We start from the raw sequence: 61,390 nt of genomic DNA on the forward strand, positions 1-61,390 counted from the left end.
GTCTGATGAGAGGGGTTTGATGGGTGGATTTTGCGGTTTTAGGACTGTGCTACTGGTCTGTTAAGCCAAACAAACTCAATCAACAATATATTAAGTATGTTTAACTATTTGAAGTAGTATTTGAACCCAGGTCTGCAGACCAGTCCCCCAGCACCTCCTCTCCTCTGTGGTAGACTACTGATACCCATACGTGATGTTATACACCATTATTACCACACCTACCTACCATCATCCCCTCCCACTACCTACCTATCCTCATCCCCTCTAACTACCTAGCTATCCTCATCCCCTCCCACTACCTAGCTATCCTCATCCCCTCCCACTACCTACCTATCCTCATCCCCTCCCACTACCTAGCTATCCTCATCCCGTCCCACTACCTAGCTACCTTAGATACCTACCCTCATCCCCTCCCACTACCTACCTATCCTCATCCCCTCCCACTACCTAGCTATCCTCATCCCCTCCCACTACCTAGCTAACTTAGATACCTATCCTCATCCCCTCCCACTACCTACCTATCCTCATCCCCTCCCACTACCTAGCTATCCTCATCCCCTCCCACTACCTACCTATCCTCATCCCCTCCCACTGCCTAGCTATCCTCATCCCCTCCGACTACCTAGCTATCCTCATCCCCTCCCACTACCTAGCTATCCTCATCCCCTCCCACTACCTAGCTATCCTCATCTCCTCCCACTACCTAGCTACCTTAGACACCTATCCTCATCCCCTCCGACTACCTACCTATCCTCATACCCTCCCACTGCCTAGCTATCCTCATCCTCTCCCACTACCTAGCTATCCTCATTGTCTCCCACTACCTACCTATCCTCATCCCCTACCATACCTAGCTACCTTAGATACCTATCCTCATCCCCTCCCACTACCAAGCTACCTTAGACACCCACCATCATCCCCTCCCACTACCTAGCTACCTTAGATGCCTATCCTCACCCCCTCCCATACCTAGCTACCTTAGATACCTATCCTCATCCCCTCCCACTACCAAGCTACCTTAGACAACCACCATCATCCCCTCCCACTACCTAGCTACCTTAGATGCCTATCCTCATCCCCTCCTACTACCTAGCTACCTTAGATACCTACCCTCATCCCCTCCCACTGCCTAGCTATCCTCATCCCCTCCCACCACCTACCTATCCTCATCCCCTCCCACTACCTACTTACCTTAGATACCTACCCTCAGTCCCTCCCACTACCTAGATACCTATCCTCAGCCCCTCCCACTACCTAGCTACCTTAGATACCTACCCTCATCCCCTCCCACTACCTAGCTATCCTCATCCCCTCACACTACCTAGCTATCCTCATCCCCTCCCACTACCTAGCTATCCTCATCCCCTCCCACTACCTACCTACCCTAGACCAAACTACATGGTCAGCTGCTCCTACAGACACACACACACACACACACACACACTCATCTCATTTCCTTACGCTCTTCGGGTTCCAGGTAAAACTCTTTTTGGTTACATGTAGTACCATTTCTACAGGAAACCCAAAACGGCTCTGCTCGGAACCAAAAGGCATCTACCTAGAACCAACAAGGGTTCTTCAAAGGGTTCTCCTATGGGGACAGCCGAAGAACCCTTGTTAGGTCCTTAGATAAGAGAGTAGGAATCCATTGGTCGTTGTTGTTTTGGTGTGTTTTTGTCGTTGTTCTCCTGTGTAATTCTTTCACTCGGTCATCCTTCAACGCAACTAGTCTTCTTTCAGATATCTCTGAAGTCGTTAGTCTGTGGAGGGATTCTGGTGGCTGTTGTCAGTACAGTCACCAATGCTTCACAATGGCTCTAAATCACCTGAGTCACCGTAACCCTGACAACCCGACAGCCTCAAATGCCTCAAGTCAGAGGGGGGGGTTATAGAAATGTGAGTTATAGATCTGTCATTCTCATCGAAAGCAAGTCTAAGAAGCAGTAAATCTGTTCTATTTGCGCTATTTTCTGTGCTTCTCCTTCTTAAGTTTAGTTTTTTTTTTGCGTCTCTTACTTTGGGTTTTGTACATCAACTGAAAATACAATATTTTTGGTTATGCAAAATATATTCCACAGCGGTTTAGTTGCCACGTAAACTGAAATTAAATTAATTATTAGAATTTTAGTAACCAGGAAATGGTGGAACAATTTATGCATCGTGCACCTTTCACATCTTCCTCACTTCTAATGTAGCAGCAACACTATGTCACCATACCAGCAACACTATGTCACCATACCAGCAACACTATGTCACCATACCAGCAACACTGTCACCATACCAGCAACACTATGTCACCATACCAGCAACACTATGTCACCATACCAGCAACACTATGTCACCATACCATCCCAGCAACACTATATTACCATACCAGCAACACTATGTCACCATACCAGCCCAGCAACACTATATCACCAGACCAGCAACACTATATCACCCTACCAGCAACACTGACACCATACCAGCAACACTATGTCACCATACCAGCCCAGCAACACTATATTACCATACCAGCAACACTGTCACCATACCAGCAACACTATCTCACCATACCAGCAACACTATATCACCATACAAGCAACACTATGTCACCATACCAGCAACACTATGTCACCATACCAGCAACACTATGTCACCATACCAGCAACACTGTATCACCATACCAGCAACACTATGTCACCATACCAGCCCAGCAACACTACACCACCATACCAGCAACACTATATCACCATACCAGCAACACTATATCACCATACCAGCAACACTATATCACCATACCAGGAACACTATGTCACCATACCAGCAACACTATGTCACCATACCAGCAACACTGTATCACCATACCAGCAACACTATGTCACCATACCAGCCCAGCAACACTACACCACCATACCAGCAACACTATATCACCATACCAGCAACACTATATCACCATACCAGCAACACTATATCACCATACCAGGAACACTATGTCACCATACCATACCAGTAACACTATTTCACCATACCAGCAACACTATGTCACCATACCATACCAGCAACACTATGTCACCATACCAGCAACACTATGTCACCATACCAGCAACACTATGTCACCATACCAGCAACACTATGTCACCATACCAGCAACACTGTGTCACCATACCATACCAGCAACACTATGTCACCATACCAGCAACACTATGTCACCATACCAGCAACACTATGTCACCATACCAGCCCAGCAACACTATGTCACCATACCAGCCCAGCAACACTATGTCACCCGACCAGCAACACTATGTCACCATACCAGCAACACTATGTCATCATACCAGCAACACTATGTCACCATACCAGCAACACTATGTCACCATACCAGCAACACTATGTCACCATACCAGCAACACTGTATCACCATACCAGCAACACTATGTCACCATACCAGCCCAGCAACACTATGTCACCATACCAGCCCAGCAACACTATGTCACCATACCAGCCCAGCAACACTATGTCACCATACCAGCAACACTATGTCACCATACCAGCCCAGCAACACTATGTCACCATACCAGCAACACTATGTCACCATACCAGCCCAGCAACACTATGTCACCATACCAGCCCAGCAACACTATGTCACCATACCAGCCCAGCAACACTATATCACCATACCAGCAACACTATATTACCATACCAGCAACACTATGTCACCATACCAGCAACACTATGTCACCATACCAGCAACACTATGTCACCATACCAGCAACACTATATCACCATACCAGCAACACTATATTACCATACCAGCAACACTATATCACCATACCAGCAACACTGTGTCACCATACCAGCCCAGCAACACTATATCACCATACCAGCAACACTATGTCACCATACCAGCCCAGCAACACTATGTCACCATACCAGCAACACTATATCACCATACCAGCAACACTATGTCACCATACCTCCCCAGCAACACTCTTCCTGAAAGAAAGAAAGCCAAAGAAAGCAATAAGAAATACAAACCTCAACTATAAATGTTTTAATATATAGAAGAATCTCTACTGTCTTCAGTTGAAACTGTAATCTCTACCCCCTGACTTGATCTCCGGTGTAAATCCTATTCAAATCTTTAAAGTTTCCCAGATAAATATGATGTAATCCGTTTATTTTTACATTCAGATTAAATACACTTTTTTGTTGTGAACCACTTTTTCATTGAGTATTTATCTAGTCGTTTTATTTTAGATTACATAATTAAGTAGTATTAAACAACAAGTACATTTGTCTTTAAAAAAAAAACTTTACTATTTAGTGTTTTTAATATTTAGTTTATAACATGATGACACTACATGAGCTGTCTAATATATCGTAACAAAACCTTTAAAGTAATCCCAAAAAGTTTTGTTGTTGTTTATTTTTTCATGTATGTAATGTAATGTATTATTTAATAAACAGTTTGTAAATGCTACGTTTGGTTTCATGATTGTGATTTTACTTATTGAGGTCTTTACCTGGTTATATTACGCTCCAGATGGATAGCCTTACTAGCATGCTAGCCAAAGGCGAGTACTTTTCATGACCGGGATAGTAGAACCGGGATAGTAGAACAGGGATAGTAGAACCGGGCTAATAGAACCGGATAGCAGAACCGGGATAGTAGAACTGGGATAGCAGAACCGGGATAGTAGAACCGGGATAGTAGAATGGGGATAGTAGAACGGGCATAGTAGAACCGGGATAGTAGAATTGGGATAGTAGAACCGGGATAGTAGAACCAGGCTAGCAGAACCGGGATAGTAGAACCGGGATAGTAGAATCGGGATAGAAGAACCGGAATAGTAGAACCGGGATAGTAGAGAATGTGCCAGACTAGCCCGCCAGGCCAGTGACATTACTTTTCAAGAATCAGATGGCACAGATGTTGGACCCGAACCACATGTTACTCAGGCTAGTAAACTGAAGTCTACTAGTCTGGCTGGCCAATACCCCTGGTTATGCTATACAAGACTCCAGACAGACTGTAACTATACAAGACTCTAGACAGACTGTAACTATACAAGACTCTAGACAGACTGTAACTATACAAGACTCCAGACAGACTGTAACTATACAAGACTCCAGACAGACTGTAACTATACAAGACTCCAGACAGACTGTAACTATACAAGACTCTAGACAGACTGTAACTATACAAGACTCTAGACAGACTGTAACTATACAAGACTCCAGACAGACTGTAACTATACAAGACTCCAGACAGACTGTAACTATACAAGACTCTAGACAGACTGTAACTATACAAGACTCCAGACAGACAGCAAGACAAAAGAGCTTATTGTGGACTACAGGAAAAGTAGGGCCGAGCACTACTACCACACCCCTCTGAATGGCACACAGACACAATCCATGTTTCAATTGTCTCTGAAGGATTAGCTCCTTTTTTCAATTTTGACCTAAAACAGCAGTGCCCTATGGTCCCTGGTCAACAGCAGTGCCCTATGGTCCCTGGTCAACAGCAGTGCCCTATAGTCCCTGGTCAACAGCAGTGCCCTATAGTCCCTGGTCAACAGCAGTGCCCTATAGTCCCTGGTCAACAGCAGTGCCCTATGGTCCCTGGTCAACAGCAGTGCCCTATAGTCCCTGGTCAACAGCAGTGCCCTATGGTCCCTGGTCAACAGCAGTGCCCTATAGTCCCTGGTCAACAGCAGTGCCCTATAGTCCCTGGTCAACAGCAGTGCCCTATGGTCCCTGGTCAACAGCAGTGCCCTATAGTCCCTGGTCAACAGCAGTGCCCTATGGTCCCTGGTCAACAGCAGTGCCCTATAGTCCCTGGTCAACAGCAGTGCCCTATTGGTCCCTGGTCAACAGTAGTGCCCTATGGTCCCTGGTCAACAGCAGTGCCCTATAGTCCCTAGTCAACAGCAGTGCCCTATAGTCCCTGGTCAACAGCAGTGCACTATGGTCCCTGGTCAACAGCAGTGCCCTATGGTCCCTGGTCAACAGCAGTGCCCTATAGTCCCTGGTCAACAGTAGTGCCCTATGGTTCCTGGTCAACAGTAGTGCCCTATTGGTCCCTGGTCAACAGCAGTGCCCTATAGTCCCTGGTCAACAGCAGTGCACTATGGTCCCTGGTCAACAGCAGTGCCCTATGGTCCCTGGTCAACAGCAGTGCCCTATAGTCCCTGGTCAACAGTAGTGCCCTATGGTCCCTGGTCAACAGCAGTGCCCTATAGTCCCTGGTCAACAGTAGTGCCCTATAGTCCCTGGTCAACAGTAGAGCCCTATGGTCCCTGGTCAACAGTAGTGCCCTATGGGTCCCTGGTCAACAGCAGTGCCCTATAGTCCCTGGTCAACAGCAGTGCCCTATAGTCCCTGGTCAACAGTAGTGCCCTATGGTTCCTGGTCAACAGCAGTGCCCTATAGTCCCTGGTCAACAGCAGTGCCCTATAGTCCCTGGTCAACAGCAGTGCCCTATAGTCCCTGGTCAACAGCAGTGCCCTATAGTCCCTGGTCAACAGTAGTGCCCTATTGGTCCCTGGTCAACAGTAGTGCCCTATAGTCCCTGGTCAACAGCAGTGCCCTATGGTCCCTGGTCAACAATAGTGCCCTATTGGTCCCTGGTCAACAGCAGTGCCCTATGGTCCCTGGTCAACAGTAGTGCCCTATAGTCCCTGGTCAACAGCAGTGCCCTATAGTCCCTGGTCAACAGTAGTGCCCTATGGTCCCTGGTCAACAGCAGTGCACTATGGTCCCTGGTCAACAGCAGTGCACTATGGTCCCTGGTCAACAGCAGTGCACTAGGTCCCTGGTCAACAGCAGTGCCCTATAGTCCCTGGTCAACAGCAGTGCACTATGGGTCCCTGGTCAACAGCAGTGCACTATGGGCCCTGGTCAACAGCAGTGCCCTATGGTCCCTGGTCAACAGCAGTGCACTATGGGTCCCTGGTCAACAGCAGTGCCCTATGGGCCCTGGTCAACAGCAGTGCCCTATAGTCCCTGGTCAACAGCAGTGCCCTATGGTCCCTGGTCAACAGCAGTGCACTATGGGCCCTGGTCAACAGCAGTGACCTATGGTCCCTGGTCAACAGCAGTGCACTATGGGCCCTGGTCAACAGCAGTGCCCTATAGTCCCTGGTCAACAGCAGTGCCCTATAGTCCCTGGTCAACAGTAGTGCCCTATGGTCCCTGGTCAACAGCAGTGCCCTATGGTCCCTGGTCAACAGCAGTGCCCTATTGGTCCCTGGTCAACAGCAGTGCCCTAGAGTCCCTGGTCAACAGCAGTGCCCTAGAGTCCCTGGTCAACAGCAGTGCCCTATAGTCCCTGGTCAACAGTAGTGCCCTATGGTCCCTAGTCAACAGCAGTGCCCTATAGTCCCTGGTCAACAGCAGTGCCCTATGGTCCCTGGTCAACAGCAGTGCCCTATGGTCCCTGGTCAACAGCAGTGCCCTATGGTCCCTGGTCAACAGCAGTGCCCTATGGTCCCTGGTCAACAGCAGTGCCCTATAGTCCCTAGTCAACAGCAGTGCCCTATAGTCCCTGGTCAACAGCAGTGCCCTATGGTCCCTGGTCAACAGCAGTGCCCTATAGTCCCTGGTCAACAGCAGTGCCCTATAGTCCCTGGTCAACAGCAGTGCCCTATGGGTCCCTGGTCAACAGCAGTGTCCTATGGTCTCTGGTCAACAGCAGTGCCCTATGGTCCCTGGTCAACAGTAGTGCCCTATTGGTCCCTGGTCAACAGCAGTGCCCTATGGTCCCTGGTCAACAGCAGTGCCCTATTGGTCCCTGGTCAACAGCAGTGCCCTAGAGTCCCTGGTCAACAGCAGTGCCCTATAGTCCCTGGTCAACAGCAGTGTCCTATTGGTCCCTGGTCAACAGCAGTGCCCTATAGTCCCTGGTCAACAGTAGTGCCCTATAGTCCCTGGTCAACAGCAGTGCCGGTTTGGTCCCTGGTCAACAGCAGTGCCCTATAGTCCCTGGTCAACAGCAGTGCCCTATAGTCCCTGGTCAACAGCAGTGCCCTATGGTCCCTGGTCAACAGCAGTGCCCTATGGTCCCTGGTCAACAGCAGTGCCCTATAGTCCCTGGTCAACAGCAGTGCCCTATAGTCCCTGGTCAACAGCAGTGCCCTATAGTCCCTGGTCAACAGCAGTGCCCTATAGTCCCTGGTCAACAGTAGAGAGGCTCAACAGCAGTGCCCTGTGGTCCCTGGTCAACAGCAGTGCCCTATAGTCCCTGGTCAACAGCAGTGCCCTATAGTCCCTGGTCAACAGCAGTGCCCTATTGGTCCCTGGTCAACAGCAGTGCCCTATAGTCCCTGGTCAACAGCAGTGCCCTATAGTCCCTGGTCAACAGCAGGGCCTATAGTCCCTGGTCAACAGCAGTGCCCTATAGTCCCTGGTCAACAGCAGTGCCCTATGGTCCCTGGTCAACAGCAGTGCCCTATAGTCCCTGGTCAACAGCAGTGCCCTATAGTCCCTGGTCAACAGCAGTGCCCTATTGGTCCCTGGTCAACAGCAGTGCCCTATGGTCCCTGGTCAACAGCAGTGCCCTATAGTCCCTGGTCAACAGCAGTGCCCTATAGTCCCTGGTCAACAGCAGTGCCCTATAGTCCCTGGTCAACAGCAGGGCCCTATTGGTCCCTGGTCAACAGCAGTGCCCTATTGGTCCCTGGTCAACAGCAGTGCCCTATAGTCCCTGGTCAACAGCAGTGCCCTATTGGTCCCTGGTCAACAGCAGTGTCCTATTGGTCCCTGGTCAACAGCAGTGCCCTATGGTCCCTGGTCAACAGCAGTGTCCTATTGGTCCCTGGTCAACAGCAGTGCCCTATTGGTCCCTGGTCAAGAGCAGTGCCCTATGGTCCCTGGTCAACAGCAGTGCACTATAGTCCCTGGTCAACAGCAGTGCCCTATAGTCCCTGGTCAACAGCAGTGCCCTATGGTCCCTGGTCAACAGCAGTGCCCTATGGTCCCTGGTCAACAGCAGTGCCCTATAGTCCCTGGTCAACAGTAGTGCCCTATGGTCCCTGGTCAACAGTAGTGCCCTATAGTCCCTGGTCAACAGCAGTGCCCTATGGTCCCTGGTCAACAATAGTGCCCTATTGGTCCCTGGTCAACAGCAGTGCCCTATGGTCCCTGGTCAACAGTAGTGCCCTATAGTCCCTGGTCAACAGCAGTGCCCTATAGTCCCTGGTCAACAGCAGTGCCCTATAGTCCCTGGTCAACAGCAGTGCACTATGGGCCCTGGTCAACAGCAGTGCACTATGGGCCCTTGGTCAACAGCAGTGCCCTATAGTCCCTGGTCAACAGCAGTGCACTATGGGCCCTGGTCAACAGCAGTGCACTATGGGCCCTTGGTCAACAGCAGTGCCCTATAGTCCCTGGTCAACAGCAGTGCACTATGGGTCCCTGGTCAACAGCAGTGCCCTATAGTCCCTGGTCAACAGCAGTGCACTATTGGTCCCTGGTCAACAGCAGTGTCCTATTGGTCCCTGGTCAACAGCAGTGCCCTATGGTCCCTGGTCAACAGCAGTGCCCTATAGTCCCTGGTCAACAGCAGTGCCCTATGGTCCCTGGTCAACAGCAGTGTCCTATGGTCCCTGGTCAACAGCAGTGCACTATGGTCCCTGGTCAACAGCAGTGTCCTATTGGTCCCTGGTCAACAGTAGTGCCCTATTGGTCCCTGGTCAAGAGCAGTGCCCTATGGTCCCTGGTCAACAGCAGTGCACTATAGTCCCTGGTCAACAGCAGTGCCCTATAGTCCCTGGTCAACAGCAGTGCCCTATGGTCCCTGGTCAACAGCAGTGCCCTATGGTCCCTGGTCAACAGCAGTGCCCTATAGTCCCTGGTCAACAGTAGTGCCCTATGGTCCCTGGTCAACAGTAGTGCCCTATAGTCCCTGGTCAACAGCAGTGCCCTATGGTCCCTGGTCAACAATAGTGCCCTATTGGTCCCTGGTCAACAGCAGTGCCCTATGGTCCCTGGTCAACAGTAGTGCCCTATAGTCCCTGGTCAACAGCAGTGCCCTATAGTCCCTGGTCAACAGTAGTGCCCTATGGTCCCTGGTCAACAGCAGTGCACTATGGTCCCTGGTCAACAGCAGTGCACTATGGTCCCTGGTCAACAGCAGTGCACTAGGGTCCCTGGTCAACAGCAGTGCCCTATAGTCCCTGGTCAACAGCAGTGCACTATGGGTCCCTGGTCAACAGCAGTGCACTATGGGCCCTGGTCAACAGCAGTGCCCTATGGTCCCTGGTCAACAGCAGTGCACTATGGGTCCCTGGTCAACAGCAGTGCCCTATGGGCCCTGGTCAACAGCAGTGCCCTATAGTCCCTGGTCAACAGCAGTGCCCTATGGTCCCTGGTCAACACCAGTGCACTATGGGCCCTGGTCAAAGGTAGTGCACTATGGTCCCTGGTCAACAGCAGTGCACTATGGGCCCTGGTCAACAGCAGTGCCCTATAGTCCCTGGTCAACAGCAGTGCCCTATGGTCCCTGGTCAACAGCAGTGTCCTATTGGTCCCTGGTCAACAGCAGTGCCCTATTGGTCCCTGGTCAACAGCAGTGCCCTATGGTCCCTGGTCAACAGCAGTGCCCTATAGTCCCTGGTCAACAGCAGTGCCCTATGGTCCCTGGTCAACAGCAGTGCCCTATGGTCCCTGGTCAACAGCAGTGCCCTATTGGTCCCTGGTCAACAGCAGTGCCCTATAGTCCCTGGTCAACAGCAGTGCCCTATAGTCCCTGGTCAACAGCAGTGCCCTATAGTCCCTGGTCTACAGCAGTGCCCTATGGTCCCTAGTCAACAGCAGTGCCCTATAGTCCCTGGTCAACAGCAGTGTCCTATTGGTCCCTGGTCAACAGCAGTGCCCTATAGTCCCTGGTCAACAGCAGTGCACTATGGTCCCTGGTCAACAGCAGTGCCCTATGGTCCCTGGTCAACAGCAGTGCCCTATAGTCCCTGGTCAACAGCAGTGCCCTATAGTCCCTGGTCAACAGCAGTGCCCTATGGTCCCTGGTCAACAGCAGTGCCCTATAGTCCCTGGTCAACAGCAGTGCCCTATAGTCCCTGGTCAACAGCAGTGCCCTATGGGTCCCTGGTCAACAGCAGTGTCCTATGGTCTCTGGTCAACAGCAGTGCCCTATGGTCCCTGGTCAACAGTAGTGCCCTATTGGTCCCTGGTCAACAGCAGCGCCTATGGTCCCTGGTCAACAGCAGTGCCCTATTGGTCCCTGGTCAACAGCAGTGCCCTAGAGTCCCTTGTCAACAGCAGTGCCCTATAGTCCCTGGTCAACAGCAGTGCCCTATTGGTCCCTGGTCAACAGCAGTGCCCTATAGTCCCTGGTCAACAGCAGTGCCCTATAGTCCCTGGTCAACAGCAGTGCCCTATTGGTCCCTGGTCAACAGCAGTGCCCTATAGTCCCTGGTCAACAGCAGTGCCCTATAGTCCCTGGTCAACAGCAGTGCCCTATGGGCCCTGGTCAACAGCAGTGCCCTATGGTCCCTGGTCAACAGCAGTGCCCTATAGTCCCTGGTCAACAGCAGTGCCCTATAGTCCCTGGTCAACAGCAGTGCCCTATAGTCCCTGGTCAACAGTAGAGAGGCTCAACAGCAGTGCCCTATGGTCCCTGGTCAACAGCAGTGCCCTATAGTCCCTGGTCAACAGCAGTGCCCTATAGTCCCTGGTCAACAGGAGTGCCCTATTGGTCCCTGGTCAACAGCAGTGCCCTATAGTCCCTGGTCAACAGCAGTGCCCTATAGTCCCTGGTCAACAGCAGGGCCTATAGTCCCTGGTCAACAGCAGTGCCCTATAGTCCCTGGTCAACAGCAGTGCCCTATGGTCCCTGGTCAACAGCAGTGCCCTATGGTCCCTGGTCAACAGCAGTGCCCTATAGTCCCTGGTCAACAGCAGTGCCCTATGGTCCCTGGTCAACAGCAGTGTCCTATGGTCCCTGGTCAACAGCAGTGCACTATGGTCCCTGGTCAACAGCAGTGTCCTATTGGTCCCTGGTCAACAGCAGTGCCCTATGGTCCCTGGTCAACAGCAGTGTCCTATTGGTCCCTGGTCAACAGCAGTGCCCTATAGTCCCTGGTCAACAGCAGTGCCCTATAGTCCCTGGTCAACAGCAGTGCCCTATAGTCCCTGGTCAACAGTAGTGCCCTATTGGTCCCTGGTCAACAGCAGTGCCCTATTGGTCCCTGGTCAACAGCAGTGCCCTATAGTCCCTGGTCAACAGCAGTGCCCCTATGGGTCCCTGGTCAACAGCAGTGTCCTATGGTCCCTGGTCAACAGCAGTGCCCTATGGTCCCTGGTCAACAGCAGTGCCCTATGGGTCCCTGGTCAACAGTAGTGCCCTATTGGTCCCTGGTCAAGAGCAGTGCCCTATGGTCCCTGGTCAACAGCAGTGCACTATAGTCCCTGGTCAACAGCAGTGCCCTATAGTCCCTGGTCAACAGCAGTGCCCTATGGTCCCTGGTCAACAGCAGTGCCCTATGGTCCCTGGTCAAGAGCAGTGCCCTATGGTCCCTGGTCAACAGCAGTGCCCTATAGTCCCTGGTCAACAGCAGTGCACTATGGGTCCTGGTCAACAGCAGTGCCCTATAGTCCCTGGTCAACAGCAGTGCCCTATAGTCCCTGGTCAACAGCAGTGCCCTATAGTCCCTGGTCAACAGCAGTGCCCTATGGTCCCTGGTCAACAGCAGTGCCCTATAGTCCCTGGTCAACAGCAGTGCCCTATAGTCCCTGGTCAACAGCAGTGCCCTATGGTCCCTGGTCAACAGCAGTGCCCTATAGTCCCTGGTCAACAGCAGTGCCCTATAGTCCCTGGTCAACAGCAGTGCCCTATGGTCCCTGGTCAACAGCAGTGCCCTATAGTCCCTGGTCAACAGCAGTGCCCTATAGTCCCTGGTCAACAGCAGTGCCCTATAGTCCCTGGTCAACAGCAGTGCCCTATAGTCCCTGGTCAACAGCAGTGCCCTATAGTCCCTGGTCAACAGCAGTGCCCTATAGTCCCTGGTCAACAGCAGTGCCCTATGGTCCCTGGTCAACAGCAGTGCCCTATGGTCCCTGGTCAACAGCAGTGCACTATAGTCCTTGGTCAACAGCAGTGCCCTATAGTCCCTGGTCAACAGCAGTGCCCTATAGTCCCTGGTCAACAGCAGTGCCCTATAGTCCCTGGTCAACAGCAGTGCCCTATAGTCCTTGGTCAACAGCAGTGCACTATGGTCCCTGGTCAACAGCAGTGCCCTATAGTCCCTGGTCAACAGCAGTGCCCTATAGTCCCTGGTCAACAGCAGTGCCCTATAGTCCCTGGTCAACAGCAGTGCCCTATGGTCCCTGGTCAACAGCAGTGCCCTATGGTCCCTGGTCAAGAGCAGTGCCCTATGGTCCCTGGTCAACAGCAGTGCCCTATAGTCCCTGGTCAACAGCAGTGCACTATGGGTCCTGGTCAACAGCAGTGCCCTATAGTCCCTGGTCAACAGCAGTGCCCTATAGTCCCTGGTCAACAGCAGTGCCCTATAGTCCCTGGTCAACAGCAGTGCCCTATGGTCCCTGGTCAACAGCAGTGCCCTATAGTCCCTGGTCAACAGCAGTGCCCTATGGTCCCTGGTCAACAGCAGTGCCCTATAGTCCCTGGTCAACAGCAGTGCCCTATAGTCCCTGGTCAACAGCAGTGCCCTATAGTCCCTGGTCAACAGCAGTGCCCTATAGTCCCTGGTCAACAGCAGTGCCCTATAGTCCCTGGTCAACAGCAGTGCCCTATAGTCCCTGGTCAACAGCAGTGCCCTATAGTCCCTGGTCAACAGCAGGGCCCTATTGGTCCCTGGTCAACAGCAGTGCCCTATTGGTCCCTGGTCAACAGCAGTGCCCTATAGTCCTTGGTCAACAGCAGTGCCCTATAGTCCCTGGTCAACAGCAGTGCCCTATAGTCCCTGGTCAACAGCAGTGCCCTATAGTCCCTGGTCAACAGCAGTGCCCTATAGTCCCTGGTCAACAGCAGTGCACTATGGGCCCTGGTCAACAGCAGTGCACTATGGGCCCTGGTCAACAGCAGTGCCCTATTGGTCCCTGGTCAACAGCAGTGCCCTATGGGTCCCTGGTCAACAGCAGTGCACTATGGGTCCCTGGTCAACAGCAGTGCCCTATCAGAGAGCAGGATTAGATGGATGAGAGATGAGAGACTAGATGCTGCTGGAAGTGGTGTTGGAGGGCCAGTAGGAGGCACTCTTTCCTCTGATCTTAAAAATATCCCAATGCCCCCAGGGCGGTGGTTGGGGACACTGCCCTGTGTAGGGTGCTGTCTTTCGGATGAGACGTTAAACGGGTGTCCTGACTCTCTGAGGTCATTAAAGATCCCATGGCACTTATCGTAAGAGTAGGGGTGTTAACCCCGGTGTCCTGACTAAATTCCCAATCTGGCCCTCATACCATCATAGTCACCTAATAATCCCCAGTTTACAATTGGCTCATTCATCCTCCTCCTCTCCCCTGTAACTATTCCCCAGGTCAATGCTGCAAATGAGGTGTTCTCAGTCAACTTACCTGGTAAAATAATGGATACATTTTTTAAAAAGAGATGAGGTGGTGAGGTGAGAAGCTCAGATTTTACAAGCCTGCTACTTCTGGTGAAAGGGACTGTGTGTGTGTGTGTGTGTGTGTGTGTGTGTGTGTGTGTGTGTGTGTGTGTGTGTGTGTGTGTGTGTGTGTGTGTGTGTGTGTGTGTGTGTGTGTGTGTGTGTGTGTGTGTGTGTGTGTGTGTGTGTGTGTGTGTGTATGACTGTGGTGAGTCCTGTCCCTGTCACCCATCAGAACTAAGGCTTTTGATATGTCCAAACCAAGCTGGCATGTTCACAGCACCCTGACACACACACACACACACTATTAAAAAGGTAAGCATTTCACTGTAAGGTCTACCTACACCTGTTGTATTCGGCAGAACGCTGTTGTTCAGGCTGTAGTGGCTGTAGCAGGGGAGAGGAGCAGGGCTCTGTCCCTAAAGGCTCCATATTCCCCATGGGCTCTGGTTCAAAGTAGTGCACTACATAGGGAATAGGGTACTATTCCCCACGGGCTCTGGTTCAAAGTAGTGCACTACATAGGGAATAGGGTACTATTCCCCACGGGCTCTGGTTCAAAGTAGTGCACTACATAGGGAATAGTGTACTATTCCCCACGGACTCTGGTTCAAAGTAGTGCACTACATAGAGAATAGGGTACTATTCCCCATGGGCTCTGGTTCAAAGTAGTGCACTACATAGAGAATAGGGCATGATTCCCCATGGGCCCTGGTTCAAAGTAGTGCACTACATAGGGAATAGGGTACTATTCCCCACGGACTCTGGTTCAAAGTAGTGCACTACATAGGGAATAGGGCATGATTCCCCATGGGCCCTGGTTCAAAGTAGTGCACTTCATAGGGAATAGGGTACTATTCCCCACGGGCTCTGGTTCAAAGTAGTGCACTACATAGGGAATAGTGTACTATTCCCCACGGACTCTGGTTCAAAGTAGTGCACTACATAGAGAATAGGGTACTATTCCCCATGGGCTCTGGTTCAAAGTAGTGCACTACATAGAGAATAGGGTACTATTCCCCATGGGCTCTGGTTCAAAGTATTGCACTACATAGGGAATAGGGTACTATTTCAGACACAATCCAGGAGTAATACAGCATTAAAACAACACGTGTTATCCCTTTTGTAAATCTAAGGTTGGTGAGGGGCTGGGGCGAGCGTGAACCTAACCTGGGTTCAACTACTATTTTCAATCAATTCAAATAATTTAGCTGTGTTTGATAGAGCTTGTCTGGTGCAAAGGAACCAATAGAGAATTGACAACCCTAGCAACCCACCTGGCACTCCAGGCAGACGAGAGCAAACGCTGAAAGTATTTGAAGGATTAAATAGTATCTGAACCCAGGTCTGAGGGGATTTTAAAGGCATCTGAACCCAGGTCTGAGGGGATTTTAAATAGTATCTGAACCCAGGTCTGAGGGGATTTTAAATAGTATCTGAACCCAGGTCTGAGGGGATTGTAAATAGTATCTGAACCTAGGTCTGAGGGGATTGTAAATAGTATCTGAACCCAGGTCTGAGGGGATTGTAAATAGTATCTGAACCCAGGTCTGAGGGGATTGTAAATAGTATCTGAACCCAGGTCTGAGGGGATTTTAAATAGTATCTGAACCCAGGTCTGAGGGGATTGTAAATAGTATCTGAACCCAGGTCTGAGGGGATTGTAAATAGTATCTGAACCTAGGTCTGAGGGGATTGTAAATAGTATCTGAACCCAGGTCTGAGGGGATTGTAAATAGTATCTGAACCTAGGTCTGAGGGGATTGTAAATAGTATCTGAACCCAGGTCTGAGGGGATTGTAAATAGTATCTGAACCCAGGTCTGAGGGGATTTTAAATAGTATTTTAACCCAGGTCTGAGGGGATTGTAAATAGTATCTGAACCCAGGTCTGAGGGGATTTTAAATAGTATCTGAACCCAGGTCTGAGGGGATTTTAAGTAGTATCTGAACCCAGGTCTGAGGGGATTTTAAATAGTATCTGAACCCAGGTCTGAGGGGATTTTAAATAGTATCTGAACCCAGGTCTGAGGGGATTTTAAATAGTATCTGAACCCAGGTCTGAGGGGATTTTAAATAGTATCTGAACCCAGGTCTGAGGGGATTTTAAATAGTATCTGAACCCAGGTCTGAGGGGATTTTAAATAGTAGCTGAACCCAGGTCTGAGGGGATTTTAAATGGTATTTGATCCCATGTCTGTGAGCCGGTAAAGTACCAGCCTAGTAAATCCCTGTCTATGCCAACAATGGCCTGTGGGCTCACTGTGCCCAGCCTGGACAGATCACACTGTTACATCAGAGAGCATAAACACACACACACACACACACACACACACACACACACACACACACACACACACACACACACACACACACTACTAAACACACATAGAGGCCAAAGCTGTAGGGGATGGAGCTGTAGGGGATGGAGTTGTAGAGGATGGAGTTGTAGAGGATGGAGCTGTAGGGGATGGAGTTGTAGAGGATGGAGTTGTAGGGGATGGAGTTATAGAGGATGGAGTTGTAGAGGATGGAGTTGTAGAGGATGGAGTTGTAGAGGATGGAGTTGTAGAGGATGGAGTTGTAGAGGATGGAGTTGTAGACGATGGAGTTGTAGAGGATGGAGCTGTAGGGGATGGAGTTGTAGAGGATGGAGTTGTAGTGGATGGAGCTGTAGAGGATGGAGCTGTAGGGGATGGTGTTGTAGTGGATGGAGTTGTAGAGGATGGAGTTGTAGAGGATGGAGTTGTAGAGGATGGAGCTGTAGAGGATGGAGCTGTAGAGACCAGAGCTGTAGTGGATGGAGTTATAGAGGATGGAGCTGTAGGGGATGGAGCTTTAGGGGATGGAGCTGTAGTGGATGGAGCTGTAGAGGATGGAGCTGTAGGGGGATGGAGTTGTAGAGGATGGAGTTGTAGAGGATGGAGCTGTAGAGGATGGAGTTGTAGAGGATGGAGTTGTAGAGGATGGAGTTGTAGAGGATGGAGTTGTAGAGGATGGAGCTGTAGTCGATGGAGCTGTAGTGGATGGAGCTGTAGAAGATGGAGCTGTAGAGACCAGAGCTGTAGAGGATGGAGCTGTAGGGGATGGAGCTGTAGAAGATGGAGCTGTAGAGACCAGAGCTGTAGTGGATGGAGCTGTAGAGGATAGAGGTATAGTGGATGGAGGTGAAGAGGATGGAGCGGTAGAGACCAGAGCTGTAGTGGATGGAGCTGTAGAGGATGGAGGTATAGTGGATGGAGTTGTAGAGGATGGAGCTGTAGAGGATGGAGTTGTAGAGGATGGAGCTGTAGGGGATGGAGTTGTAGAGGATGGAGTTGTAGTGGATGGAGCTGTAGAGGATGGAGCTGTAGGGGATGGTGTTGTAGTGGATGGAGTTGTAGAGGATGGAGTTGTAGAGGATGGAGCTGTAGAGGATGGAGCTGTAGAGGATGGAGCTGTAGAGACCAGAGCTGTAGTGGATGGAGTTATAGAGGATGGAGCTGTAGGGGATGGAGCTTTAGGGGATGGAGCTGTAGTGGATGGAGCTGTAGAGGATGGAGCTGTAGGGGATGGAGTTGTAGAGGATGGAGTTGTAGAGGATGGAGCTGTAGAGGATGGAGTTGTAGAGGATGGAGTTGTAGAGGATGGAGTTGTAGAGGATGGAGTTGTAGAGGATGGAGCTGTAGTCGATGGAGCTGTAGTGGATGGAGCTGTAGAAGATGGAGCTGTAGAGACCAGAGCTGTAGAGGATGGAGCTGTAGGGGATGGAGCTGTAGAAGATGGAGCTGTAGAGACCAGAGCTGTAGTGGATGGAGCTGTAGAGGATGGAGGTATAGTGGATGGAGGTGAAGAGGATGGAGCGGTAGAGACCAGAGCTGTAGTGGATGGAGCTGTAGAGGATGGAGGTATAGTGGATGGAGGTGAAGAGGATGGAGCTGTAGAGACCAGAGCTGTAGTGGATGGAGCTGTAGAGGATGGAGGTATAGAAGATGGAGCTGTAGTGGATGGAGCTGTAGAGACCAGAGCTGTAGTGGATGGAGCTGTAGAAGATGGAGCTGTAGTGGATGGAGCTGTATCGACCAGAGCTGTAGTGGATGGAGCTGTAGAGGATGGAGCTGTAGAGGATGGAGCTGTAGAAGATGGAGCTGTAGAGGATGGAGCTGTAGAGACCAGAGCTGTAGAGGATGGAGCTGCAGATGATGGAGCTGTAGAGACCAGAGCTGTAGTGGATGGAGCTGTAGAGGATGGAGCTGTAGTGGATGGAGCTGTAGAAGATGGAGCTCTAGAGACCAGAGCTGTAGTGGATGGAGCTGCAGAGGATGGAGCTGTAGAGACCAGAGCTGTAGTGGATGGAGCTGTAGAGGATGGAGGTATAGTGGATGGAGCTGAAGAGGATGGAGCTGTAGAGGATGGAGCTGTAGAGGATGGAGCTGTGGAGACCAGAGCTGTAGAGGATGGAGCTGTAGAGACCAGAGCTGTAGAGACCAGAGCTGTAGGGGATGGAGCTGCAGAGGATGGAGATGTGGAGACCAGAGCTGTAGAGGATGGAGCTGTAGAGGATGGAGCTGTAGAGGATGGAGCTGTAGAGGATGGAGCTGTAGAGGATGAGTTGTAGAGGATGGAGTTATAGGGGATGGAGCTGTAGGGGATGGAGTTGTAGAGGATGGAGTTGTAGAGGATGGAGCTGTAGGGGATGGTGTTGTAGTGGATGGAGTTGTAGAGGATGGAGTTGTAGAGGATGGAGTTGTAGAGGATGGAGCTGTAGAGGATGGAGCTGTAGAGACCAGAGCTGTAGTGGATGGAGTTATAGAGGATGGAGCTGTAGGGGATGGAGCTTTAGGGGATGGAGCTGTAGTGGATGGAGCTGTAGAGGATGGAGCTGTGGGGATGGAGTTGTAGAGGATGGAGTTGTAGAGGATGGAGCTGTAGAGGATGGAGTTGTAGAGGATGGAGGTATAGTGGATGGAGCTGAAGAGGATGGAGCTGTAGAGGATGGAGCTGTAGAGGATGGAGCTGTGGAGACCAGAGCTGTAGTGGATGGAGCTGTAGAGGATGGAGCTGTAGAAGATGGAGCTGTAGAGGATGGAGCTGTAGAGGATGAGTTGTAGAGGATGGAGTTGTAGAGGATGGAGTTGTAGAGGATGGCGTTATAGGGGATGGAGCTGTAGGGGATGGAGTTGTAGAGGATGGAGCTGTAGAGGATGGAGTTGTAGAGGATGGAGCTGTAGGGGATGGAGTTGTAGTGGATGGAGTTGTAGAGAATGGAGTTGTAGTGGATGGAGCTTTAGGGGATGGAGCTGTAGGGGATGGAGTTGTAGTGGATGGAGTTGTAGAGGATGGAGCTGTAGAGGATGGAGTTGTAGAGGATGGAGCTGTAGAGGATGGAGTTGTAGAGGATGGAGCTGTAGAGGATGGAGTTGTAGAGGATGGAGCTGTAGGGGATGGAGTTGTAGTGGATGGAGCTGTAGAGGATGGAGCTGTAGGGGATGGTGTTGTAGTGGATGGAGTTGTAGAGGATGGAGTTGTAGAGGATGGAGTTGTAGAGGATGGAGCTGTAGAGGATGGAGCTGTAGAGGATGGAGCTGTAGAGACCAGAGCTGTAGTGGATGGAGTTATAGAGGATGGAGCTGTAGGGGATGGAGCTTTAGGGGATGGAGCTGTAGTGGATGGAGTTGTAGAGGATGGAGCTGTAGGGGATGGAGTTGTAGAGGATGGAGTTGTAGAGGATGGAGCTGTAGAGGATGGAGTTGTAGAGGATGGAGTTGTAGAGGATGGAGTTTTAGAGGATGGAGTTGTAGAGGATGGAGCTGTAGTCGATGGAGCTGTAGTTGATGGAGCTGTAGAAGATGGAGCTGTAGAGACCAGAGCTGTAGTGGATGGAGCTGTAGAGGATGGAGGTATAGTGGATGGAGGTGAAGAGGATGGAGCGGTAGAGACCAGATCTGTAATGGATGGAGCTGTAGAGGATGGAGGTATAGTGGATGGAGGTGAAGAGGATGGAGCGGTAGAGACCAGAGCTGTAGTGGATGGAGCTGTAGAGGATGGAGGTATAGTGGATGGAGGTGAAGAGGATGGAGCTGTAGAGACCAGAGCTGTAGTGGATGGAGCTGTAGAGGATGGAGGTATAGAAGATGGAGCTGTAGTGGATGGAGCTGTAGAGACCAGAGCTGTAGTGGATGGAGCTGTAGAAGATGGAGCTGTAGTGGATGGAGCTGTAGAGACCAGAGCTGTAGTGGATGGAGCTGTAGAGGATGGAGCTGTAGAGGATGGAGCTGTAGAAGATGTAGCTGTAGAGGATGGAGCTGTAGAGACCAGAGCTGCAGATGATGGAGCTGTAGAGACCAGAGCTGTAGTGGATGGAGCTGTAGAGGATGGAGCTGTAGTGGATGGAGCTGTAGAAGATGGAGCTGTAGAGACCAGAGCTGTAGGTGATGGAGCTGCAGAGGATGGAGCTGTGGAGACCAGAGCTGTAGAGGATGGAGCTGTAGAGGATGGAGCTGAAGAGGATGGAGCTGTAGAGGATGGAGCTGTAGAGGATGGAGCTGTGGAGACCAGAGCTGTAGAGGATGGAGCTGTAGAGACCAGAGCTGTAGAGACCAGAGCTGTAGGGGATGGAGCTGCAGAGGATGGAGATGTGGAGACCAGAGCTGTAGAGGATGGAGCTGTAGAGGATGGAGCTGTAGAGACCAGAGCTGTAGTGGATGGAGCTGTAGAGGATGGAGCTGTAGAGACCAGAGCTGTAGAGACCAGAGCTGTAGAGGATGGAGCTGTAGAGGATGGAGCTGTAGAGACCAGAGCTGTAGAGGATGGAGCTGTAGAGACCAGAGCTGTAGAGGATGGAGCTGTAGAGGATGGAGCTGTAGAGACCAGAGCTGTAGAGGATGGAGCTGTAGGGGATGGAGCTGTGGAGACCAGAGCTGTAGAGGATGGAGCTGTAGAGACCAGAGCTGTAGGGGATGGAGCTGTAGAGGATGGAGCTGTAGGGGATGGAGCTGTAGAGGATGGAGCTGTAGGGGATGGAGCTGTAGAGACCAGAACTCTTGTGGATGGAGCTGCAGAGGATGGAGCTGTAGAGACCAGAGCTGTAGAGGATGGAGCTGTAGAGGATGGAGCTGTAGAGACCAGAGCTGTAGAGGATGGAGCTGTAGAGGATGGAGCTGTAGAGACCAGAGCTGTAGAGGATGGAGCTGTAGAGGATGGACCTGTAGAGACCAGAACTGTTGTGGATGGAGCTGTAGAGGATGGAGTTGTAGAGGATGGAGCTGTAGAGACCAGAGCTGTAGAGGATGGAGCTGTAGTGGATGGAGCTGTAGAGACCAGAACTGTTGTGGATGGAGCTGTAGAGGATGGAGCTGTAGAGGATGGAGCTGTAGAGACCAGAGCTGTAGAGACCAGAGCTGTAGAGGATGGAGCTGTAGAGGATGGACCTGTAGAGACCAGAACTGTTGTGGATGGAGCTGTAGAGGATGGAGTTGTAGAGGATGGAGCTGTAGAGACCAGAGCTGTAGAGGATGGAGCTGTAGTGGATGGAGCTGTAGAGACCAGAACTGTTGTGGATGGAGCTGTAGAGGATGGAGTTGTAGAGGATGGAGCTGTAGAGGATGGAGCTGTAGAGGATGGAGCTGTAGAGACCAGAGCTGTAGAGGATGGAGCTGTAGTGGATGGAGCTGTAGTGAATGGAGTTGTAGAGGATGGAGCTGTAGAGGATGGAGTTGTAGAGGATGGAGCTGTAGAGACCAGAGTTGTAGAGGATGGAGCTGTAGAGACCAGAGTTGTAGAGGATGGAGCTGTAGAGACCAGAGCTGTAGAGGATGGAGCTGCAGAGGATGGAGCTGTAGTGGATGGAGCTGCAGAGGATGGAGCTGTAGAGGATGGAGCTGTAGAGACCAGTCGATGTTAAATATAGCTACACATCAAAGAGAGGGCGACAGACTAGCGATTAAGAGGGTGGGGCTAGTAATGTAAAGGCCGACTTGGTGAACAATATGTCTGTCTGTCTAAAGAGCAGAGAATCAACAGAGTCTGTGTAGGTCATCTGTGTCTGTTTGTCTAAAGAGCAGAGAATCAACAGAGTCTGTCTGTCTGTCTGTCTGTCTGTCTGTCTGTCTGTCTGTCTGTCTGTCTGTCTGTCTGTCTAAAGAGCAGAGAATCAACAGAGTCTGTATAGGTCATCTCTGTCTGTTTGTCTAAAGAGCAGAGAATCAACAGAGTCTGTCTGTCTGTCTGTCTGTCTGTCTGTCTGTCTGTCTGTCTGTCTGTCTTTCTGTCTGTCTGTCTGTCTGTCTGTCTGTCTGTCTGTCTGTCTGTCTGTCTGTCTGTCTAAAGATCAGAGAATTAACAGAGTCTATATAGGTAATCTCTGTCTGTCTGGAGGGATGGAAAACAGAATGTATGGGTGGTAACAGGATAAACACACCAGTGTATGGGTGTTAACGTAGCTTGTCAGAGACAATTAGTAGTGATTAAAGCACAGCCACACATGCAATCACACACACACACACACACACACACACACACACACACACACACACACACACACACACACACACACACACACACACACACACACACACACACACACACACACTCCCTTAATATTGTTAACTCATTATTAACTACTGCATATCACATGACTCCGACATCTTTAATAGGACTCTATTGGATTCTATAAGATTATTTTATACTCTAGTAGACTTTTTTGGAGTCTATTAGACTCTATTAGACTCCATTGGACTCTATTGGACTCTACTGGACTCTCCTGGACTCTCCTGGACTCTATTGGAATCTCCTGGACTCTCCTGGACTCTATTGGACTCTATTGGACTCTATTGGACTCTATTGGCATCTGTTGTTCCGAGAATGATGTTTCATGTCTGACTCGTCAGAGCGCTGAACAACAGCGACCTCTTGTGATTGGTTTAGGGAATGAAATCGTCGTGGCATTCTGAGTGTCACTGTCGTCATGGAGGAGCAGGAAGTAGTGAGCGGGGAAAATAAAGCTCTCCGGTCTCTAAACGCTGAAGTCAAAACCCACGTTAATTTTATTAATCAGTCGAAACAAAGCGCCCGAGCATGGTGGTTGGATTATTCCGGACATCCAGTTTCTTATGGCGATATACGAACGAACGGGTTATTACGAATGAATACTTTTCTGAGTGAGTCCCTCCCTCATGCAACACAGCCTTCTATCTTTCCCTTATTTAGTCTTTCTTGTGTTACTCAAGTACTTGATCTGTATTAAGTTTAGCATGTAATGTAATTCAGCTATGGGTTGAACCAAGAGGACAGTTATACCTCAACAAAGCATTACTTAGCTATGGGCCAAATGTTGAATTGAATGATTTGTAGCCTAAAGCTATTGTTCGTGACATTTAATTTCCCTCCATCTCATTCCACTCTCCGCAGCGCATCCGTGGGTTTTCAGAGCCTCTCGAAATGGGGAGAAACTTTTAGCTAATCAGCTAGATGTTTATATGCCAACAGCTGCCACCGAATATGAAGAGAATGGTGACCCCAAGTTTCTGAATGTTGTCATAGCTACCCCAGGTGTGTCCCTCTCTATGTTGCTTCCCATCAACCCCGTTGACAGACACCCGTTGTTCACTACACTTCCAAGTGCTGTCGTTTCCTTTCCTCGTTGTCACCTAGATATAAAATAGTCAAACCAATAATAGCATTGACATTTGGCCTGTCCCAGGCTGCTATAGGCTGTTTTAAAAATAAATAAATGGTAGGCCTAGGCAACAGACAATGAGATGAAAACCTAGACTATTGAGACTTTCCCTCAAGTTGTTGTTGATGTCACCACCCACACATGCATTACTTGTTTGGCATTTTACCCCTCAAAAAGTTATTTTGATAGTTTCTTTCTGTGTTCCAGTATTGTTTATAGTAGCCTGGGTCCCAGATCTTTTTCTGATCTTGCCAACTCCTGATGGAATTGTTGTAAAACAAATCATTTGGCTTGGCGATGGAGTAAACGAAAAGCACAATCAGATCTGGGACCAGCTCTGTCCAGGAGTGTTGACAGATCTGGGACCAGCTCTGTCCAGGAGTGTTGACAGACCTGGGACCAGCTCTGTCCAGGGAGTGTTGACAGATCTGGGACCAGCTCTGTCCAGGGAGTGTTGACAGATGTGGGACCAGTTCTGTCCAGGAGTGTTGACAGACCTGGGACCAGCTCTGTCCAGGGAGTGTTGACAGATCTGGGACCAGCTCTGTCCAGGGAGTGTTGACAGATGTGGGACCAGCTCTGACCAGGGAGTGTTGACAGATGTGGGACCAGTTCTGACCAGGAGTGTTGACAGATGTGGGACCAGCTCTGTCCAGGAGTGTTGACAGATGTGGGACCAGCTCTGACCAGGGAGTGTTGACAGATGTGGGACCAGCTCTGTCCAGGGAGTGTTGACAGATGTGGGACCAGCTCTGTCCAGGGAGTGTTGACAGATGTGGGACCAGCTCTGACCAGGGAGTGTTGACAGATGTGGGACCAGCTCTGACCAGGTGTGTTGACAGATCTGGGACCAGCTCTGACCAGGGAGTGTTGACAGATCTGGGACCAGCTCTGACCAGGGAGTGTTGACAGGCCTGGGACCAGCTCTGTCCAGGGAGTGTTGACAGGCCTGGGACCAGCTCTGTCCAGGGAGTGTTGACAGATCTGGGACCAGCTCTGTCCAGGGAGTGTTGACAGATCTGGGACCAGCTCTGTCCAGGGAGTGTTGACAGATCTGGGACCAGCTCTGTCCAGGGAGTGTTGGCAGATCTGGGACCAGCTCTGTCCAGGGAGTGTTGACAGATCTGGGACCAGCTCTGTCCAGGGAGTGTTGACAGATCTGGGACCAGCTCTGTCCAGGGAGTGTTGACAGATCTGGGACCAGCTCTGACCAGGAGTGTGTAAAAACACGCCAAGTTTCACCGACGTCATTGTTTCTCTCTGTGTTCCAGTGTACTCTCTGCAGGAGTGTTGACAGACCTGGGACCAGCTCTGTCCAGGGAGTATTGACAGATCTGGGACCAGCTCTGACCAAGTTTCACCGACGTCATTGTTTCTCTCTGTGTTCCAGTGTACTCTCTGCAGGAGTGTTGTCTGATGCTAATCCGTAATCTGGTAGAAGAGGAGGACTACGGCAGACTGGACATCCCCGAGTCACTGAAGACAGACCTCAGACAACAGCCTGACTTACTGAAGGAGCTGGGACTCATCAACCGTCTCAGAATGTTGACCTAGGATCAGTTGTATCATTTAGATCACAATGAATCAGATTACATGGACAGGAGGGGATGACCTGATCCTAGATCAGCTCTCATACTCTGAGAAGCTTTATGCATAACAGGCTACTGAATAATGGACTTTCTGTTGACCAAATGTTGGGGATCATGGCTAGGACAGCAATGTTCAAGTCTTGCCATGGATTCTTAAGCAGATTTAAGTCAAAACTGTAACTTGGCCACTCAGGAACATTCACTGTCTCCTTGGTAAGCCACTCCTGTCTAGATTTGGCTTTGTGTTGAAGGTTATTGTCCTGCTAAAAGTTGAATTCCTCTCTCAGTCTCTGGTGTAAAGCAGACTGAAGCAGGTTTTTCCCTCTAGGGTTTTGCCTGTGCTGAGCTCCATCCCGGTTCATTTTATCCTGAAAAACTCCACAGTATTTTCCAATGGCAAGCATACCCATACCTTGATGCAGACACCACCAGGCTTAAAGACAAGGAAGCAGTTGTTAACCTCTATTATTTCACACAGTGAGTCCATGTCACTTATGTGTTTTGTTAAACCACATTTGACTCCTGCACTAATATTATGTTTGCCTAAACAAAGTGGCTGAATACTTATGCAACAATTATATTTTAGTTATTTATCAGTTATTTTTCTTCCACTTTGACATTGCAGAGTATTTTGTGTAAATTAATGATTTAAAAAAAAAGGACAAATCCATTTTAATTCTAATTTGTAAAACAATAAAATGCAAAATAATCCAAAGGGGTCTGAATAATTTTGCAAAACACTGTCGGTGCGTTCACCTGGTCTAGTGGTATAACTGGTTCTGTACAGGTGAGTGTTCACCTGGTCTAGTGGTATAACTGGTTCTATACAGGTGAGTGTTCACCTGGTCTAGTGGTATAACTGGTTCTATACAGGTGAGTGTTCACCTGGTCTAGTGGTATAACTGGTTCTATACAGGTGAGTGTTCACCTGGTCTAGTGGTATAACTGGTTCTATACAGGTGAGTGTTCACCTGGTCTAGTGGTATAACTGGTTCTGTACAGGTGAGTGTTCACCTGGTCTAGTGGTATAACTGGTTCTGTACAGGTGAGTGTTCACCTGGTCTAGTGGTATAACTGGTTCTGTACAGGTGAGTGTTCACCTGGTCTAATGGTATAACTGGTTCTATACAGGTGAGTGTTCACCTGGTCTAGTGGTATAACTGGTTCTGTACAGGTGAGTGTTCACCTGGTCTAGTGGTATAACTGGTTCTATACAGGTGAGTGTTCACCTGGTCTAGTGGTATAACTGGTTCTATACAGGTGAGTGTTCACCTGGTCTAGTGGTATAACTGGTTCTATACAGGTGAGTGTTCACCTGGTCTAGTGGTATAACTGGTTCTATACAGGTGAGTGTTCACCTGGTCTAGTGGTATAACTGGTTCTATACAGGTGAGTGTTCACCTGGTCTAGTGGTATAACTGGTTCTATACAGGTGAGTGTTCACCTGGTCTAGTGGTATAACTGGTTCTATACAGGTGAGTGTTCACCTGGTCTAGTGGTATAACTGGTTCTATACAGGTGAGTGTTCACCTGGTCTAGTGGTATAACTGGTTCTATACAGGTGAGCGTTCACCTGGTCTAGTGGTATAACTGGTTCTATACAGGTGAGCGTTCACCTGGTCTCGTGGAATAACTGGTTCTATACAGGTGAGTGTTCACCTGGTCTAGTGGTATAACTGGTTCTATACAGGTGAGTGTTCACCTGGTCTAGTGGTATAACTGGTTCTATACAGGTGAGTGTTCACCTGGTCTAGTGGTATAACTGGTTCTGTACCGGTGAGTGTTCACCTGGTCTAGTGGTATAACTGGTTCTGTACCGGTGAGTGTTCACCTGGTCTAGTGGTATAACTGGTTCTGTACCGGTGAGTGTTCACCTGGTCTAGTGGTATAACTGGTTCTACTGAGTTGGAGGAAGCAGACGGTCCTTCATGAAAATTTAAAACACTCCACTTTACAATTTAATCAAGAAATCAAAGCATATACAATTGACAGTTGATTCACAGTTCACCGAATAGATGTGCAACTTCTTTACATTCCACGTGACAATTTGTATTGCAACTTGCAGGTTTGTTAATAAACGAATGAGTGAAGAAACAGAATATAGAGCCTAGTAAAATCTCTTCATTAGTATTTACATGATGTCTAATGGAAACCTCTTGGTGTTCAGACCTGTAGTGGAGATTCCCTTTCCTGACATCTGATGTGGTTGTATTCTACTGTACACTTGTTCTGCCCACCAGCTAACTGGTTGAACATGTTTCCTGGTCCCAGAGGATCCCTCGGTATATCAAATCTCTGTCATCAAATGCCCCATAGGGCTTTGGTCAAAAGTAGTGCACTATATAGGGAATGGTGTCCCATTTCGGTCCCAGAGGATCCTCGGTATATCAAATCTCTGTCATCAAATGCCCCATAGGGCTTTGGTCAAAAGTAGTGCACTATATAGGGAATGGTGTCCCATTTGGGATGCGGCATCTGGTCAAAAGTAGTGAGCTATATAGGGAATAGGGTCCCATTTGGGATGCAGCCCTGGTCAAAAGTAGTGCACTATATAGGGAATATAGGGTCCCATTTGGGATGCGGACCCTGGTCAAAAGTAGTGCACTATATAGGGAATATAGGGTCCCATTTGGGATGCGGACCCTGGTCAAAAGTAGTGCACTATATAGAGAATGGGGTCCCATTTGGGACACGCACTCTGGTCAAAAGTAGTGCACTATATAGGGAATAGGTTGCTATGTGATACATTTTCTCTGGTTAAGTCAATAGTGGAGAATAGTGTATTTTATCAAACTTTACTGTGACAACTATTCAAGTCTTTCTAAGATGATCATGGCCAGTTTATTCAGTCTACCGGCAAGCGAGGGGGATGGAAGTTAAAACTAAAGTAGAACGAAGTACTTTCCTAAGAAATGTGTTCTGCTTTTTTCACACCATCACAACCTTCCGTAATCCGTATGCCTGATTATTCAGGAAGAAATCATTCACTGAGCGAGCAACCCACAATTAAATACGATGTCTTAGTTTGTTTTACATTCAGAATAATAAACAGTATAAGAACAAAAAAACAGCATTAAGTCCAAAACACAGCCAGTCCCAAAATGCTAAAAAACAACAAAATGGCACAGGTTATAATATATTATTATCTCCAGGGGTTAATGTTTCACAATCACTGGTGGGATCTACAGCAGGGTTGGCTATCAGAGATGGAGGGCAAAACAGGCTTCAATTCATGGAGGTGAATCGATAAATACCCATTTTCTTTTCTATGAGGATTTTATAAATAATTCCAAGAAAATGTTACTGAATTGAGAACTGAATCGATCCCAAGTCACCCTGTCAGCTGATCACTAAATCTGCCCCGAGTCCCAAACCACACACTATTCCCTTCACGGTGCACGACGTTCATACAGGGCCCTGGTCAAAACGTAGTGCACTAAATTAGGTAATAGTGTGTAGTGCACTACATTAGGTAATAGTGTGTAGTGCACTACATTAGGGAATAGATAGGTCAGTTTTTCTTCATGGAGTCCAGCATGCGGAGGATATGCAGGAAGAGGTTAACTATGTCCAGGTACAGGTTAATGGAGGCCAGGACGTGCTCCTCAGGGGACAGCTGGTGCATCAGGAGGTGGGTGTCGTAGATGATGAAGCCACAGAACAACAGAGCTCCCGCACCAGCAAACAACAGCTCCACTGTGTCGTTCTGGAAGAAGAGCTGGGGGAGGGGGAGAGAGAGGAGACTCAGATTAAACTGTGGATAGATGGATTGACTGACAGATGGATTAAGGATGTCTGAATGGACGGATGATAGATGGATGACTGACTGACAAGGCGTTAATGAGGAATGACTACATAGAAGAAAAATAATGGAAAATGAAGAGATAATGGATGTTGAAAAGAGTGGTAATAACCTACCTCTACCGTAGTAACCACTACCTGAAACCACCTCTACCATAGTAACCACTACCTGAAACCACCTCTACTATAGTAACCGCTACCTGAAACCGCCTCTACCATAGTAACCACTACCTGAAACCACCTCTACTATAGTAACCACTACCTGAAACCACCTCTACTATAGTAACCGCCTCTACTATAGTAACCGCCTCTACTATAGTAACCGCCTCTACTATAGATGTTGAAAAGAGTGGTAATAACCTACCTCTACCATAGTAACCACAACCTGAAACCACCTCTACTATAGTAACCACTACCTGAAACCACCTCTACCATAGTAACCACTACCTGAAACCACCTCTACTATAGTAACCACCTCTACTATAGATGTTGAAAAGAGTGGTAATAACCTACCTCTACTATAGTAACCGCCTCTACCGCAGCAACCGCCTCTACCGCAGCAACCGCCTCTACCGCAGCAACCGCCTCTAGCGCAGCAACCGCCTCTAGCGCAGCAACCGCCTCTAGCGCAGCAACCGCCTCTAGCGCAGCAACCGCCTCTAGCGCAGCAACCGCCTCTACGGCAGCAACCGCCTCTACGGCAGCAACCGCCTCTACCCGCAGCAACCGCCTCTACCCGCAGCAACCGCCTCTACCGCAGCAACCGCCTCTACCCGCAGCAACCGCCTCTACCCGCAGCAACCGCCTCTACCCGCAGCAACCGCCTCTACCGCAGCAACCGCCTCTACCGCAGCAACCGCCTCTACCGCAGCAACCGCCTCTACCGCAGCAACCGCCGCCTCTACCGCAGCAACCGCCGCCTCTACCGCAGCAACCGCCGCCTCTACCGCAGCAACCGCCGCCTCTACCGCCTCTACCGCCTCTACCGCAGCAACCGCCTCTACCCCAGCAACCGCCTCTACCGCAGCAACCGCCTCTACCGCAGCAACCGCCTCTACCGCAGCAACCGCCTCTACCGCAGCAACCGCCTCTACCGCAGCAACCGCCTCTACCGCAGCAACCGCCTCTACCGCAGCAACCGCCTCTACCGCAGCAACCGCCACTACCTGAAGGAAAACAGAATTTTAACAGTAAAGAGAAACTGTGAAAAGGACGAAACTCACCTTCATGAAACCAGCGATGATCAGGATCCACAGGCCGGAGAACAGTCTGGAACACAGTGAAGATTCTGTTCAACCAGCAGGTACCCTAATACACTCTGTCTGTAGTCCACAACCGTACAGTTGTGGGTGAAGCTTTATCAAGGAGGGTGTTAGTGGCTCCTGTGGACGTTGTCATCAAGACAGCACTAACAAACCTGGGACCATGCTTCGTGTTTACAAATAACCTCTAAAAACACATTGGTAATATATCTGTAGCAGCTATAATAAATAGGTAATATATCTGTAACAGCTATAATAAATAGGTAATATATCTGTAGCAGCTATAATAAATAGGTAATATATCTGTAGCAGCTATAATAAATAGGTAATATATCTGTAACAGCTATAATAAATAGGTACTATATCTGTAGCAGCTATAATAAATAGGTACTATATCTGTAACAGCTATAATAAATAGGTAATATATCTGTAGCAGCTATAATAAATAGGTAATATATCTGTAGCAGCTATAATAAATAGGTAATATATCTGTAGCAGCTATAATAAATAGGTAATATATCTGTAGCAGCTATAATAAATAGGTAATATATCTGTAGCAGCTATAATAAATAGGTAATATATCTGTAACAGCTATAATAAATAGGTAATATATCTGTAACAGCTAAAATAAATAGGTAATATATCTGTAGCAGCTATAATAAATAGGTAATATATCTGTAACAGCTAAAATAAATAGGTAATATATCTGTAGCAGCTATAATAAATAGGCAATATATCTGTAACAGCTGTAATAAATAGGTAATATATCTGTAACAGCTATAATAAATAGGTAATATATCTGTAACAGCTATAATAAATAGGTAATATATCTGTAACAGTGTAACAGCTATAATAAATAGGTAATATATCTGTAGCAGCTATAATAAATAGGCAATATATCTGTAACAGCTATAATAAATAGGTAATATATCTGTAACAGCTATAATAAATAGGTAATATATCTGTAACAGCTATAATAAATAGGTAATATATCTGTAACAGTGTAACAGCTATAATAAATAGGTAATATATCTGTAGCAGCTATAATAAATAGGTAATATATCTGTAACAGTCTAACAGCTATAATAAATAGGTAATATATCTGTAGCAGCTATAATAAATAGGTAATACATCTGTAACAGTCTAACAGCTATAATAAATAGGTAATATATCTGTAACAGTGTAACAGCTATAATAAATAGGTAATATATCTGTAGCAGCTATAATAAATAGGTAATATATCTGTAGCAGCTATAATAAATAGGTAATATCTGTAACAGCTATAATAAATAGGTAATATCTGTAACAGCTATAATAAATAGGTAATATATCTGTAACAGCTATAATAAATAGGTAATATATCTGTAGCAGCTATAATACATAGGTAATATATCTGTAACAATGTAACAGCTATAATAAATAGGTAATATATCTGTAACAGCTATAATAAATAGGTAATATATCTGTAACAATGTAACAGCTATAATAAATAGGTAATATATCTGTAGCAGCTATAATAAATAGGTAATATATCTGTAACAATATAACAGCTATAATAAATAGGTAATATATCTGTAGCAGCTATAATAAATAGGTAATATATCTGTAACAGCTATAATAAATAGGTAATATATCTGTAACAATGTAGCAGCTATAATATAGGTAATATGTAACAGCTATAATAAATAGGTAATATATCTGTAACAGTGAAACAGCTATAATAAATAGGTATTATATCTGTAACAGCTATAATAAATAGGTAATATATCTGTAACAGTGAGCAGCTAAAAGGTAGGTTTGCATCCAAAATGGAGCCCTGACCCTATTCCCTACATAGTGCGCTACTGTTGAAAAAGTAACAGCCAGGTCTATGAGAGAAGTTTAAGGCCTCTTACCCAGCTCCCAGTTTACTGAAGTCTCTCTTCGACTGGAAGGTGTAGGCAGTCAGCCCAAGGAACACAGCTGCTGTGAGGAAGAAGGCCTGGAGCACGATGGAATACTCATAGAAGGTCACTATAGAGACAACAACACAAACACATGGCTGATTCAGTGTATAGGAGGGAACAAACAACGAGGACTGCGTCTGAAATCGAACCCTACTCCCTATAAAGGGCACTAATTAGTGCACCCTATTCCCTATAAAGGGCACTAATTAGTGCACCCTATTCCCTATAAAGGGCACTAATTAGTGCACCCTATTCCCTATAAAGGGCACTAATTAGTGCACCCTATTCCCTATAAAGGGCACTAATTAGTGCACCCTATTCCCTATAAAGGGCACTAATTAGTGCACCCTATTCCCTATAAAGGGCACTAATTAGTGCACCCTATTCCCTATAAAGGGCACTAATTAGTGCACCCTATTCCCTATAAAGGGCACTAATTAGTGCACCCTATTCCCTATAAAGGGCACTAATTAGTGCACCCTATTCCCTATAAAGGGCACTAATTAGTGCACCCTATTCCCTATAAAGGGCACTAATTAGTGCACCCTATTCCCTATAAAGGGCACTAATTAGTGCACCCTATTCCCTATAAAGGGCACTAATTAGTGCACCCTATTCCCTATAAAGGGCACTAATTAGTGCACCCTATTCCCTATAAAGGGCACTAATTAGTGCACCCTATTCCCTATAAAGGGCACTAATTAGTGTACCCTATTCCCTATAAAGGTCACTAATTAGTGCACCCTATTCCCTATAAAGGTCACTAATTAGTGCACCCTATTCCCTATAAAGGGCACTAATTAGTGCACCCTATTCCCTATAAAGGGCACTAATTAGTGCATCCTATTCCCTATAAAGGGCACTAATTAGTGCACCCTATTCCCTATAAAGGGCACTAATTAGTGCACCCTATTCCCTATAAAGGGCACTAATTAGTGTACCCTATTCCCTATAAAGGTCACTAATTAGTGCACCCTATTCCCTATAAAGGTCACTAATTAGTGCACCCTATTCCCTATAAAGGGCACTAATTAGTGCACCCTATTCCCTATAAAGGGCACTAATTAGTGCATCCTATTCCCTATAAAGGGCACTAATTAGTGCACCCTATTCCCTATAAAGGGCACTAATTAGTGCACCCTATTCCCTATAAAGTGAATAGAATGCCATGCCGGATGCAGACAGGGAGTGAAGCCTGTGGTGTTGCTATGGAAACACAGTAGGGGGGGGTCGATATTTCCCGAGGGGAATAATAAACTATGAATAATCATATTACTAATGAGGTCACAGGTGTCTCACAGTAGATTAACTAATTCATTATTTATTGAGACATGAATAGAATTTATGATTTATATAGAAGCGGTGGATATTTTGAACTAAAAGAAAAGAAAACTTCTCAAAAGATGAATCAACATCAAGCAAAGGCAGAACTCACCTGCAGTAGCAACAGAGACCGACTCCAACAGGGTCTGAAAGAGAGAAAGAAAACAATGTTAGCTTAAACAAACTCATTACATCGTACACTACTTTTAACCAGGGCCACTATTCCCTATATAGTGCACTACTTTTAACTAGGGCCACTATTCCCTATATAGTGCACTACTTTTAACTAGGGCCACTATTCCCTATATAGTGCACTACTTTTAACCAGGGCCACTATTCCCTATATAGTGCACTACTTTTAACCAGGGCCACTATTCCCTTTATAGTGCACTACTTTCGACCAGAACCCTATGGGCCCCGGTCAAAAGTAATGCACTATATAGGGAATAGGGTGCCATTTGGGATACAATCTGTGCAAACCAGAACTTACGAATGCGGCAAGCAGGTACAGGTTAATGGGGTGTTGATGTCTGTAGAAGGCCAGGGCAATGATCAACACCAGGGAGCCAATGGCTGACACCAACACAACCGCTGGACTGGAGGGGGTACAGAACCAATGAGAGAGTCAGAACCAAGCCAAGCCAACCAGGCAGCGTGTTGGACAGATTATACTATTGCACATCTGGTTGGACTCCTGTCCCTTGCATTCTCCATTGAAAGTCCCATGAGGAGTTGACAACACGGCAGAAACAGACTGACACCCAGGCTGGAGAGATTAGTATGATAGGAATCTGATGTCATCGGGTAGCCAAAATACAAGTCTCCTTACAGTATATAAATACATGCACAATGCTGGTGTATAGGGCTATTCTGGGGGTGGAGAATTCCACGCGTTCAACTATCTGAATTTACTAATATCTATCATACCAATATCATTACCGTTACATCCCTAGTGGAGTACGCGTTCAACTATCTGAATTTACTAATATCTATCATACCAATATCATTACCCAGGTGGGTATATCATTTACTAATATCTATCATACCAATATCATTACCCAGGTGGGTATCATTTACTAATATATATCATAACAATATCATTACCTAGGTGGGTATCATTTACTAATATCTATCATACCAATATCATTACCCAGGTGGGTATCATTTACTAATATCTATCATACCAATATCATTACCTAGGTGGGTATCATTTACTAATATCTATCATACCAATATCATTACCCAGGTGGGTGTCATTTACTAATATCTATCATACCAATATCATTACCCAGGTGGGTATCATTTACTAATATATATCATAACAATATCATTACCTAGGTGGGTATCATTTACTAATATATATCATACCAATATCATTACCCAGGTGGGTATCATTTACTAATATCTATCATAACAATATCATTACCCAGGTGGGTATCATTTACTAATATATATCATAACAATATCATTACCTAGGTGGGTATCATTTACTAATATATATCATACCAATATCATTACCCAGGTGGGTGTCATTTACTAATATCTATCATACCATTATCATTACCCAGGTGGGTATCATTTACTAATATATATCATAACAATATCATTACCTAGGTGGGTATCATTTACTAATATATATCATACCATTATCATTACCCAGGTGGGTATCATTTACTAATATCTATCATACCAATATCATTACCCAGGTGGGTATATCATTTACTAATATCAGAGGACAAATATTTTTCGGAATAAACGTGGCGAGTGAAAAACGTAATGAAATAGCCCACCCTCTCTAACCGGTATCTTATTCTGCCACTATACAACTGTCTATGCGTTGTTTGTTGGCAGCCTTGTTATTTACAGAGTTTTTTTTGTTGGAACTTTCCACAAATTAAACCCACCCTCATTACCCTTCTAACACAGTGTTTCCCAGATATGCCCATTGAATTACACAGGTCTACTAATAGTTCACAATTTACCTTGAATGGACAAAGTCCTTGATGGTGTCACAGTACATGAAGAGAGCAGAGGTAGCCGTGGTCAGGATGATCTGAAGAGACAGGATGGTGTATACCTTGCGCAGGAAATCTTTTCCGGGGAGAGAGAATACATTGATAAGACAGCTAAGTAGGCTTATTGAAATCATGATTTATTTAGTTACATTCTATAGCAGCTGATGTATTTGATTCTGTCATTTAGTTAGTTGCCACCACGATAAATGTCACATAGTTTATTTCATTTGGCAAGGCATGATCTAGACATATTGAAAAGATTGCTAGTTAGCTTGCTAGTTAGCAACCATCATCAGCTAGGCTAGCTAGGTAAATAGACTACAACGGGTCTTCTCTTACCCATCCGGATTTGCACACTCGCTGTCGCAACATTTGTTCCATAGTTGAAATCATCTTCAATAGAAGACCTAGGGTATTTTTCAGGTGTAGTCATCTTGATCCAGCTTTAATTCAGACTAAAATACTGTCTTGATGATTTCTGTTTTGGGGCCCTTGCACAGCTGTTCCGGTTGACGTGCGTCAGTTCACTCCACTTCCGGCTTGGTTTGTAAACGTCATGTGACATGGCTCGTGATTTCTGTGAAACCTGCAATCGCGCAACACACCACTAACTGTTGATAAAGGGTCATTTTTTCCCCCCAGGGAACTATTAAAGCGGTTGAGTAGACAATGCTCAACTGTATGCTAAAACTAAAAAACAAAAACCCTAATTAAAAGAGGTATGTGTATTGTGGCCTAGCGTGGTCTATGCCGCACGTCTACGGTGTCGGCCTGGGTTCAAATCCGGCGTACTACCTGATATAAGCTATCTTTCCCCACTGTCATCCTCCCTCTCTTCAATCAAATCTGAAAATAGCATATAAATACACATATTTTTAAAGAGATACATGCATTGCAATATTGTATTAAGTAATGGTGTGTAACCATTCTAGCAACTTTTCACTCTAATTACTCATATATTTGTGGTCCCGAGTGGCGCAGCAGTCTTAATGCACTTCATCTCAATGTAAGAGGCGTCACAACAGTCCCTGGTTCGATTCGAGGCTGTATCACATCCCATAGGGCTGCGCACAATTGACCCAGCGTCGTCCGGGTTTGGCCGGGGTAGGCCACCATTGTAAATAAGAATTTGTTCTTAACTGACTTGCCTAGTTAAATAAAAGTTAAATAAATACAAATACAATTAGATCAATGGAGACACAAAATATTGAAATGGCCAAACAACTATTCTATATTTTTTTATTCTCAAAATGGATGCAAAGGTGAAATAACATGATCAAATCAAATGTATTTATATAGCCCTTCTTACATCAGCTGATATCTCAAAGTGCTGTACAGAAACCCAGCCTAAAACCACAAACAGCAAGCAATGCAGGTGTAGAAGCACGGTGGCTAGGAAAAACTCCCTCGAAAGACCAAAACCTAGGAAGAAACCTAGAGAGGAACCAGGCTATGAGGGGTGGCCAGTCCTCTTCTGGCTGTGCCGGGTGGAGATTATAACAGAACATGGCCAAGATGTTCAAATGTTCATAAATGACCAGCATGGTCAAATAATAATATCTCATGACATACATCGAAATTGCTATTATGGTAACTCACCTGGATTTCAGTTTATTTCCAGACTATAGTCCTCCCCAATAAACTATTTAACCTGTGCGGCTTTCTTTAGCCTAACAACAGAAATCTACCATTTTTGATTGGCTTTTAAAATAGAGAGGAGGCGGTCCTGGAGAGCATGTATACGACTGTCTGCCTTACTTTCAGTTAGGTTATTTTCACACAGGCACAGACAGGCGGATCATTCCATTCTCTATTTTATTTGAGGACGAATAATTCCGAATTACACCAAATATGAAGTCTATTCTGTCAATCGTTGTACTTGGGCTCATTTACAGCGCCGTGGAGGCAAAAGAATGTAAGTATCTTGTTTTATAAAGTCAACGCAACGTTTGGAAATGCATGTCTTTATCGATTTCTTACCATCAGTTTGTTTGTACGCTGTTTATATTGTAGTTTTACGTTTTTTTACTAGGATATTTATTTAAATACCAAACGTATAACTTTTCTGTAGTTTTTTTTGTTGGTTTGTTTATTGAACACTGTTTCTTGTAAACCCTACATTGTCATGTCATGTGGGAGGAAGGACACCACAACCTCGAGCCCTAGCTAAATAATTTGCATGAACCTTTTGCCATTTTTGCTAGATAATCATTTCTACATCCTAATCATTGATTTTTAATCCTCAACTATTTGCTGACATGCTTGTAAATGTTTGTGAGATGTGTGATGTCACCTAATGTAAAGTTCATTTAATGTAAACCTTATGTAACGTTTTTAACCTGATCAAAAATATAACGTTAAGTGATTGTTTCAGTGGATAGGTTATGTTATAGCCTACCTGGTATAGGCCGACAATGACATGACGCCACATTTTGTTATGGCTGGTAATCCCCTCCAGATTTTACTTTCACTTTTAATGAAATGGCTGCTGTCTTTGGCGGCCAGTATTGGCTCGAGCCATAATAAATGTCTGATAACTCACAGACCTTTGTCCCTAAGTGTACTTTACTTTTAAATAACTCTGTTAAAATATATAGCCTATGTAATGGATGTGAAACGGCTAGTTTAGTAAGCGGTGGGCGATAAATAGCGTTTCAATCGGTGACGTCACTTGCTCTGAGACCTTGAAGTAGTGGTTCCCCCTTTGCTCTGCAAGGGCCGCGGATTTTGTGGAGCGATGGGTAACGATGCTTCGTGGTTGACTGTTGTTAATGTGTGCAGAGGGTCCCTGGTTCGCGAGGGGACGGTCTAAAGTTATACTGTTACACCTACCTGTGTGAAATGTAAAGGAATATATTTATGTATTCCAATACCTACAAATGGAACAATAAAACTTTTAACTAATGAAAACCTATAAATCTCCCTATGGCATTTCCTTTCTTATTTCTACCAGCTCCCCCAAGGTGCAGGTGTACAGCCGTAACCCTGGCAACTTTGGCAATAAGAACACCCTGATCTGTCACGTGAGTGGCTTCCACCCCCTGACATCAGCATCCAGCTCCTGAAGAACGGCATGGAGATCCCCGACGCCAAGCAGACAGACCTGGCCTTCGAACAGGGATGGCAGTTCCACCTCACCAAGAGTGTTGGATTCACACCAGCCAGCGGAGAGGTGTACGCCTGCAGAGTCCGTCACCTGAAGAATCTGAAGACCTACACCTGGGGTGAGTTACTAGTGTAGTTAGAGGAGTACACCTGGGGTGAGTTACTAGTGTAGTTAGTAGTTAGAGGAGTAAACCTGGGGTGAGTTACTAGTGTAGTTAGAGGAGTACACCTGGGGTGAGTTACTAGTATAGTTAGAGGAGTACACCTGGGGTGAGTTACTAGTGTAGTTAGAGGAGCACACCTGGGGTGAGTTACTAGTGTAGTTAGAGGAGCACACCTGGGGTGAGTTACTAGTGTAGTTAGAGGAGCACACCTGGGGTGAGTTACTAGTGTAGTTAGAGGAGTACACCTGGGGTGAGTTACTAGTGTACTTAGTAGTTAGACGAGTACACCTGGGGTGAGTTACTAGTGTAGTTAGAGGAGCACACCTGGGGTGAGTTACTAGTGTAGTTAGAGGAGCACACCTGGGGTGAGTTACTAGTGTAGTTAGAGGAGTACACCTGGGGTGAGTTACTAGTGTAGTTAGAGGAGTACACCTGGGGTGAGTTACTAGTGTAGTTAGTAGTTAGACAGTACACCTGGGGTGAGTTACTAGTGTAGTTAGAGGAGCACACCTGGGGTGAGTTACTAGTGTAGTTAGAGGAGTACACCTGGGGTGAGTTACTAGTGTACTTAGTAGTTAGGCGAGTACACCTGGGGTGAGTTACTAGTGTAGTTAGAGGAGCACACCTGGGGTGAGTTACTAGTGTAGTTAGAGGAGTACACCTGGGGTGAGTTACTAGTGTAGTTAGAGGAGTACACCTGGGGTGAGTTACTAGTGTAGTTAGTAGTTAGACAGTACACCTGGGGTGAGTTACTAGTGTAGTTAGAGGAGCACACCTGGGGTGAGTTACTAGTGTAGTTAGAGGAGTACACCTGGGGTGAGTTACTAGTGTAGTTAGAGGAGTACACCTGGGGTGAGTTACTAGTGTAGTTAGAGGAGTACACCTGGGGTGAGTTACTAGTGTAGATAGTAGTTAGGAGTACACCTGGGGTGAGTTACTAGTGTAGTTAGAGGAGTACACCTGGGGTGAGCTACTAGTGTAGTTAGAGGAGTAAACCTGGGGTGAGTTACTAGTGTAGTTAGAGGAGCACACCTGGGTTGAGTTACTAGTATAGTTAGTAGTTAGAGGAGTACACCTTGGATGAGCTACTAGTGTAGTTAGAGGAGCACACCTGGGGTGAGTTACTAGTGTAGTTAGAGGAGCACACCTGGGGTGAGTTACTAGTGTAGTTAGAGGAGCACACCTGGGGTGAGTTACTAGTGTAGTTAGAGGAGCACACCTGGGGTGAGTTACTAGTGTAGTTAGAGGAGTACACCTGGGGTGAGTTACTAGTGTACTTAGTAGTTAGACGAGTACACCTGGGGTGAGTTACTAGTGTAGTTAGAGGAGCACACCTGGGGTGAGTTACTAGTGTAGTTAGAGGAGTACACCTGGGGTGAGTTACTAGTGTAGTTAGAGGAGTACACCTGGGGTGAGTTACTAGTGTAGTTAGTAGTTAGACGAGTACACCTGGGGTGAGTTACTAGTGTAGTTAGAGGAGCACACCTGGGGTGAGTTACTAGTGTAGTTAGAGGAGTACACCTGGGGTGAGTTACTAGTGTAGTTAGAGGAGTACACCTAGGGTGAGTTACTAGTGTAGTTAGAGGAGTACACCTGGGGTGAGTTACTAGTGTAGATAGTAGTTAGGCGAGTACACCTGGGGTGAGTTACTAGTGTAGTTAGAGGAGTACACCTGGGGTGAGCTACTAGTGTAGTTAGAGGAGTACACCTGGGGTGAGTTACTAGTGTAGTTAGAGGAGCACACCTGGGGTGAGTTACTAGTGTAGTTAGAGGAGTACACCTGGGGTGAGTTACTAGTGTAGTTAGTAGTTAGACGAGTACACCTGGGATGAGTTACTAGTGTAGTTAGAGGAGTACACCTGGGGTGAGTTACTAGTGTAGTTAGAGGAGCACACCTGGGGTGAGTTACTAGTGTAGTTAGAGGAGTACACCTGGGGTGAGTTACTAGTGTAGTTAGAGGAGTACACCTGGGGTGAGTTACTAGTGTAGTTAGAGGAGCACACCTGGGGTGAGTTACTAGTGTAGTTAGAGGAGTACACCTGGGGTGAGTTACTAGTGTAGTTAGAGGAGTACACCTGGGGTGAGTTACTAGTGTAGTTAGTAGTTAGAGAGTACACCTGGGATGAGTTACTAGTGTAGTTAGAGGAGTACACCTGGGGTGAGTTACTAGTGTAGTTAGAGGAGCACACCTGGGGTGAGCTACTAGTATAGTTAGTAGTTAGAGGAGTACACCTGAGGTGAGTTACTAGTGTAGTTAGAGGAGTACACCTGGGGTGAGCTACTAGTATAGTTAGTAGTTAGAGGAGTACACCTGGGGTGAGTTACTAGTGTAGTTAGAGGAGTACACCTGGGGTGAGTTACTAGTGTAGTTAGAGGCATGCACCTGGGGTGAGTTACTAGTATAGTTAGAGGAGTACACCTGAGGTGAGTTACTAGTGTAGTTAGAGGAGTACACCTGGGGTGAGTTACTAGTGTAGTTAGAGGAGTACACCTGGGGTGAGCTACTAGTATAGTTAGTAGTTAGAGGAGTACACCTGGGGTGAGTTACTAGTGTAGTTAGAGGAGTACACCTGGGGTGAGCTACTAGTATAGTTAGTAGTTAGAGGAGTACACCTGAGGTGAGTTACTAGTGTAGTTAGAGGAGTACACCTGGGGTGAGCTACTAGTATAGTTAGTAGTTAGAGGAGTACACCTGGGGTGAGTTACTAGTGTAGTTAGAGGAGTACACCTGGGGTGAGTTACTAGTGTAGTTAGAGGCATGCACCTGGGGTGAGTTACTAGTATAGTTAGAGGAGTACACCTGGGGTGAGTTACTAGTGTAGTCAGAGGCATGCACCTGGGGTGAGTTACTAGTATAGTTAGAGGAGCACACCTGGGATGAGTTACTAGTATAGTTAGTAGTTAGAGGAGTACACCTGGGATGAGTTACTAGTGTAGTTAGAGGAGTACACCTGGGGTGAGTTACTAGTGTAGTTAGAGGAGTACACCTGGGGTGAGTTACTAGTGTAGTTAGAGGAGTACACCTGGGGTGAGTTACTAGTGTAGTTAGAGGAGTACACCTGGGATGAGTTACTAGTATAGTTAGTAGTTAGAGGAGTACACCTGGGATGAGTTACTAGTGTAGTTAGAGGAGTACACCTGGGGTGAGTTACTAGTGTATTTAGAGGAGCACACCTGGGATGAGTTACTAGTATAGTTAGTAGTTAGAGGAGTACACCTGGGATGAGTTACTAGTGTAGTTAGAGGAGTACACCTGGGGTGAGTTACTAGTGTAGTTAGAGGAGTACACCTGGGGTGATTTACTAGTGTAGTTAGAGGAGCACACCTGGGGTGAGTTACTAGTGTAGTTAGAGGAGTACACCTGGGGTGAGTTACTACTGTAGTTAGAGGAGTACACCTGGGATGAGTTACTAGTATAGTTAGTAGTTAGAGGAGTACACCTGGGATGAGTTACTAGTATAGTTAGTAGTTAGAGGAGTACACCTGGGATGAGTTACTAGTGTAGTTAGAGGAGTACACCTGGGGTGAGTTACTAGTATAGTTAGTAGTTAGAGGAGTACACCTGGGATGAGTTACTAGTATAGTTAGTAGTTAGAGGAGTACACCTGGGATGAGTTACTAGTGTAGTTAGAGGAGTACACCTGGGGTGAGTTACTAGTGTAGTTAGAGGAGTACACCTGGGGTGAGTTACTAGTGTAGTTAGAGGAGTACACCTGGGGTGAGTTACTAGTGTAGTTAGAGGAGTACACCTGGGGTGAGTTACTAGTATAGTTCGAGGAGTACACCTGGGATGAGTCACTAGTGTAGTTAGAGGAGTACACCTGGGGTGAGTTACTAGTGTAGTTCGAGGAGTACACCTGGGATGAGTCACTAGTGTAGTTAGAGGAGTACACCTGGGGTGAGTTACTAGTGTAGTTAGAGGAGTAAACCTGGGATGAGTTACTAGTGTAGTTAGAGGAGTAAACCTGGGATGAGTTACTAGTGTAGTTAGTAGTTAGAGGAGTACACCTGGGGTGAGTTACTAGTATAGTTAGTAGTTAGAGGAGTACACCTGGGGTGAGCTACTAGTATAGTTAGTAGTTAGAGGAGTACACCTGGGGTGAGTCACTAGTGTAGTTAGAGGAGTACACCTGGGGTGAGTTACTAGTGTAGTTAGAGGAGTACACCTGGGGTGAGTTACTAGTGTAGTTAGAGGAGTACACCTGGGGTGAGTTACTAGTATAGTTAGAGGAGTACACCTGGGGTGAGTTACTAGTATAGTTAGTAGTTAGAGGAGTACACCTGGGGTGAGTTACTAGTGTAGTTAGAGGAGTACACCTGGGGTGAGTTACTAGTGTAGTCCGAGGAGTACACATGGGATGAGTCACTAGTGTAGTTAGAGGAGTACACCTGGGGTGAGTTACTAGTGTAGTTAGAGGAGTAAACCTGGGATGAGTTACTAGTGTAGTTAGAGGAGTACACCTGGGGTGAGTTACTAGTGTAGTTAGAGGAGTACACCTGGGGTGAGTTACTAGTGTAGTTAGTAGTTAGAGGAGTACACCTGGGGTGAGTTACTAGTATAGTTAGTAGTTAGAGGAGTACACCTGGGGTGAGTTACTAGTATAGTTAGTAGTTAGAGGAGTACACCTGGGGTGAGTTACTAGTATAGTTAGAGGAGTACACCTGGGGTGAGTTACTAGTGTAGTTAGAGGAGTACACCTGGGGTGAGAGTTACTACACCTGGGATGAGTCACTAGTTAGTTAGAGGAGTACACCTGGGGTGAGTTACTAGTGTAGTTAGTAGGAGTACACCTGGGTGAGTCACTAGTGTAGTTAGAGGAGTACACCTGGGGTGAGTTACTAGTGTAGTTAGAGGAGTAAACCTGGGATGAGTTACTAGTGTAGTTAGAGGAGTAAACCTGGGATGAGTTACTAGTGTAGTTAGTAGTTAGAGGAGTACACCTGGGGTGAGTTACTAGTGTAGTTAGTAGTTAGAGGAGTACACCTGGGGTGAGTTACTAGTATAGTTAGTAGTTAGAGGAGTACACCTGGGGTGAGTTACTAGTGTAGTTAGAGGAGTACACCTGGGGTGAGCTACTAGTATAGTTAGAGGAGTACACCTGGGGTGAGTTACTAGTATAGTTAGAGGAGTACACCTGGGGTGAGTTACTAGTATAGTTAGAGGAGCACACCTGGGGTGAGTTACTAGTATAGTTAGTAGTTAGAGGAGTACACCTGGGGTGAGTTACTAGTGTAGTTAGAGGAGTACACCTGGGGTGAGTTACTAGTGTAGTTAGAGGAGTACACCTGGGATGAGTCACTAGTGTAGTTAGAGGAGTAAACCTGGGGTGAGTTACTAGTGTAGTTAGAGGAGTAAACCTGGGATGAGTTACTAGTGTAGTTAGAGGAGTAAACCTGGGATGAGTTACTAGTGTAGTTAGAGGAGCACACCTGGGGTGAGTTACTAGTGTAGTTAGTAGTTAGAGGAGTACACCTGGGGTGAGTTACTAGTATAGTTAGTAGTTAGAGGAGCACACCTGGGGTGAGTTACTAGTATAGTTAGTAGTTAGAGGAGTACACCTGGGGTGAGTTACTAGTGTAGTTAGAGGAGTACACCTGGGGTGAGTTACTAGTGTAGTTAGAGGAGTACACCTGGGGTGAGTTACTAGTGTAGTTAGAGGAGTACACCTGGGGTGAGTTACTAGTATAGTTAGAGGAGTACACCTGGGGTGAGTTACTAGTGTAGTCAGAGGAGTACACCTGGGGTGAGTTACTAGTATAGTTAGTAGTTAGAGGAGTACACCTGGGGTGAGTTACTAGTGTAGTTAGTAGTTAGAGGAGCACACCTGGGGTGAGTTACTAGTATAGTTAGTAGTTAGAGGAGTACACCTGGGGTGAGTTACTAGTGTAGTTAGAGGAGTACACCTGGGGTGAGTTACTAGTGTAGTTAGTAGTTAGAGGAGTACACCTGGGGTGAGCTACTAGTGTAGTTAGAGGAGTACACCTGGGGTGAGTTACTAGTGTAGTTAGAGGAGTACACCTGGGGTGAGTTACTAGTGTAGTTAGTAGTTAGAGGAGTACACCTGGGGTGAGCTACTAGTATAGTTAGTAGTTAGACGAGTACACCTGGGGTGAGTTACTAGTGTAGTTAGTAGTTAGAGGAGTACACCTGGGGTGAGCTACTAGTATAGTTAGTAGTTAGAGGAGTTCACCTGGGGTGAGCTACTAGTATAGTTAGTAGTTAGAGGAGTACACCTGGGGTGAGCTACTAGTATAGTTAGTAGTTAGAGGAGTACACCTGGGGTGAGCTACTAGTGTAGTTAGTAGTTAGAGGAGTAAACCTGAGGTGAGTTACAGGAGTTGTTTCTGGACAGGGTCGTGGAGAGCGAGGTTCATTATGTGGTCATTGATTTAGATACCAATTGATGAGCCTTTAGTTACAGTAAGAGACTGATTTCACGTAGACATGTAGTTTGTGGAAGTCTGTAAAATCAATAACAGTGCTGTCTGTGTTGTTGTTGTTTTCTCCAGAGGCAGATATGTAAGGATCTGGAGAAGGACATAATGGTAGGTATTAAGATGAATGTATTTATATTTGTTTGTTAAAACTGTATCTAATTACATGAACTGTAGCTAACTCGATTAAGTCAGAATTAAACCTCATATCTTTACCCTTCTTTCTTAACAGGCGGCCATTCCATCTGTGGTTGTCCAATCCGTGCCAGCCTTTAATGAGAGCTGAGATGACAATCTTGGGCTTTTGTTTTCATTTTTGGTAACACTTTTTGCGAAGGTGCCAGTTTCAAGGGTTTTTGAATTGACAATCATTACTAAAACACTTACACACAAAGTTGTTAAGATTTTTGGGGGGGCAAGCTATTTTTAATTGACAAATGGCACAGCTTCTGATGAATTTTCTCAATCAAAGTCACTTCTTTCAAAACAATAAAAGCTTTTATCAAGTATTTTATTTTTAGATTTAAAAAAATAAAAATAAATGAATTTCCTTGAAATTGGTACCATTAGATTTGAAAACGTTTTCTCATAATAGAAATAAATAAACAAACTCCATAACTTGCACTATTTGAATGTGGTTTTAGTTATAAGCAACGGTGTAATCTAAAGTCTGATATTTGATCAGCATTTTCATTTTATTTTTTAAAGCCCAAATTATTTTCGAGGAAGCCCATGTGATATGCATTTGTGTGAGCTGTAAATATCAACGTTCATTTTTGGTTTGAAGTCATTTATCAATATAACATCTCAGCTTCTGTCTATCCTTCAACATTCCTGTAAATGACCAATTATCAACAGTAATAAATGGGGGTTTTTACAGGCACATTTTGCTAAGTAGAGAACTGTATTTTCATTACTTAAAAAAAACGATATGTTCTGTCTTTCGGTGTATTATACAACACTTTTCTGTTCAGTTTGATTTAAAAAATAAATGGTAAACTATTGACATTGGACAACTATTTGACAAAATATTTTTAATTTAAAGAAATACAGAATCATTGTGACCAAAAATGTCACTTTTTTATGATGATATTTCTTGATTAAATGTCTCTTCACTGTAAGAACTTGTTGTGATCGACTCAGTCATGTTCAAAAGTCCATTTTGATAAGTTATATTAATCATTCAATCAGTAATGTACTTGCAATAAGCTACTCACATTGCCAAGGCAGGTAGGCAATGCGTGCAGAGCAGTAGTCTACAGCATTATAATGGGTGATGATACAATGTTGACATATCAGATCATACACTATACTTTATTACCATACTTTGTCTCAATGCAATGCATGTCCAGCATTGTAACTGTTAAAAGGAAGATTATGTCAACTTTGTAACAGACTGCCATGGCTAGAAGGGATACAGCTTTTGTCAAATTCATGTTTTTTCTTATTTTGCATTTCAGCAAACCCTTTTCCAAACCTTATCCAAATTCTCCTAACCAGCTATGAAAAGTCCATTTTCACGTTCATTTCACAAAAGCTGTTTCTCTTCTAGCCCTGTAGCCTATTGGGACTCAATTTAAGGTTAGGCACAAGGTCAATAATAACTGTGGTTAAGGTTGGGTTTAAAAGCAGATACATGGATGGGGTTTAGCCATAACTATGACTTTGTGGCTGTATTAACTAGCGACGACCCTGGATCAACCGAGAGAAACATCGAGAGGTGAAGCCTGCCTAGCAACTGTGAAGTACGATTTTCAATTGGCGCATTAATCGAAGTGGGTGCGGCTCTACTACATATCACGAAGAATATATTTTTTGCCTTTTTCTGGCTGCAAAGTCTGTTTTGTTTGTCGCAGTTATATATTTTTTTCAGCCTGGGAAAGAAATCATAACTGCTTTGTCCATGATCGCTTTCTGCGTCTTCCTGGGGTTCATAAACGCAAAGAATGTTTTTATTTTACTTTTATTTAACTAGGCAAGTCAGTTAAGAACAAATTCTTATTTTCAATGACGGCCTAGGAACTGTGGGTTAACTGCCTGTTCAGGGGCAGAACGACAGATTTGTACCTTGTCAGCTCGGGGGTTTGAACTTGCAACCTTCAGGTTACTAGTCCAACGCTCTAACCATTAGTAATTAAAGTTATCACTCTGTCATTGAAGTTATTGATGGGATTGTCTTTGTCACCCATGACCTTCGTGAAAACAGTTAGATATTTCCTTAACATTGTTTTAAGTAAACAATAAGCCTAGTATTAGGCAACTATTATTACTTGATAAAATATTGAATTTGATGTTTACTATTGTTAGAGTTGCGTAAATTCGAATCTGGTATCAGGATAAATATAACAATGAGTCACCGATTTTATACTATGTATTTTTTATTAGCTAAGTAATAAATGGCAAATGCAACTTTCGTATATACGGGCTCACTGTAATACCACGCAGGGTAGAACAGAGAACTGACAAGACGTATGTAAAACAGTATTCTTTATACTGTGATAGACAGTTCCAACCCGTCTGTTGGCCTATCACAGTAGAGACTGGGCGTGGTTTAAACTTGTCCAGCCTATTGCAGGCGCTCAGGCGGGTCCCCGCCTCTTGGCGCGTCTGTTGATAGATGTTACTTGCTTGTGAAGAACATCCAGGTTCTCATGCTCCATACCGTTATCTCGCACCTGGCTCCTGTTATCTAACAAAAGACCGCTTGTTCTCGCAACACCCCCCTCTGAATGTGCCCCTCCCCTCCCAACTCATTGAACAGTTCCTGTCTTCGTGCTTCTCTGTATTTTTCCATCATGAGAAAGGCCCATGGCCCTCATACTTGATGTACATGTCCGTGTTAACTTCCTCTTTATCCCTGGTTGATGTACATGTCAGTGTTAACTTCCTCTTTATCCCTGGTTGATGTACATGTCAGTGTTAACTTCCTGTTTATCCCTGGTTGATGTACATGTCAGTGTTAACTTCCTCTTTATCCCTGGTTGATGTACATGTCAGTGTTAACTTCCTGTTTATCCCTGGTTGATGTACATGTCCGTGTTAACTTCCTGTTTATCCCTGGTTGATGTACATGTCCGTGTTAACTTCCTGTTTATCCCTGGTTGATGTACATGTCCGTGTTAACTTCCTGTTTATCCCTGGTTGATGTACATGTCCGTGTTAACTTCCTGTTTATCCCTGGTTGATGTACATGTCCGTGTTAACTTCCTGTTTATCCCTGGTTGATGTACATGTCAGTGTTAACTTCCTGTTTATCCCTGGTTGATGTACATGTCAGTGTTAACTTCCTGTTTATCCCTGGTTGATGTTCATGTCAGTGTTAACTTCCTGTTTATCCCTGGTTGATGTGCATGTCAGTGTTAACTTCCTGTTTATCCCTGGTTGATGTACATGTCAGTGTTAACTTCCTGTTTATCCCTGGTTGATGTACATGTCCGTGTTAACTTCCTCTTTATCCCTGGTTGATGTACATGTCAGTGTTAACTTCCTGTTTATCCCTGGTTGATGTACATGTCCGTGTTAACGTCCTGTTTATCCCTGGTTGATGTACATGTCAGTGTTAACTTCCTGTTTATCCCTGGTTGATGTACATGTCCGTGTTAACTTCCTGTTTATCCCTGGTTGATGTACATGGCAGAGCATCTTCAGTGTGGATGGGGTACAGCAGACATCTTCAACAACAAAGACTGCACTTCCTGTTTGTGTTCTTTACTCTTATCTTTACTCTTATCTTTACTCTTATCTTTACTCTTACTCCTATTATTGAACTCTTATCTTCATTCCTAGTTACAGCACACGGAACCACCGTTAACGTGCAAAACATTCAATCTAAAACAAAACCAAGTGTAACACGTTATAAATAATATCAATGATGAATGACCAATTAGCCGTCCATTGTGTTATATTATAAATTGTCTTACATGCCGTCACTGTTGTCAAAAGATTCTAAACAGGTTAAATAAAGTTACTAACCCAGTCCGTCTTTGGGTCACATCCAGGTTCTTTATCAGTGGCACACATGAAGCAGTTGTTGGCTTTGTTTGAACTCTGAAATCATAGGCCTGAACTGAACACATGGCTGTGCCACACAACCACATGAAAATAAAGACTTTACATTTGCTTTGAATTAAATGTCGTGACATACCAGACATGTTTAGTATATCCTCAGCCATTTCTTCCGTTGCTTCATGTGTTTTTGTGAAGGTTTTTATATCAATTTGGGATGTTGGGGAAGTTCTGTGCAACGTCCTTTAGCCATCTACACCTAAAAAATAAACAAATAAGAGTTTTTGACCTGATTGTCACATAACGGCAAATCATTCATTATATAAAATATAACTATCAACCCTGCATTACAAAGACCCCAGCTGCTGAAGGTGTCCTGCTGCATGGTGGGAGTTATTTCCCCCTCCTTTCACCTTCTCATTTTGAAGTATTCTCTTTTTTTAAATTGTAAACGTAATGGACTTCTGATTAGTTTATAGGCAAATGAATACACAGGCCACATTTTCTATGCTGTTTTCCTCATCACTATAATCTAGTAGAGGTCATTTCCTTCATGCCCCAATGCTACACACAGCCTAAATTAGAGGCACTGAACTATTTACAGGACAAAAAAAAAAAAAAAAAATAGCATATAGGATCCAACCCTATCACAGAGTGAATAAATGTAGAGCGTTTGTAGACTAATAATTCCTGTTGGAGATCGAGCTACTTTTTTCAACATTCTGTTAAAAATCACGCAACATTTCAACGTCCTGCTACTCATGCCAGGAATATAGTATATGCATATGATTAGTATGTGTGCATAGAAAACACTCTGAAGTTTCTAGAACTGGTTCAATGGTGTCTGTGACTATAACAGAACGAGTTCCGTTGTCAAAATCGCAAGAAAACCTCATCACAAAATCTACAAAGAAAAAATCCATCCACCAGTGTTTGTATTGTCTAAGGCTTGTCATAAATGATGGAACTGTGCTTGCAAATCCTACAGATTCCACACGATGTCGCCAGTGTTGTGATTACCAGTTCCCTTTTTCCTTGGTTAGATTAGTCAATAGCACATCCGGTCTTCAGGTGTGCAACTGAAAAAAATGTCTGTGAGAAACTGGACTTCGTTATGTAAACGTCTAGTTATTGAATACAGATCGTTCCGTGATCAATTTGATCGTTTATTAACGTTTACTAATACCTAAACTTGGATTACAGAAGTAGGTTGAAGTGTTTTGTTAAAGTTTATAGGCAACTTTATGAATTTTAAAAAATTACGTTGCGTTGGGAAAGGTGCCTTTTTCCATGGATTTCACGGTGTTCATAAATGGACATTTTGGGTACATATGGACCGATTTAATCGGAAAAAAAGACCAAATTGTGATGTTTATGGGACATATAGGAGTGCCAACAAAGAATCTCGTCAAAGGTAATGAATGTTTTATATTTTATTTCTGCGTTTTGGGTAGCGCCGGCTACGCTAATTTCTTTGTTTACGTCCCCTTTGTGTGTTTCTGGGTGCTGCATGCTATCAGATAATAGCTTCTAATGCTTTCGCCGAAAAGCATTTTACAAATCTGACATGTTGGCTATATTCACAACGAGTGTGGCTTGAATTGAGTACCCTGCATGTGAATTTTAATGAAAGTTTGAGTTTTAACGAGTACAATTAGTTGGCGCTCTGGAATTTCCGCTCATTTGGTTCCTGTACAGGTACATAATTCTGAAGAAGTGTTAAGAATAAAATATGAAGTGACAGTTTCACCCCCCCCCAAAAAAAATAAAAATAATTAAAGTTGTTTCGTTGATGCATTGTCTTCTAACTGTCCAAGAATAGGATACAAAGTGTTTGGAAATATTTGTTACGCATAAATACAGAGGAGGTCTATCCTCGTACCTCTGGCATGTTCAGTCAGACTGACAGGCTGTGTAAAAACCTTTATGATGGGGCCGGCAACGGAGTTCCCATTGGCTAAGCACCACAGAGACCAATCAGGAGAGATGGAGTTCCCATTGGCTAAGCACCACAGAGACCAATCAGGAGACATGGAGTTCCCATTGGCTAAGCACCACAGAGACCAATCAGGAGAGATGGAGTTCCCATTGGCAGGAGAGATGGAGTTCCCATTGGCTGAGCACCACAGAGACCAATCAGGAGAGATGGAGTTCCCATTGGCTAAGCACCACAGAGACCAATCAGGAGAGATGGAGTTCCCATTGGCTAAGCACCACAGAGACCAATCACACAGGTCAACAACGACGCCAATTGAAAGTCAAGCGGTGTGTCTGTGGCTTTAGGATTACTCTCTCTTTACAGAGAAACCCCCGAGGTTCAAGTCGAGAGCTCCTCTTCCCCTTTTCGGTCTGCTCTGCACATGTCTGAGAGTGACAGAGCCATACAGCCACTTGCGGATCTTTTCAGTGTCCGTGTGAAAGATAGTTATTGGAAGGCTGGAACATTATCTTCAAAAAACATTTTTGTAAACACCCATGTAAAATGAAGGCCTGCAAAAGCTTACAGATTTAAGTCTAATAGCATGTGAGACGTAAGTAGACAAACCACAGTGTGTGATATGAAGTATATGTATATATATATGAAGTATAGGTATATATATATATATAAAGTATATGTATATATATGAAGTATATGTGTATATATATATATAAAGTGTATATATATATATATATGAAGTATATGTATATATATATGAAGTATATATATATATATATGAAGTAAATGTATATATATATATATATGAAGTATATATATATATATATATATATATATATAAATGAAATATATGTATATATATGAAGTATATATATATATATACATATGAAGTATAGGTATATATATATATATATGAATTATATGTATATATATATATGAAGTATATGTATATATGAAGTATATGTGTATATATATGTGTATATATGTATATGTATATATATATATGAAGTATATGTATTTGAAGTCATGCGGTCACATGACCAAGGAGCTATTGACATTTTAAATTTGGAAAAATGCATGTAAAATCATGTGAGATGAAAATGGACAAACTAAAGGGTGTGCAATATAGAAGAGTAGTCGGTGGACATTCTGAACCTTGTTTGAAGTCATTAGGTCACATGACCAAGGAGATATTGAAATGTAGAAAAATTCATGTAAAATCATGTGACCTGCCTGCCTAACTGTAGCATTCCCTCTTCCCCCTGTAGCTCCCCCCAAGGTGCAGGTGTACAGCCGTAACCCAGGGCAACATGGGAAGGACAACACCCTGATCTGTCACGTGAGTGGCTTCCACCCCCCTGACATCAGCATCCAGCTCCTGAAGAACGGCGTGGAGATCCCCGACGCCAAACAGACAGACCTTGCCTTCGAACAGGGATGGCAGTTCCACCTCACCAAGAGTGTTGGATTCACACCAGCCAGCCGAGAGGTGTACACCTGCAGAGTCCGCCACCTGAAGAATCTGAAGACCTACACCTGGGCTGAGTTACTAGTGTAGTTAGAGGAGCACACCTGGGGTGAGTTACTAGTGTAGTTAGAGGAGTACACCTGCAGAGTCCGCCACCTGAAGAATCTGAAGACCTACACCTGGGGTGAGTTACTAGTGTAGTTAGTAGTTAGAAGAGTGCACCTGGGGTGAGCTACTAGTATAGTTAGTAGTTAAAGTACAGCTGCAGAGTCCCACACATACACACGTTGCTAAGTTCTATTTCAGAATCTGACTTCAGTGTGTGTGTGTGTGTGTGTGTGTGTGTGTGTGTGTGTGTGTGTGTGTGTGTGTGTGTGTGTGTGTGTGTGTGTGTGTGTGTGTGTGTGTGTGTGTGTGTGTGTGTGTGTGTGTGTGTGTGTGTGTGTAAGAGAGTTAATCATAATATGCCATTGACTGACAGAAACCAACTTTTCCTCTTTCCTCTACAGAATCCGATATGTAAGGCTTCGGTGTTCATCGCTGCAGGTGTGTATGTCTGATCATTTCATTTGTAGAGAAACAGTCTATTTAGCTGGCAGTTCTTTAGCTTTGGTCACTAACAATCTCTGGTTATTGTAATACTGTAGAGAACTGAATAGGGCTGGGCGATATTTAACAATAAATGAAATGATCCAGGTTACATTGTTGACAGCACATTGTTTAAAGTTGTGCACTTTAAATGTAGCCTACAGCTCTGATGACAAAGTAATTGTTTTTATCTTCAAGCTAATGTTTCTCTCATGGACTATTGGGGTTGCATTTTACATGAACAGGTGTTTTACTATCATAGCATTTAGCCCTCTGGTCAGCCCTGACAATGGTATGCTGTCTTCCCTACTTCAAATAATGGTGAGCCTACAGCACCAACGGAGGGTCTATCAGAATCAATCAGTTCTATGACTTCTTTCACTGTTACTGTTAGCCTAGGCTACTGTTAGCCCAAACACTATTACTGTTAGACAAACACTGTTGCTGTTAGCCTAGGCTACTATTAGCCAAACACTGTTGCTGTTAGCCTAGGCTACTATTAGCCAAACACTGTTGCTGTTAGCCTAGGCTACTATTAGCCAAACACTGTTGCTGTTAGCTTAGGCTACTGTTAGCCAAACACTGTTGCTGTTAGCCTAGGCTACTGTTAGACAAACACTGTTGCTGTTAGCCTAGGCTACTGTTAGCCAAACACTGTTACTGTTAGTCTAGGCTACTGTTAGCCCAAACACTATTACTGTTAGACAAACACTGTTGCTGTTAGCCTAGGCTACTATTAGCCAAACACTGTTGCTGTTAGCCTAGGCTACTATTAGCCAAACACTGTTGCTGTTAGCCTAGGCTACTATTAGCCAAACACTGTTGCTGTTAGCCTAGGCTACTATTAGCCAAACACTGTTGCTGTTAGCTTAGGCTACTGTTAGCCAAACACTGTTGCTGTTAGCCTAGGCTACTGTTAGACAAACACTGTTGCTGTTAGCCTAGGCTACTGTTAGCCAAACACGGTTGCTGTTAGCCGAGGCTACTGCTAGCCAAACACTGTTGCTGTTAGCCTAGGCTACTGTTAGACAAACACTGTTGCTGTTAGCCTAGGCTACTGTTAGCCAAACACGGTTGCTGTTAGCCGAGGCTATTGCTAGCCAAACACTGTTGCTATTAGCTTAGGCTACTGTTAGCCAAACACTATTGCTGTTAGTCGAGGCTACTGTTAGCCAAACACTGTTACTGTTAGCCAAAAACACACATCTGAATTAGCACCCTTAGAACTGCAATCTGGATAGCTGAAAAGAAAGCATGGTATTATTTGAATAGTGAAATAATTTCAAATGCCCGTCCACAGGGTGGCAACACATACATTCTAAATTATTTCAATGGGGCTTTCTCCATTCTGATTGGTTTAATAAACTGTTCAATTTCTGCATTTCCTGCACTCATTTGAGATCATTTCCACACTGCCACATAGGGCAGCACGATATGGGCAAACAATCGCAGCCTTGTTTTTTTTTTTAACGATTTAGATCAAAACACCTGGGGTGAACTGTTAGAATCATGGAAATATAATGAATATTCTAATTCTATAGTTAGAATATAATAGTGGGCACATTGAATACAGTTTTGTTTGTTATCCTACGGTGTTGTTTGGCATCCTACGGTGCTGTTTGACTTTGACATCCTACGGTGTTGTTTGGCATCCTACGGTGCTGTTTGACTTTGGCATCCTACGGTGTTGTTTGGCATCCTACGGTGTTGTTTGGCATACTAGTGTTGTTTGACATACTAGTGTTGTTTGACATACTAGTGTTGTTTGACATACTAGTGTTGTTTGGAATCCTACGGTGTTGTTTGGCATCCTACGGTGTTGTTTGGCATCCTACGGTGTTGTTTGGCATCCTACGGTGTTGTTTGGCATCCTACGGTGTTGTTTGGCATCCTACGATGTTGTTTGGCATACTAGTGTTGTTTGACATACTAGTGTTGTTTGACATACTAGTGTTGTTTGGCATCCTACGGTGTTGTTTGGCATTCTACGGTGCTGTTTGACATACTAGTGTTGTTTGACATACTAGTGTTGTTTGACATACTAGTGTTGTTTGACATACTAGTGTTGTTTGGCATCCCACGGTGTTGTTTGACATGACAACGAATGAAAAGTTATAGAACAGCTGCATAGTTGTCATCAAAGTCTTGAACACAAGACTAGTGTGAAGTGGTGGTCTCCTCCTGGTTGAGCGAAACTTCGCTCCCGAGTGACAGGGGCGGGGCTAGATCTGAAACATCGCTCCCCGAGTGACAGGGGGCGGGGCTAGATCTGAAACATCGCTCCCAGAGTGACAGGGGGCGCGGGGCTAGATCTGAAACATTGCTCCCGAGTGACAGGGGGCGGGGCTAGATCTGAAACATCGCTCCCAGAGTGACAGGGGGCGGGGCTAGATCTGAAACATTGCTCCCCGAGTGACAGGGGGCGGGGCTAGATCTGAAACATCGCTCCCCGAGTGACAGGGGGCGTTGCTAGATCTGAAACATCGCTCCCAGAGTGACAGGGGGCGGGGCTAGATCTGAAACATCGCTCCCCGAGTGACAGGGGGCGGGGCTAGATCTGTGTGGAAAGCGGCATGGAGAGGAGAGAGATGACTCAAGTAGCAGAGTAAACTATAAAAACGGATGTTATACACAGCGGAGTGGCGTGTAATTTAACAAACCTCACATTGAAATACCTTTTATAGAAGGTGAAGTAAAAACCCAAACTGATCCATGCATCAATACCGGTGTATAGTCAAATAGGGTATATCGCCCAGCCCTAGTACTGCATACTGTAATATATATGCTTTACTGAAGTAAGCATGAACCATTGTGGAAATGAAATGTGGATGAGATGAATGACTTCTTGTTGTTGTTGTTGTTGACAACCACAGAATACACCGGCCTCCGAGAATCTCCACTCCGGACATCCCTGGGAATCATCTCCACAACACTGTCCTGTCTAAACTCATCTCCACAACACTGTCCTGTCAAAACACATCTCCACAACACTGTCCTGTCTAAACTCATCTCCACAACACTGTCCTGTCTAAACTCATCTCCACAACACTGTCCTGTCAAAACTCATCTCCACAACACTGTCCTGTCAAAACACATCTCCACAACACTGTCCTGTCTAAACTCATCTCCACAACACTGTCCTGTCAAAACTCATCTCCACAACACTGTCCTGTCTAAACTCATCTCCACAACACTGTCCTGTCTAAACTCATCTCCACAACACTGTCCTGTCAAAACACATCTCCACAACACTGTCCTGTCTAAACTCATCTCCACAACACTGTCCTGTCTAAACTCATCTCCACAACACTGTCCTGTCAAAACACATCTCCACAACACTGTCCTGTCTAAACTCATCTCCACAACACTGTCCTGTCTAAACTCATCTCCACAACACTGTCCTGTCAAAACTCATCTCCACAACACTGTCCTGTCAAAACACATCTCCACAACACTGTCCTGTCTAAACTCATCTCCACAACACTGTCCTGTCAAAACACATCTCCACAACACTGTCCTGTCAAAACACATCTCCACAACACTGTCCTGTCAAAACACATCTCCACAACACTGTCCTGTCAAAACTCATCTCCACAACACTGTCCTGTCAAAACACATCTCTACAACACTGTCCTGTCAAAACACATCTCCACAACACTGTCCTGTCAAAACTCATCTCCACAACACTGTCCTGTCAAAACACATCTCCACAACACTGTCCTGTCAAAACACATCTCCACAACACTGTCCTGTCAAAATCATCTCCACAACACTGTCCTGTCTAAACACTGCAGGTGAAATCTGTAATGACTCTCTGCACATTGTGACTGATCATTGAACTTAAATTGTATTTTATTTGATCAGTGTTTGATGTGTGTGGTGTTTGATGTGTGTAAGGAATGAAGCTCATATCTGTAGGATTGTAAATCTAATCACCCTAATCGCAGCCAGGCTTATAACGTGTCAATCTATACAGTAGGACCTGGGCTATGTAATGTGTCAATCTATACAGTAGGACATGGGCTATGTAATGTGTCAACCTTTACAGTAGGACCTGGGCTATGTAATGTGTTAATCTATACAGTAGGACCTGGGTTATGTAATGTGTTCATCTATACAGTAGGACCTGGGCTATGTAATGTGTTCATCTATACAGTAGGACCTGGGCTATGTAATGTGTTCATCTATACAGTAGGACCTGGGTTATGTAATGTGTTAATCTATACAGTAGGACCTGGGTTATGTAATGTGTCATCCTATACAGTAGGACCTGGGTTATGTAATGTGTTATTCTATACAGTAGGTCCTGGGCTATGTAATGTGTTCATCTATACAGTAGGACCTGGGCTATGTAATGTATCAATCTATACAGTAGGACCTGGGCTACGTAATGTATCAACCTGTACAGTAGGACCAGGGCTATGTAATGAGTTAATCTATACAGTAGGACCTGGGATATGTAATGAGTTAATCTATACAGTAGGACCTGGGATATGTAATGTGTTAACCTATACAGTAGGACCTGGGTTATGTAATGTGTTAATCTATACAGTAGGACCTGGGTTATGTAATGTGTTAATCTATACAGTAGGACCTGGGTTATGTAATGTGTCAATCTATACAGTAGGACCTGGGTTATGTAATGTGTTAATCTATACAGTAGGTCCTGGGTTATGTAATGTGTCAATCTATACAGTAGGTCCTGGGTTATGTAATGTGTCAATCTATACAGTAGGACCTGGGCTATGTAATGTGTCAATCTATACAGTAGGACCTGGGTTATGTAATGTGTTAATCTATACAGTAGGTCCTGGGTTATGTAATGTGTTTATCTATACAGTAGGACCTGGGTTATGTAATGTGTTTATCTATACAGTAGGTCCTCGGTTATGTAATGTGTTTATCTATACAGTAGGAAATGGGTTATGTAATGAGTTAATCTATACAGTAGGTCCTGGGTTATGTAATGTGTTTATCTATACAGTAGGACCTGGGTTATGTAATGTGTTTACCTATACAGTAGGACCTGGGTTATGTAATGAGTTAATCTATACAGTAGGACCTGGATTATGTAATGTGTTTATCTATACAGTATGATCTGGGTTATGTAATGTGTCAACCTATACAGTAGGACCTGGGTTATGTAATGAGTTAATCTATACAGTAGGATCTGGGTTATGTAATGTATCAACCTATACAGTAGGACCTGGGTTATGTAATGAGTTAATCTATACAGTAGGACCTAGCTTATGTAATGTGTTAACCTATACAGTAGGACCTGGGTTATGTAATGTGTTTATCTATACAGTAGGTAATGGGTTATGTAATGTGTTTATCTATACAGTAGGACCTGGGTTATATAATGTGTTAATCTATACAGTAGGACCTTGGTTATGTAATGAGTTAATCTATACAGTAGGACCTGGGCTATGTAATGTATCAACCTATACAGTAGGACCTGGGTTATGTAATGAGTTAATCTATACAGTAGGTCCTGGGTTATGTAATGTGTTTATCTATACAGTAGGACCTGGTTTATGTAATGTGTTAATCTATACAGTAGGACCTGGGTTATGTAATGTGTTTATCTATACAGTAGGACCTGGTTTATGTAATGTGTTAATCTATACAGTAGGACCTGGGTTATGTAATGAGTTAATCTATACAGTAGGACCTGGGTTATGTAATGTATCAACCTATACAGTAGGACCTGGGTTATGTAATGAGTTAATCTATACAGTAGGACCTGGCTTATGTAATGTGTTAACCTATACAGTAGGACCTGGGTTATGTAATGTGTTTATCTATACAGTAGGTCAAGGGTTATGTAATGTGTTTATCTATACAGTATGATATGGGTTATGTAATGTGTTAACCTATACAGTAGGACCTGGGTTATGTAATGAGTTAATCTATACAGTAGGACCTGGGTTATGTAATGTGTTTATCTATACAGTAGTATCTGGGTTATGTAATGTGTTAATCTATACAGTAGGTCCTGGGTTATGTAATGTATCAACCTATACAGTAGGTCCTGGGCTATGTAATGTGTTAATCTATACAGTAGGACCTGGGTTATGTAATGTGTTAATCTATACAGTAGGAGCTGGCTTATGTAATGTGTTTATCTATACAGTAGGTCCTGGGTTATGTAATGTGTTTATCTATACAGTATGATATGGGTTATGTAATGTGTTAACCTATACAGTAGGACCTGGGTTATGTAATGAGTTAATCTATACAGTAGGACCTGGGTTATGTAATGTGTTTATCTATACAGTAGGACCAGGGTTATGTAATGTGTTTATCTATACAGTATGATCTGGGTTATGTAATGAGTTAATCTATACAGTATGATCTGGGTAATGTAATGAGTTAATCTATACAGTATGATCTGGGTTATGTAATGAGTTAATCTATACAGTAGGACCTGGGTTATGTAATGTGTTTATCTATACAGTAGGACCAGGGTTATGTAATGTGTTTATCTATACAGTATGATCTGGGTTATGTAATGAGTTTATCTATACAGTAGGACCTGGGTTATGTAATGTGTCCACCTATACAGTAGGACCTGGGTTATGTAATGTGTCAATCTATACAGTAGGTCCTGGGCTATGTAATGTGTCCACCTATACAGTAGGTCCTGGGTTATGTAATGAGTTAATCTATACAGTAGGACCTGGGTTATGTAATGTGTTAATCTATACAGTAGGACCTGGGTTATGTAATGTGTTAATCTATACAGTAAGTCCTGGGTTATGTAATGTATCAACCTATACAGTAGGACCTGGGTTATGTAATGAGTTTATCTATACAGTAGGACCTGGGTTATGTAATGTGTTAATCTATACAGTAGGACCTGGGTTATGTAATGTGTTTATCTATACAGTAGGACCTGGGTTATGTAATGTGTTAATCTATACAGTAGGACCTGGGTTATGTAATGTGTTAATCTATACAGTAAGTCCTGGGTTATGTAATGTATCAACCTATACAGTAGGACCTGGGTTATGTAATGTGTTAATCTATACAGTAGGTCCTGGGTTATGTAATGAGTTAATCTATACAGTAGGTCCTGGGTTATGTAATGTGTTAATCTATACAGTAGGACCTGGGTTATGTAATGTGTTTATCTATACAGTAGGTCCTGGGTTATGTAATGTGTTTATCTATACAGTAGGCCCTGGGTTATGTAATGTGTTTATCTATACAGTAGGACCTGGGTTATGTAATGTGTTTATCTATACAGTAGGTCCTGGGTTATGTAATGTGTTAACCTATACAGTAGGACCTGGGCTATGTAATGTGTTAATCTATACAGTAGGTCCTGGGTTATGTAATGTGTTAATCTATACAGTAGGAGTTGGGTTATGTAATGTGTTAACCTATACAGTAGGAGCTGGGTTATATATATATATTATAAATATCTGAAATGCATTAATGTATCAACCTATACAGTAGGACCTGGGTTATGAGGGCGTTTCTCTGAGTCAGAAATTAATATGAAACAACAAAATATCTGAAATGCATGA

At 45.0% G+C, this 61,390-nt stretch overlaps 3 protein-coding genes and 1 pseudogene across 4 annotated transcripts; 3 read left to right on the top strand and 1 right to left on the bottom strand.

The window, feature by feature from the left end:
• The first annotated feature begins 23,493 nt into the window (after positions 1–23,493).
• Positions 23,494–26,550, top strand: LOC135532277 (von Hippel-Lindau disease tumor suppressor-like). Its single transcript, XM_064959859.1, has 3 exons — positions 23,494–23,700; positions 23,951–24,091; positions 25,609–26,550. The coding sequence occupies exons 1-3, from the start codon at positions 23,508–23,510 to the stop codon at positions 25,770–25,772; spliced, it is 498 nt and encodes a 165-aa protein (XP_064815931.1). The 5' UTR covers positions 23,494–23,507; the 3' UTR covers positions 25,773–26,550.
• Positions 26,551–27,738: 1,188 nt separating this feature from the next.
• Positions 27,739–37,844, bottom strand: LOC135532278 (protein lifeguard 4-like). Of its 2 annotated transcripts, XM_064959860.1 has the most exons (8): positions 37,754–37,798; positions 36,494–36,740; positions 36,122–36,230; positions 34,630–34,735; positions 34,252–34,285; positions 32,766–32,883; positions 30,832–30,877; positions 27,739–29,525 (listed from the first exon to the last, which is right to left on the bottom strand). In XM_064959860.1, exons 2-8 carry the CDS (start codon positions 36,585–36,587, stop codon positions 29,319–29,321), a joined length of 714 nt encoding a protein of 237 aa, XP_064815932.1. In that variant the 5' UTR covers positions 36,588–36,740; positions 37,754–37,798; the 3' UTR covers positions 27,739–29,318. The 2 variants fall into 2 exon arrangements, with proteins under 2 accessions (XP_064815932.1, XP_064815933.1); XM_064959861.1 differs by lacking the exon at positions 36,494–36,740 and having other exon boundaries at positions 37,754–37,844.
• Positions 37,845–37,896: 52 nt separating this feature from the next.
• Positions 37,897–53,372, top strand: LOC135532279 (beta-2-microglobulin-like). The gene is made up of 2 exons (XM_064959862.1): positions 37,897–38,069; positions 53,068–53,372. The coding sequence occupies exons 1-2, from the start codon at positions 38,006–38,008 to the stop codon at positions 53,355–53,357; spliced, it is 354 nt and encodes a 117-aa protein (XP_064815934.1). The 5' UTR covers positions 37,897–38,005; the 3' UTR covers positions 53,358–53,372.
• LOC135532280 (beta-2-microglobulin-like) lies at positions 39,043–46,862 on the top strand (annotated as a pseudogene).
• Positions 53,373–61,390: the final 8,018 nt, after the last annotated feature.

The sequence above is a fragment of the Oncorhynchus masou genome, unplaced genomic scaffold (genome assembly GCF_036934945.1).
Source record: "Oncorhynchus masou masou isolate Uvic2021 unplaced genomic scaffold, UVic_Omas_1.1 unplaced_scaffold_1799, whole genome shotgun sequence".
Taxonomy (NCBI): domain Eukaryota; kingdom Metazoa; phylum Chordata; class Actinopteri; order Salmoniformes; family Salmonidae; genus Oncorhynchus; species Oncorhynchus masou.

Excerpts from the sequence above, each read along its gene's own strand:
- LOC135532277 (XM_064959859.1), top strand. The coding sequence starts at position 23,508 with ATGGAGGAGCAGGAAGTAGTGAGCGGGGAAAATAAAGCTCTCCGGTCT. Across the intron at positions 23,701-23,950 it reads ACGAATGAATACTTTTCTGA|CGCATCCGTGGGTTTTCAGA; the intron begins GTGAGTCCCTCC and ends CACTCTCCGCAG. Across the intron at positions 24,092-25,608 it reads TGTTGTCATAGCTACCCCAG|TGTACTCTCTGCAGGAGTGT; the intron begins GTGTGTCCCTCT and ends TCTGTGTTCCAG.
- LOC135532279 (XM_064959862.1), top strand. The coding sequence starts at position 38,006 with ATGAAGTCTATTCTGTCAATCGTTGTACTTGGGCTCATTTACAGCGCC. Across the intron at positions 38,070-53,067 it reads CGCCGTGGAGGCAAAAGAAT|CTCCCCCCAAGGTGCAGGTG; the intron begins GTAAGTATCTTG and ends TTCCCCCTGTAG.
- LOC135532278 (XM_064959860.1), bottom strand. The coding sequence starts at position 36,587 with ATGACTACACCTGAAAAATACCCTAGGTCTTCTATTGAAGATGATTTC. Across the intron at positions 34,286-34,629 it reads TGTACCTGCTTGCCGCATTC|ACCCTGTTGGAGTCGGTCTC; the intron begins GTAAGTTCTGGT and ends TCTCTCTTTCAG. Across the intron at positions 32,884-34,251 it reads GGTCTCTGTTGCTACTGCAG|TGACCTTCTATGAGTATTCC; the intron begins GTGAGTTCTGCC and ends TTGTCTCTATAG.